Source organism: Alosa sapidissima, chromosome 20, assembly GCF_018492685.1.
Source record: "Alosa sapidissima isolate fAloSap1 chromosome 20, fAloSap1.pri, whole genome shotgun sequence".
NCBI lineage: Eukaryota > Metazoa > Chordata > Actinopteri > Clupeiformes > Clupeidae > Alosa > Alosa sapidissima.
The window spans coordinates 28,500,946-28,573,034 of record NC_055976.1 but is presented as its reverse complement, the minus strand read 5'-3'; the positions used below and the strand labels follow the sequence as shown (position 1 = coordinate 28,573,034).

Genomic DNA, 72,089 nt, shown 5'->3' with positions numbered 1-72,089 from the left:
CCACATATCCTTGCACTTGCGAAACTATTTTTCAGCATTCACGTTCCTCTTAAAGTGACAGGCACTCGATTAGATTTACACACCAAATGTGATGATATAGACAAGTGTAGCCTAATAATTTAAATATCAATATGATGTAATCAAATTACTAAATATGTTTAGCTATTAGTAATCATGCAGATCATAAAATACTATAAATAATTATCAATATAAATTTGTAGTTTATATGAATTCCAAAATATGAAAAAGAAACCTATGACAACCATCACTTTCTATGTGTGTGTGTGTGTGTGGAGGGTCAATCAAATTCTATGATTGCCACTGATGTGAATGATCTCACAAATCACACAAACCAAATCAAATTTTAAAAAATCGCAATAGTATCGAAATCGAGATTCTTCACTTGCTATTGGTACTGAAACAATAATGTTGGTATCGTGACAACAGGAGTTGTGGATGTGTCCCCACTAAAGCTTAGACCAAACCTACGCCCTTGCTAGAACATGAAAAAAAAACAATCTCCGCCTAAAGACAACCAGATTTCAAAGTGAATACCAGCTTGGAAACAACATAGTATCCCAAAACCTCTTTCAATCAGTAGCCTTCTACCCCTATCTATGGGAATGAGTCAAGCCAAGTTTAAAGCTTGTAGAGAGAGTGCAATGCTGCACAAGTTATAATTCTTTAATGTCAAGGCGGAAATGTAGAACTGTAGATAGTGGTCTATGGTGCTATTTGACTTCATTAATGTACCAGGTTGTAACACAAATTATATTTAATTGACATATCACTATTAGTCCATGAGCCACAGGGGGTCGTCACTACCACTTGGGGGGGGAAATTCTCACTATATTTTTCTGAAAGCTACATATCTCTGGAGTATAAAATGGTATGATAGCAAGTTGGATCTTGTAGCTTTGTGGCTGTACAGGCCTTCAAAGTTGACCTCTGATTTGAAAAAAAAAAGGAAATTGGCTTTTTTTGTTAAAACGCTCATAAGAGCCCAGAAAATAATCCAAATCTTATTATTACTGAAGCATATGTGGTGTTTGATGGTGGCATACATATTTTGACTCATTATGTGATTTTGTTATTCATTTTGGTTGATAAAACTCAAGATTTATGTGCAAAAAAAAAGCTAATTTGAGTTTTCAGAGCAACATGTTATGGCAATACCTGAATGCAGATGTTATTGATCATTACTATTCTACCTTCCTTACTTTCAATTGCGAGTTGAAATTAATGTTAAGGGAGAATTCCGGTGTGATATTGACCTAAAGTGTATTGAAACATGATACCGAGTGTGAACGTATGTCTCATAGCCCATCTCGGCTTGTCCCCTGCACTCCAAAATCTGGCGCTAGTTAGCCGATGCTACCAACAGCTTTTTCAATAGTGGTGCTTCGGCATCGGGCTAGCCATGCAAATAAATCACTGTTTTACACCCATTTACGAGGCTCAATGTATCTCCACACTTCATTGGTAGACTTCTGAGGGCCCTGACATTTAAAACGAGACATTGAGAACTTTGAAAAAGCACTGGTAGTTTACTTACAAGACGATTTATACAGACAGTATCTTCACGAAGATTAGCGTTTGCAGCCATCTTGAATTTAGTCACGATAAGTCGAGTAACGAGTAAGAATGAACAGGTATGATAAGGGATCAGATTCCAAAATTAATTCAGTGGAAATGCATGGATTCCAGTTTCTTCCAGTAGCAGCAACTGGAATCCATGCATTTCCCCTAAATTATTTTTGGGCGAGATGGGCTATGAGACATACGTTCACACTCGGTATCATGTTTCAATACACTTTAGGTCAATATCACACCGGAATTCTCCTTTAAATGATGACATACATAGGTCTGCAGTACACATGTTTTTTAAAGTGTAGCTGAAACAGGTACAAAGGATCTTTAATCTATTCATTGAGTTCATCATCGTCAGAACAGGAGCACAGAGGATGCCATCTCTATGGCACTTCACTCTGCCCTGTCCCACCTTGACAATAGCAACACCTATGTAAGAATGCTGTTGACTTCAGCTCAGCGTTTAACACCATCATCCCCTCATCCAACTGATCACCAAACTCAGTGAACTGGGCATCAATACCTCCCTCTGTAACTGGATTCTGGACTACTTGTATTGCATTCATTGTGTCTACACTTGAGATAAATAAGTTTGTTTTTTCTTTTATCACATACACATATATCGGAGGTCCACCTGCTGTCACTCCAGGTATGGGAGAGCATATACGCTCCCTCATCTCTGTTCATCGTCTTTGGGCTCTGCTTTCTTATTTCAATCGCCTCCTTTATTCAGCGGTGGTATCGGTTGTTCTCCTGCTTAATGACTCTGGCATGCAGGAGGTGTGGTCCACCTGTCAAAAAACTGACAGGTGGATCACACCTCCGTAACAACATCAGCCTGCGTATAGCCTGAGGCCCAGGAGAGGACTTCGCCCGCCTCGACGCTTTGATGAGGCCATCTTTCCTCGAGGGCGAGGGACTGAAAGGGGGGGGGGGCAGTGTAGCGCCGAGGCTATTTACTCCCGTGTTGGACTTTCCCCTGTTTTCCACTGTGTCTCTGTTTTCCCGGCGTGTGTGTGTGTGCGCGAGAGTGTCTGTGTCTCCTTCTCCCTTCTGTGTCATAGAATGTGTCAATATGGGGGGAGGTGTCCGGGAGGGAATATTTAGGGGTTTGGATAGGTTAGCGATTGATAAGGGGAGGGAATAGAATAGGGGGTTCTATAAGACGTTTAGTAAGTTTAGCTAGCCTATTAAAATGTAGGGTCTGGGCACTCACCGTTCGCAGTGCTCAGTCCGAGGGGCGGGATAATCAGTTGTCTTTCAAATTCCCTCTGCAGGCAATAGGACACAATAGGATATTTGTTTTCAAGTAGCAGGGAATTCAAGCCAAACCGTTGCAACTCTGCCATCAATCATTATGTTAAGCCCACCAAACGACTCTATACACGATTTCAATGTCCTGATTAAGTTTCGATTTCTGGAGCTCACAAGCCAACGGAGAGTTGCTAGACTAGCCCTGGCAGAAATGTAATTTGCTGCCGCTAGGTGCGCGTCTAGATTTCTAGGCTAAAGTTTAGTCAGAGTAGAGGTGAATTACGTGCAAGTGGGTTGTGTTGCCGATGCGAGTGAATGACGAGTGATTGAGACGTGATTTGTGAGGATCGGTTGTTTGCTTTGTAGTGGACACCTCCTGCTACCCGTACCTTAGCCTGTACATCATTTGAAAAATAAATAACCGGAGTTTGGAACGATACCTCAGCCTCCCCGTCTCCTAACTACTCCTTGGCATTATAATATTGTACAATTCAGTTTAAACAACATAAAGAGAACCACACAAACACAAACACACACACACACACACACACACACACATACAAACACACATTACAGCAACACTGTCTTGAAGAGCAGGTTGAACAACGTAAGAGGGAAAACAACACTGAAGTCAAGTGTGAGAATGCAGGAAGTAACCTCTTTTTGGGGACATTGTTTTCTTTCAACTGTGTATTATGTCAAGAGCAGATGATAACACACAGGTAATAACACTTTTATCGAGAACAGCCTTCCAACTCCACGGATCGGGTAGCCTATCGACTTCTGTCCAAATTGACACTTGGGATGGGAGTTTTCGCGGTGAGTCATAAGTAAGCGCAGGCTACATCTGGTTTACCTTCTTTAAAACTATTAAACTGAGTTCAGCCTTGGCAGTACCTAGGCCTACTTAAAATAAATGTGTCAACAACGTAGCCTATAGGCTATAATGTATCTACAGTGTTTAAAAGTTAGGCAATGGAACGGATTGCTTCCCGTCTAAAGGTGTGCAGTGGTGTGTGTAGATATAATGGCTAAAGTCAATGACATGAACTTCTTCCATTATGTTTTAGTCATTACATTACATTACATTTAGCAGACACTTCTTGACCAAAGTCAAGGGTAGTCTTTGTAATTCAGTGGTGTGCTGTGCAAGAGAGGGAATGTGTAGAGTGGCAAAAGCTTCCTTCGTGGTCAAATTTGACCGATTAACAATTCTTTTCTCTTAAAAATATTGTTAATTCAATCTGACTATCATGAGGCTCCATGACTTTGTCAACACAGGGCATCTGAACACTCAAAACAAATTTGGATAATTTTCATAACAATTTGGGTGTTTTGTTTAACTTTAAAACACTCTTGTGTATTCCTGGTCAAAAATACCGGCCATTAGAAATTCATAGGTGAGAAAATTATCTTTTTTGTAAGGCCTATAAGGAAAATGCGATTTCAGTTTGTAAAATGTATATGTATCCCACCCCTCCCCAATTGAATTAGTCCCCCTATGTGAAGCACTGAAGGGGAGAATTCCCCCCATTTTGAAAAATGAGCTTTAAGCCCTGAATTAAACATAGCTTCATGTGTTCCATTGAACATTATAACAAGTGGGTTCACAATGTGTGGGGCTGTGCTAAACCTGACCATAAGGCTACTTTTGCCAGAGTTCAAAGTAAAAATGTATTGAGACAAGGTAGCATCCCATCAGGGTTATCTCAGCATAGTATACTAGCCTATAATATACAAACCATAACTCATAAAAAATGCTTAATTAACTAAGTGCTTGCTGATCAGATAGGCTATGCCTATAGACCTCTGTCCATTAGTTTACACAGAATTCACTAGAAGTCATTATTTAAGGGGTTATTTTTCAAAATCTTCTGCCAGGGGTGCATGCCCCCGGACTCCCCTAGCTTTCCTGTGTGTGACACTGGGCTAAGCCCCCAATGTTTCAAATGTCTGGCTCCGCCCCTGCTTGGAATAGTGGACTGCACCCACATTCCACTCATTTTCCATGGCACCTTGCATAATCCAGACTTTACGAATCAATGTAAGGCTACATCCTCTAAGCCCAATGTCCATACATCATCTCTGTGTGGTATATAGCCTGCAGGGGTTGTTTACATGCAGATGGCTAAGTTTTTCTATTTTCACATTGAATTGAATTAGCCTAATGTAGCCTTGGCTTGATCCGACGTTTAATAGCTGTGACGAGAGTCCGTGCCCTGGCTCACAATTTCCAAATGTCATATGTTCAAAAATATATTACCTTCAAATTCTGATTAATAATTGTTTTTATGGAATCTTTTTTCTTGCCATTGTCTTTCCCTGATCTCAGAAGGTGAACTGAGGTGATCAGGTCAGAACGAAATAGAGTCAGGAAGGGCTCCTCGTGGACATGAGTGTCCCTGAAGAACAGGAGTACCACCTGAGGAGAGGAGATGCAGGTGACCCAGAGACGCCTCACAGGTAGGCTGAGGTTGTAGAGCTGAGCTTGTAGCTCAATTCTCTTCGTCTTCTGCTGAGCCTCTCCCTGCTCTGGTTGTAAATTGTGTGATTCTCACAGGGACATCATGAAGAAACGAGGCTCCTTTGTGTCCAGAAATCTGTCCATACGGAGTGACCGGTCGAAAGAATATCCACTTAACTTTAGGGGGTAAGTGGAAAAGTAGGTAGTAAAACCACCTACAAACAGTCTCAACTCAATTCAAGACTCTTTTCCTCAGTGGTTCCCTGTTGGTGGAATGAGTTGCCCAGTGCTCTCTGTATGTGGCCTTTCAAGAGGGGTTTTAAAGGCATATCTGTTCAGCATGCACTTTGTTTATTAAGCACTTCTTATGTGTTATGGTTTGTATATTATAGTATTCTTTATTTTCATTCCACTGTTGTTTGTGTAATTCCTGGGGGCAGTCGTGGCCTACTGGTTAGGGCTTTGGGCTTGGAACCGAAGGGTTGTTGGTTTGATCACCGACCAGTGGGAACGGCTGAAGGGACCTTCAGCAAGGCACCTAACCCCTCACTGCTCCCTGAGCACCGCTGTAGCACTCACTGCTTTGGGCTAGTGTGTACATCACCTCATCGTGTGATCACTGTGTGCTCTGTGTGTTCACCAATTCACGTATGGGATAAACACAGAGACCAAATTCCTTGTATATTCTTTGTATACTTGGCTTAGAAACCTGATTTAGATTTTACATTTACAATATACATTGTTGTTTATATTCTCCTTAATGTAGTCTTACCATGCTATATTGTTATTGTTACTATATTATTGATTGAATGGATATTAGTGTTTAATATAACTATTTTCCTTCCTTTTCATTGTTTATTTCATTGGGCTATTGATTGATTGATTGATTGATTGATTGATGTTACTATTGTTACTATTGCTGCTCTCCTTAATGTAGTCTGACCAACATTTTAAATTGTTCACTGTTTTGTATTTGTATGTCGCTTTGGACAAAAGCGTCTGCCAAATACCATAACCATAACCATAACCCCAACAGAATACTACAGTACCTTTCATTTCAGCTATTGGTGAGGTTACTGAAACTATGCTCCTTTGTGTCCAGTGTCCCGTCCATTAGGAGTGAAGTGTCAAAAGGCCTCCCACGTGACCTTGGATGGGAAATGGGAAGGTGTGTAGATATTGTTTGGTCTTTTTTGCCTTTATTATGACAGGACAGTGAAGAGGCAGACAGGAAGCGAGTGGGAGAGAGAGGAGTGGATCGGGAAATGACCCGGGTCAGACTCAAACCCAGGTCCCTGTGGGCACTATGTGGTAGGAGCGCTGTAGCCACCCCCACGCTGTAGTGCCCACTCAAAATGACTGACTACAGTCAACCCATGCATTTCCATAGTCAAGTAGTGTTTCTTCAATATATACACATTTTAGTGGCGGCCCCCCGCTGTGCAATTATTCGCCTTATTCACCCTGCGGCCTGAACGAGGCTACAGGGTACACTTGCCATAACACCTCAGTCCAGCAGATGGTGGAGGTAATGCACTCTGTTAGCAAACTGCCAAAAAAACTCACTGAAGAAGAAGAAGAACAGGCCAGCGAACCCTTTTTCTTTTTCGGTGAGCTTTTTTTGGCAGTTTCACAAACAGAGTGCATTACCTCCATCTGCTGGACTGAGGTTTAATGGCAAGTGTACTCTTTAGCCTCGTTCTGGCCACCAGGGGCCGTATTCATAAAGAATGTTAAGGCTAAAAGAAGCTCCTAAGTGGCGAATTTAGGAGCAACTCCTAAAAATAATGGGCGTGTCACTCCTAACTTTTACGACTCCTAAGTTTTTTCACTAAAAGTAATTCACGAAGCATTTTAGACCTAAAAGTAGCACCTAAGTCTGGGACAGCTTAAAAGAAGTCGAGAGGACTCCTAACTCACTAAGACCTATTCACAAACTGCTTTTTGTGGCATTTCAGGTCGTGATGTTTTGAAATGCGTATGCGGCAACAGGAGCTTCCAATCGCGAGGGAACAATTTTTTGCATTGTAGGCATAAAAGGGATGCAATAACGCCACCAACAACAACCAAAACTACTCATTGTCAACATGTAAATTAAATGTAACGTTTCATTGTGAATCAAATTAAAATGTTTTCCTCTTTGCAAACGTAGGCATATGGTGACAGATTAATTTAATAATGTTGCAAAGATAGCCTAGCCTACTGCATCAATCCGTAGGCCTATGTTTTATTAGGCTACTAGGCTATTTGTTTGGCCTTACTCTTTATTCATTTAGGCTAGGCCTTTTTATTCAGTTATTATCTTCCGTCTTTCGCACTACTTGTGTAGTGCACGCATTCTCAGACCTGTCACCTGTCACTCATCATCGTAAGGGAGGTGTTTGGAATCATTCCCCAATCATCAGCCAATCAAGGTGGTCACTTCAGTCAAGCTCGTGCATGAGTCATGACGTCATCCATAGCAACGAAGACTCACTCTTAGTTTAGGAGTTCCTTACTAAGAGTAGGTCTGAAAGGCTTTGTGAATAACTTTTAAGAGAAAACTCCTAGCTAAAATGTTTTAGTGCGATTTAGGAGTACTCCTAGTGGTAAGATAAAAGGCTTTGTGAATAACTTTTAAGAGAAAACTCCTAGCTAAAATGTTTTAGTGCGATTTAGGAGTACTCCTAGTGGTAAGATAAAAGGCTTTGTGAATAACTTTTAAGAGAAAACTCCTAGCTAAAATGTTTTAGTGCGATTTAGGAGTACTCCTAGTGGTAAGATAAAAGGCTTTGTGAGTACGGCCCTAGGTGTATAAGGCAACTTGCCGCCACTGCTTCACAATTATGGCAGGGTATATGGTAGGCTTAGGTCCAGTCCCAATTCTACTCCTTTCGCTTCATTTTGCACATTCACACGAGGTATCCCAATCAAATCTCTTTTGGATGGAGGAGTAGGGCTAAGTGGTAGGGCTATACAATTCTTCAAACTAAGGTCAAGCAATGACATGTGGTATAAATAAATGGAGGAATGTTCACATGACGTTGTGTGATTAGCAACCAGAACCAATGTAATAGCAATAGCAATATACAATTAATATTCAGTCTGACCAGGTAGGTATGTTTGTTTTTGCGCGTGTGTGTGTGTGTGTGGGGGGGGGGGGGGGGGGGGGGGGGGGGGGTTGTTTGGGAGTGTTTGGAGGTTGTGGACTGACTTTCCCCCGCTGCTAAAAATAGAGGAAAGACTGTTTACTCAAGGCGTTTTATTCATTCATTCATTACATAAGCCCAGAGGCAGACATCCGGGGTTCATAAAGTAAAAGTATTTGATCCAGCCATTTAGTAAACCAGCTTATCCTAATTAGCAGCCAGGTAGATCAGATAATTAGTGATATCACCTGTGTTAAGTGCACAGGTAGAAAGAATATATGGCAGGATTTTAACTGTACTTTCTGGAACCAGGATGTCCACCTCTGCGTAAGCCTCCATAGAGATACATTGTAAAAGCTGTAGTTAAGTGATATTGTTTTGTTTAAAGTTAGAATATTATAGATATAAACTCTTCCTCAGTCTTACTTGTGGGGATACATAGGTGTCTGCATGATTTTAGTGATGTAAGCAGTCCATTGTCAGAGTGGGAAATGTGAAATGATTGGCTGACATCCCTGATTCCCTCAGCATCAAGTCCTGGGATTCTGGTTATGCTACATCTGTGGCAGCCTCTAGGTATGTCAATACTTTACAACATTCACACAAATGCCACCGACTTAACAGAGAAGACTGCAAACACATATGAGAACACACATTAATCAGAACAGCCAATCACTGCTTCAATTTTTCAGATCTGTGATTAACACAATAGCTTCAAGGTATTCTGTTCCACGGTCAGACAGAACATATTTTTTTTTCAGAAGAAGAATAACCTCTCAAATGACTGAATGAAAGAGACTGTTATTCTTTCCTTGCAGAGTATCTGAATGGGACCTGTGTGATGCTTGCAGTGACACAGCTGTCAAGAAGTGTTTGACCTGCATGGCTTCCTACTGTGGGACTCATGTGAAGGACCATTACACATCTCCGGACCTGGAGACACACTGGCTGCAGGACCTCTTGCATCAGGACCTTTGTGAACAACACCACAGACAGCTGGAGTTCTACTGCAGGACTGACCAATCAGCAATCTGCTCTAGGTGTTTACTTCATAACCACAGGACACATGATGTCATCGAGCAGGTGGGCACAAATACAGATCAGTCTACTCGATAGTCTTCACAATTCTTTAATAGATGAGGGAGACCGTGGTAGTGTGCACGGTGCTGGCACAATAACAATGCTCTCTCTCTCTCATTACCATTGTTTAAAGATTGTTATTTAATGTTTGTTTTCATACAGAACCCTCAAGAGACATCCTCAATGTTTACAATCAGAAAAGGTACTTTACGAACCCTCTTTTGAAATGACCAAGTCATATTTTCTCAACTCATCTAGGGGTTGGTTAAACTACACTAAAAGCAACTCGTAATGTAATGCCTATCGCAACTTGTACTGTAAACCAAAGCACACAGAGAAGAACCTAACTGCTCCCTACAGGCTAGCCCTATGTGTGGAGCACAAACATCGAAGTAGATTCTCAATCTGTGTTTGTGTGTGTGACTCTGTATCTGTCAGCTTGGCAGTCACATACCTGCGTCATCCTTGTACTCCCTGACCGGTGCTCACATTTTATTCAGTTTGATGGCGTTTAATTGAAACAGTTATGGCAGCATAACAGGCCTCAGCTCCCCCTAAGGGAGTTGTTGGCCTAAAAAAAGCTGCCATCTTTGAGATCGGTCATCTTGCAATTTTCCTAGGGGAAAATAACATGGGGGTTATTTTTAGGTGAACTTCAGAGGTCTAATTGAGCCTCTAAAAGGTGAGGACAGGTGTTCAGTTTACCCAATTAGCCACAGGTAATGACATCACTGAAGCCCTGCCAGGTGACATCAGTTTACGTAAGGAAGGCAACGACAACTTTTTGAAATAAAAGTCCAACAATCGCAAAGCAGCATTGCCGTTTTTGTTCCAAACCTCCTCTTACCTGATCACATCACATCTGAGTCATTGGGCTAGTCCAGTGCCAAAAAGACAGAACATAGTCAAGCAAATAATTTTTGTTTCATAAAAATGTAGCCTATGTTGTAACCTTTGCAGATGATTTTTCATCTGTTGCTACTTGGAATGTCCAACCATTCCAGGTTACACAAATACGAGTCAGCTAAATGTAGGCTAGTTTACCTCCCAGTGTTAAACTCGGTGATTATGAATATTTCACAACTTGTATAGTAAAGTGACATTCGATGTAGACTTTACAAAAACGGCAATGCTGCTTTGCGATTGTTGGACTTTTATTTTGACAAGTTGTCGTCGTTCTGTCTTCCACATTCATGAAAGGTTTGGTATGAATGTTGAGTCATGTCTCATGAAACAGTCATGAATGCTTTATGTGCAGTTTATGACAGCTGCTATGAATGTGTTATGAACTCACCTGTCAAGTAAAGTGTTACCCAGTTTGGTACAAGAACAATCAATGGGAGTTCCTCATTTCACCAGTGTGAAATCAGTCCTCTTTACCCGTACCATACAATGAGTACATGCTCAAAAGAAAACAAATCATTTTAATGGGTGACCATTACAACCATTTGAGGTATTTCCAGTTTACTGAAACACTATGGACAGAATTGCTTCCCCGTCAACATAAACATTTTTCGCATCCAAGACACATGTCTTTCAAATGCATTTAAAGTAAAACTATGAAGTTTTATAGGTTCCCCCAGCCCATTCTTTCCACTTTTTATGGGAATACGGCCGGTAGCTTGGCATCATCCTTATAACGCCAAAAACATGCTTAATATATCCCAGATAGGATAATAATAAAAGCTGGAGAGTCACATTCGCGGGTGTATTTGGTTATTTCCCTTGTCATGATGGAAATATTATTAGGCCTACAATGTCATAGGCTAGGTCTAGACAGTTATTCAATAATATCAGTAATGTCTCTCTCCACTGATTGTTTGAACAAAGCAGTTGAAAACTACCTTAAAGTTAGGCTAAAAACGAAGCCTAGTTAGTCAGTCACACTACCATTTTTTTGTCTATAGGCAAAATAAAGTTAATTAATTGTTTAAATTAGTGTCACCATTACATGCCAAACCATGGGCATATTGTACCGTTGCATCCCTAGTGTGCATGTATAGGTGCCTGTGTGTGTGTGTGTGTGTGTGTGTGAGTCTGTGTGTATGTCTCTGCGTCTAACACGCACATAAACATACAGTATACACACACAGGCACGCACACACTCACACACACACAATAAAGACATGCACACGTAAGCACCCCCCCTACACACACACACACACACACAGAGGCGTACAACACATACTCGCATTAAAGGGACACCAGGCAAGCCTGATGCTTTTTCTGTACGAAACTCCCCCTCGCTCGTTCTGAAGCTCTTTTCCTTTTCTTTGCATCTTCCGTCAAGGGTTTTCGCTGCTTCTTCGCCGGCTCTGCCATTATACACACATTTGCAACAATCGCTAGCGTTTCGTTAGCCTGCCTCTGTGCTGTGGATGCAGGATGTAAACTGATCCTGCTTCGGTCGGCGGGTACGATACACTGAACTTGCAAGCGGGATATTCTTCCTACAGGCAGTAGGGGCGGGTGAGAGAGTCTTCATTCGCCCTGTAATGAGTCATTTAACCATAACACGAAAATGTTGCCTGGTGTCCCTTTAACAAAAGTTGCAAGAGTAGGGGATTGAGTAGGAGATGGAGACAAATTGACAAGCGTAATTTATTTTTGCAGAGAGATTGTGTAGAACTGAGTGGCGGTCATATTTTCTACCGCTATGTGGTATTATTTATTTTTGCCCATATCACATAGGCATACCCATAATTCACTGAATTGTGTTGTTTGTAGGTCCATCTCTGAGAATCGTGTTGGTTGGAAAGACTGGAGTGGGAAAGAGTGCAGTGGGCAACACCATCCTGGGGAGAGAAGCATTTCGCTCAGATAACTCAGTCACACAAGTATGTGAAGGAGTGTGTATGGGCAGTCTGAGACCAGTTAAAGTGATTGATACACCTGGTATTTTAGATACAGATAGAGATGCAGATGATGTTAAAGAAGAGATAGTGAAATGTATGAAGTACTCCACTCCAGGACCCCATGTATTCCTGCTGGTGATTGCAGTGGGGACGTTTAGTAGGAATGAACAGAAGGCAGTCAGAACCCTACAGGAGCTCTTTGGGAAAAGAGCTGCAAAGTACACAATGATCCTGTTCACTCACAGTGATAAACTGCATGGTCAGACTATTGATAAATATGTGCACTCTGCCCACCCCAAACTAAGGGAAGTGATAAAGAGCTGTGGTGGACGATACCATGTGTTCAACAACAGGAGCAGAGACCACACACAAGTTGTGGAGCTGATGAAGAAAATAGATGAGATGGTGAAGAGAAATGGGGGCGGTCACTTCACTGAGGAGATGTACGAAGAGGCGAGGGTGTCTGAACTGAAAATGATCCGGAAGAAGCTAGTCATTGTTGGCGATATATGTGGAAAGACTTGTTTGCTTGAAGTTTTCAGCAAACACCAGTTTCCTAAAGAATTTATCCCCACTGTATTTGATAACTATACTGCTGAAATTGAAGTTGATGGGAAACAGGTGCAGCTGGATCTGTGGGACACATCAGGCTGTGAGGGATACGACAGACTGCGGTCTCTGAGTTACCCCAACACGGACATCATACTCATGTGCTTCTCATTAAGTAGCCCATCAAGTTTTGATAATATTCAACAGAAGTGGGCTCCAGAGATCAAACACTTTTGTCCGAAAGTTCCCGTCATTTTGGTGGGCAACAAGAAGGATCTGCGCAACGACGAAGACACACTCCAGAAACTAGAAGAGAGGAAACAGGAACCTGTTAAACAAGAGGAGGGCCAGGAGATGGCCATTTGCATCGATGCCTATGGCTACATGGAGTGCTCAGCCTTAACGATGGAGGGCGTCAGGGAGGTGTTTGAAATGGCAACTAGGCTAGCCTTGCAAGCCAGCAAAAAAAGTGCCTGCCTCTTGTCATAGAGGGTGAGAGGATGCTGGGAAAGGGAGGGGTGGGGACATAAGCCAGGCCAACCAACAAAACTTAGGAGTGATTATTAGTAAGGGGGAGCAACACATCCCCTGCTGAGTAGGGGGACAGAGGACGGAGATGGAGACATCAAATCAGGCCAAAGGACCTAACAAAGTAAAAGGGACTTAGTGTGTTGACCTTTATGAAAGCTATATTTTGTAAGACAATTAATGGAAGATAGAAAGGTTACAGTTTGGTCCTGTGTCACATCCTGATCATGAACTTTTCAAAAGACTGAGGTCAGGCAAACGTCTCTGTTGCTACAAGACCAGAACAGAGAGACTGAGGAGGAGCTTCTATCCTCAAGCAATCCGTATCCTGAACACACACAAGACTATATAAACCTTTTTGTTTTGTTCACACACTTGCACATGGACTGTACAAACAGTGCACTTTTTATTCCCTCTTGCTATTTGTTAAAATATTTCTTGATCTTTCTTTCTATACACTTGCACAGAAAAAGCTGAACACCAAACGAAATTTCACTACATGCTTTACGTTAGTATTGCTACTGTATGTATGTGACCAATAAACCTCCTTGTGTCCTTGTATCCTTGTACATAAAGAAAGTTCTGTAATAGCATAATATACTGAACTTGCATCTGAATATGATGGTGCTTCTCAATATATATACAATATATTAACATAATATACAATATATTAATATACAATATATTAACTTAAAAAATAAACCAAATATAGACATTGTCTTCAATTTCAAATGCATACTCTCATACCCATTTTAATAATGCCATTTTTGTGTGTGAATGTTTTATACTCTTGTCTATGGCATGCTGAAAAATTGATTGAGCAGATCTAAGATGTAAAGGATGGTCATCATGATAAACTGGAAGTGATACAAAGCTGTAGTGCAAAATTGTTATTGTTATAAGACTATTTGAACTTGCATTTGAACATGCATCAACTCATTCTGTATGTCTGTGGGGATATTTTGTGGTAGTTAAATGATCCTGTTATATTGTTGAGACAATAGTAATTCACTTTATGAAGAATATGTCTTCTAGTAGGGGGGCCTACAGTATGTGTCTAATTTCGGGGCTTGTGGGATTCCCATGTTAATTTTTGGAGAGTATTATATCTTTGTTCTAGGGGTTCTTAAGAGAAAAAAAAACATGTCTCCATTTTTTTGAAGGTTTTGAAGGATCCAAATCAAAGGTCAAATTCAGAAAAGGTCAAATTTGGTGTTTTGTCCATAAACCTCACATTACTGGTATTATAGCATAGGGGTCGGTGCCAAAAGTGGACCACATAAACAATACAACATTATAAAACATTTTTAGGCTGATGATTGATCTCTTTAACAAGATAAGAAATTGTGCCTAAAATTCTCGAAATTGTCCGCTTAAAAAAATAATACTTCAATATCAATACTATCAATATCACAGATTATGAACTTTCGGGCCCCTGGGCCCAGATGTATTAAGGGCCCCCCACTAATTGTTGCGGGGGGATTTTTATTTATTTTAATTAATATTTATTTGATGTGATTTCCTGTATTCTGGTGCATTTTGGGGATGGCCAATACTTTAATTCAATCAGATTCATAGCCTATGTGTTGATATTGAGGCAATGATTCCATGGGGCTTGGGCCCCCTGACTCCTTGGGCCCCTGGGCTTGGGCCCGGTAGGCCCGTGCAGTAATCCATCCCTGACTACCAGTGACAGTTGGCTGTTGATAGCTGGCAGTGATAGAATTTAGAATATTGAATAACCTGAAGCACATGATCTGTTCTTCATGGTTGGCAATATTAGTGACCTTCTAGCCTTCTACATTTAAGCAAGCACATTTTCATAGTTCATGGTGGCACAGTCTAGTTATATTCTGAGGTGTGTCTTTCTGTTAGTCAGGTGATGGCACACATACTGTATTCCAACATATTTTGTCCATGAGAGAGATTGGAGATGAGGATCACAGATCAGCCAACGATTACATTGTTACAGTGCAGTTATTTTACAACAGAACAAAGCAGTTTGGCACAGGAACTGCTACAAATCCACCTGTAACAATGAGCATCTGCAGCATGCTAAGATTCGCTACTAGAAATCATGTGAAGCAGGCAGGACAGTGTGTTCAGAAACGTGGTAGACCATCTATTGAACCTGCAGCAACACCTGCAACTGCATCAAGTCCATCTAGAGGGACTTTGTACACTTGTTCAGCAGCAGCTGCTGCCAGGATAGATAAGTGCTTCTTCTGTCAGAAGCAGACAAAAGAGCGTCTTCATGAGGTGTCCTCTTTCAATGCAGGCAACCAGCCAAGAACTATAAGTAATATTTTGAAGTCAATGACATTTAACAGGTAGCCAGTGAAAGATGGGGATGGGGGAAATATGTTCATATTTTTTGTGTGTGTGAGCAGCTGCATTATAAGCTGTAATCTCTTTAGACAGGTATTATTATGACCACCGTGCAGCGAAGCGGCGTCATATACGTAGGTTTAGTCAGATTTTCTTTTTCTTTTTCGCATGGCCAATTTTCTTTCAAGGATTCCCGTGACACTGAAAGACCGGGGGACACGAAACTTGGTGGGCACGTAGCCCCACATGGATGGCATGGAACCATCGTTTTTCGTTTTGATCTGTAGCCCCCCCGCTGGACTGGACCCCCCGAAAGGAGGGTAGTGTAGACACAGTTTTCTGTGAATATCTCGAGAACCGTAGGGTTTAGGAGGACCACCTTTCTTTTGTATGTTGATCTCAAGGGGCCATGTCAACCCATTCCATAACCACTCATTTCATGTATAGCGCTACCTAGTTAAAAACAAAAATGTAAAAATGAGGTGTTGTAATCGCAGGTATCTGTGACCTAACATGGTCAAAACTGCACAAAATTGGAAGTGTAGGATCATTATGACACCCTCTGAATGCATGCCACGTTTTGTGGAATTCCATTCATGGGGGGCCATACAATAAATTAATTTATGTTACTGTACACCAACTGGCCTGTAGGTGGCCGGACACAGTTTTCTGTGAATGTCTCGAGAACCGTAGGGCCTAGGAGGACCACCTTTTTTGTATCTTAAGGGGCTATGTCAACCCATCCCATTACCACTTATTTCATGTATAGCGCCACCTAGTTAAAAATTAAAAAGCAAAAAATTAGGTTCTCAGAATTATGAACAGGCAAGATGGGGGTGGGGTTGTATAAAATGTATTTTACATGTGAAATCTATGAACTAATCATGTTTTGGTACTTGTTGTCTAGCAGATACCAGTGAGAATTGAGTGTGCATAATGCAATTCAGTGAGACAGTTAGAATCATATATGCCTTTCACCTTTTGTTTTTAGCCAACAGCCAGACCAGCAGATACCCTGACTTTGCTGAATTACTGAAGCTAAGCAGGCTTAGTTAGTACTTGGATAAGAAACCTCCTTGGAAGAGTAGGTTCCTGCTGGAAGTGGTGTTGGTGGCTGGCCAGTAGGTGGCACTCTTCCCTGTGGCCAAAAGCCAATGTCCTATTGCAGTGACAGGGACACTGTATTGCAGGAGATGTTTTCCTTTGCATGAATGTTAAATTGAGGTCCTGACTCACCATGGTTGTTAAAGATCCCATGGTACTTATCGCAAAGAGTAGTGGTTCCCTGATTTGCTTTATTTATGTACACATACATAAAGACGCACACACAAGCACACACACATACATGCACACACACAACACGCACACACACACAAACACATAAACACACATGCACCCATACAAACACACCTACATACACAAACACAAGCACACACACACAACACATATACACAAAAACAACCACACACTCTGCACACACTCAATTACAAACACACAAAAAAGGAACAAAGTAGGAAATTAACACAATTTGACAAGCGTGATTTATTTTTGTGGAAAAAATGTGCTGGACTGAGCAGCGGTCATATTTTGTACCGCTCTGCGGTACATCTAGTTACAGCCAGTGTAATAGCATTGCAATAGCATTGCAATGGTCTATCCTTGAGGTGACAAAAGCATGGATTCATTTCTTGGCATCTGGTAAGGATAAGGACTTCCTTATCTTTGAAATGTTCCTTAAGTGATAAAATGAAGTTTTGGTGATCTGTTTTATGTGATTATTTAGTGCTAGGTCCTGGTCAATTATAACTCCTAGGTTTTTAACACTTGTGGATGAGGTCAGTGGAAGATCACTATATGTAGCCTGTCATGTGGATAGGATATCCCTCATCTTTTTAGAACCTAAAACCATGACTTTCTTTTATCAAAAGCAGGAAATTATTCGTCATCCATGTCTTTATATCTCTTATACATGTGTCAAGTTTGGCTAACAGGGTTAATTCATTCAAGCCTAAGTAGTATGTCATGGTCTATGGTGTCAAAGGCAGCGCTGAGGTCTAGGAGGACCAGTATCGATACAAGGCTAGGTTTTTTGAGGGAGGGCTTAATAACAGATGTCTTAAACTACTGCAGTACATGCCCTGATAGCATTGAATTATTTATAATCTAGAGCAAAACATTATCCAGGAAGGGGAGAGCAATCTTAAGAAGGTGAGTAGGAATAAGGTTTAGTAGACTAGTTGTAGATTTTGATGAGGAAGTTGTGGAGGTGAGATCTAATATGTTGTGTATATGTAAATTAATTAAATGTTGTTTGAGGTCTCATCTGTGATACTGTGATTTTGCTATCTTTCAGCAATGGAGTATGTGTATTTGGTGAAACTGATTGGTTATTGATCTTATCTCTAATTGTTTGACATACAATCATAATACTGACATACAATCATACTGTTGAAAATAAGAAAATAACTGTTTTGTGAACTTTATTCAACATAGCCAGTGATTTAGGCAAAATTTATGGTGTTAATTATAGTGAAATATACAATTTCACAAAAATAGGGTTGAAACAGGCAAAAAAATGGAGACATAATTTTTCTCCATGTTCAATGACCTCTAAAGGCAGTCCAACCACTCTCCAAAAAGTAACATTTCAATCCCACAGAAACCCCTGACTATTCCCATAAGTTCAAAACATCAACTTTTCAAATTAATTACTTCAAAACAGGAATGGTTCTACAGGTGGTGGCAACTGATCATTTTTCCATATTTATCCATCTGGACTGATTTTTCACTAGTTTCACATTTGGCAAGGGTCAGTGTCACTACTGGTAGCATAAGCCAATACCTGGAGCCTACAAATGTTGGTAGTCCAACTCCTCCAGAATGGCACACAATATGTTTTGCATTTGCCATACAAAAATGGCAGGTCCACCACTGCCAGGTTGCACCACACTTTTCACATGTGAGAAGCTATGCACAAATACAGTATTTAGGACTATCATTTTAAGCTTCACAATGTTTTCTTTTCTTTCAAGACACACTTTCAAGACACACTACATTTCATGACCATTAATTTGACCAATGGCATCTACAAATCAATTAAATCAGATTAATTAATTAGTTGATTAAGAGACACCTAAGGCCTCGGAAGGCACAGGTGATGGAGGTACACAAAGTAAGTAATATTTTTGTCTTGAAAAGCTTAAACACGGTCGGACATTTAAACAGGCGTGGTAGATAGCTAGATAGATAGAGAGATAGATAGAAAGATAGATACTTGATTGATCCCCAAGGGGAATTTCAAGGTTCCAGTAGCTTATGACACCACGCCCAACAACATAAACAGGATGATAAAAAAAAAAAAAAAATCCACATGACTAAAAAGAACAGTAAAAGACACTAAAGATCCTAAAACAAGGATCCACATGAATGTACTGAGGATGTATAAGCATGAGGCGCTTGCAATGACAGGGCAGGGACTGACCCTGTGATTCAATATGCAGTGGTAAGGTGCTCAATAAGATGTGTGGTAGTGCAAACAAGTGCAACAGTGCAGGGTTAAAGTCTAGCGACCAGCATTAAATATGGACAATATAAGAGAAAAATGTAAGCGTAGTAATATAACAGTTATAGTATAATTATATGGACAAAAAGGACAAAAAGGTAAACATAGTAATATAAGAATTATAGCAGCAGTGCAAGGATAGGTTTGCAGTAATAGGGTATCAGCCATTGGTCAAGTATGATGTGATGTTAGACCACAGTCCAGACTGGGAGATGAAGGGAGAGGTTGTAAATATGGGCTAATATAGCCAGTAAACAGTGTCAGTGTAAGCAGTAACACAGTGGTCTAGTGGACAACAATTGTGTTAAACAATAACAATAATAATCTGTCTTTCCCACCTGATGACTCTAGCGTTTCCCACCGGATTTCTGCATGCCTTAAGGATATTTCAGCCTGGATGAAAGATCGGCACCTTCAGCTTAATCTCTCAAAAACTGAGTTTTTTGTAGCCTGGCGAGCCAGACCCACATTAAAATGTAGGGTCTGGGTACTCACCGTTCGCAGTGCTCAGTCCGAGGGGCGGGATAATCAGTTGTCTTTCAAATTCCCTCTGCACGCAATAGGACGCAATAGGATATTTGTTTTCAAGTAGCAGGGAATTCAAGCCAAACCGTTGCAACTCTGCCATCAATCATTATGTTAAGCCCACCAAACGACTCTATACACGATTTCAATGCCTGATTAAGTTTCGATTTCTGGAGCTCACAAGCCAACAGAGAGTTGCTAGACTAGCCCTGGCTGCCACTAGGGGCACGTCTAGATTTCTAGGCTAATTTTAACCTGCTGTAGGGACAAAAAAAACAAACAATCAATAGCTTGCCATAACAAGCTTAACATGATTAGCTCGCCTTGGACACTCCTTCCCAGATAGCAAGAAGCTGGCGGACCACTGTCGGTCCATTGGGGGCATAGGTGGTTGTCTGCTGGCATTTTGCTCATCGGTTCCACCTGTCATGTCTCTGCGCCCCTCACTTTCATTGGGTTGAGGCCACCTAAAATCTCACAGGCACACCTTAATTATAATCTCTGGCTATGCCCCTGCATGGAAGTGTTGCATGGGGGTATATTTATTAGGATGGTTAGCCTATTCACGTGTAATAAATCCCTGTATAGGTTAACTGACATAAGTAGAGTGCTAAAACACAAAATCTACCCCCAATGCGATGCTATAAGGTTTTCTCTAACTCTAACCTTTTAAGGTGGTATACCTTGCCGAAAATCACTATGAAACGATGGTCCCAGCCAACCCTCTGGCTCAAAACCTAGGCTATATCTAGTAAAGCCTTCAAAGTTATCTGATAGCAATATCATGATCTTTGATATGTTTTTATAATAACACATGAGTTTTTGTTTTAAAGAAGTGTGTATGTTGTAGGCTAGACCATGTTTTCTTTAATTGTCTGGAGCAGTATCAGTATGGTAGCTTACACCAGTGGACTTGACTGACATGACTTTATGTCAATATTTATATTATAATATAATATTTGTGTATGTGTGTTTGTGTGTGTATGCTGGTAAAAATTACCCTGGAAATCCAGAGTTCTCGCGAGAGCACAATCAGGGTCTGGATTTTCCAGGCTAGGTAATAATAATGCTAACTTCAAATTCAAATTAATAATGTATTATGACCGCCGCGCAGCGAAGCGGCGGTCATATAGATTTAGCGTTTTTTTTTTTCTTTTTCGCATGGCCAAATTTCCGTCAAGGATTCCCGGGACACTGAAAGACCGGGGTGCACGAAACTTGGTGGTGGGCATGTAGCCCCACAAGGATAGCATGAAACCATCGTTTTTCATTTTGATCTGTAGACGCCCCCCCCCCCGAAAGGAGGGTATGGCGGACACAGTTTTCTGTGAATATCGGAGGACCACCTTTTTTTGTATGTTGATCTTAAGGGGCCATGTCAACCCATTCCATAACCTCTCATTTCATGTATAGCGCTCTGCGGTACATCTAGTTCTTATGATTATTTTTATGTAATCTTTTTTTCTTGACATTTTCTTTTCCGGATCTCAGAAGTGAGCTGATCTGATCTGATCTGAGAGAAATAGAGTCAAGAAGGGCTCCTTGAGGACATGAGTCTCCCTGAAGGACAGGATCTGGAGAAAAGGACAGGAAGGTGACCCAGAGAAGCCTCACAGGTAGAGTATGAGTTTATACAACTGAGCTTGTAGCTCAATTCTCCTCATCTTCTGCTGAACCTCTCCCTGCTGTACTTGTGACTTATGTGATTCTCACAGGGACATCATGAAGAAACTAGGCTCCTTTGTGTCCAGCAGCCTGTACCAGAGTGACTGGTCAATAGACAAACCGTCTAACAATAGGGGGGAAGTGGAAAGGTGGGTAGTAGAAACATCACTAACTAACTCAACTCCTACATAATCCTACAGTGCAGCTCATGTCTGCAGTTGATGAGTCAACTGGTTTTAACCAGAGTGAGTGTGAGAAAAGAGTGGGCTTGGGACATTGGAGAATCACCTTTTTTAAGTTATCCAGTTTTACTTATTTTACAGTGTTTTACAGCCTCTAAATGACTGATTAGTAGTCAAGGTGTTTATGTACTGTATTCCCTCATGCATTTCAATAGTCAGGCAGTGTTTCCTTCATGCAGATTTTGTAGTGGAAACACGCCGCCGCAAAATTGTTGCAGTCACTGCTTCACAATTAGGGCAGTCCCACGTTGGCTGATGCTCACATCATTGTACTTTAAAGGAACCATATGTAAGATTGTGGCCAAAACTGGTACTGCAATCACTTTCAAAATACTGAAGAGCGATGTATCCCCCCCCCCCCCCCTCCTTCCTGACTCGAGGTTGCCAACCCTGATGGCGAAACACTACTGACTTTGTGATTAGTAGATAGGTGGAGGGTGGCGCATCAGGCCAAAACACAACATGACATGACAAAACACAACATCAACATCAGTTGAGGGCTGCAACTTCACTTTTTAAATGACAATATCCTGGCCGGACTACTGTTGTCAGTGATATAAGTATTTGAAATGAACATGATTTCTTAATGTCTAGTGACATATCAGGGCCATTTTATGATTAATTGAAATATTTTTCTTACATACGGTTCCTTTAACAATGAACAGCAAAACTAATCAGATTTTATTAGGACCTAGTTGATGAAGATTCTGGCCTTTGGCTCTTGGACTATGATAAGCATAGCCTACTGTCATGATTATAGGTAGTATATTTAACAGACTGATTCAATTTTGGTTCAAATTTGTGTGTAATGTGTTAGAATTAGTTCTGTTTGTTAAAGAAAATTTCGAGCGATCGCGTATACGTTCATTGTTGCAATATTATCAGAAGGCCCTATGTGCAATTTGCTTTTGAGCAAGATCTTACAAGAACATTTCAAAATGAATGGAAAGACACAGTGATGATGACATTTTGCACTTAGCTGTAGCCTAGCCTGCTAGTGGTGAGTCTGTTATAGCCTATTTACTTGTATTGTAGTCTATTAAACGCTGTGTGCTAGTCTATAAACACTATAGACTATGACCGCTATGTTCTTGCACTATTTCCCCCCATGATCATATTGTTTCAGTTATCCAAAAGGCTTGAAGGATGCTCTTTATTATGGCAATTTTGGAACCCCCCCCCCCCCCCCCCCCCCCTGTCAGTGCTCATGCCCTGAGAATGTGTTCAAAGTTTTGCTAAAAATTGTAACTGAGATCTGCAAATTGTGTTTTACCATGTGAAATGGTTTAAGGTATTGACAACAGACTGAACAATTAGCTTAATGAGTTCAAGCAAATGAGAACTTTCTTCAGCCAATGGGTTTTAGTGTTTTAGCAACTGAGAAAAACTGTACGCATTTGGTTGTATGCTTTAACAAATGTGTTAGCTTATTGATAGTCTAATAATTAGGGTAGGCTACTACCAAATGATGTGTTGTCTACAAGTACTTCCATTTTTACTATTGAGGAACTAGGGTGCTGCATCTTATTACTCATCAGTAAAAAGGAAGTGTTTAGTGTTTAAGGCAGTTCAAGTTCAAGAACATTGTGTTCGAAAGAAAAACATGAGCTTGTTTAATTTAATGTTTTGTGGTTTAGTAAATTTGACAAACCCTCTTTTCCTCCCCTACCCCCACCCCCATATACTCTTTTTCATATACTTTTTATATGCAGTGAATTTACAGTCTATGTAGCCTATAAAGGTCGACGAAGGACCATAAACGTCAGCTGACTATGTTAGCCAATCAGCTCCACGGATCGGTTACTGACACTCGTCAGTCTTCTGTTGAAGAAGGGAGATTTGCGGTGAGTCTTAAGTTAGCCTATGTCTTGTTTACATTCTTTAATTATATTAAAAAGATCAGGGTTCAGCCTTGACAGTAGCCTAGGTCTACTTTAGCCAAAGGATATTCAGTGCGATAAAAGTTATGACAAGGATCACTTCCTGGCCAAAGTCCAAAGTCAATTACACATTCTGGGCGTGCAGTGGTAATGAGCAAAGGCAATGACAAGAACTCCATCATCCATTATGTTTTAGTCTGTGTGGCCTACCTCCAAAATATATTTGAAGACTTCGGTAAAGTTAGACAGAAATTGGCAGATTCGCGTTTTGCGGTTCAATAAATCATAGGAGAAATGTTTTCAATGCACAATAGAGAGCTCTATCTAACCGTAGTAGGGTAGACAACAACTAGCCTACAACCCGGTTTTCATCCGAAAGAACCGTGTATGTGGATAAATAAAACGCATCCCTGTGAGCATTCTGCTTTCAGCCGAGCGTCTAGGGACCGTCTACAAAGTGCAAAACCGAAAGTGGATACAAATACATTAAATAGCTTCACTGTCATTGAGCCTAGTGCTTCCAAAATCATAGCACAGAGCTAGTGCTTCCCTAGCAACACACTACACCTGTCAATTACGGGAAAAACGGACTCACCCTATTTATAATATATTTTTATTGGGGGTTAAATGTAATAGCTTCACTGTCATTGAGCCTAGTGCTTCCAAAATCACAACACCTAAGGCCTCACTAGCAACATACTACACCAGCTAATTATGGAAAAACAGACTCACCCTATTTATAATCTATTTTTAATGGTTGAAAAATGCAATATCTTCACTGTTATTGAGCCTACTCCTTCCAAAATCACAACACACAGCTAGGGCCTCCCTAGCAACAGACTACACCTGCTAATTAGGGAAAAAATTACTTGCCCTATTTATGATATATTTTTAATGGGGGGAAAATTCAATAGCTTCTCTGTTATTGAGCCTACTGCTTCCAAAATCACAACACACATCTAGGGCCTCCCAAGCAACATACTACAGCAGCTAATTATGGAAAAAGGGCTCGCCCTATTTATAATATATTTTTTTATGGGGGAAAATTCAATAGCTTCACTGTTATTGAGCCTACTCCTTCAAAAATCACAACACACATCTAGGGCCTCACTAGCAACATACTACACCTGCTAATTATTCATTTAATAGTACTTAAATAGTACTATTAAATGAATAGTACTGTTAATTTAAACTTACTTAAAGACAAGAAAATACATGGTGTGTGGGGTAGGCTTTGTGTGTGTGTGTGTGTGTTGTTCATGTTTTTCTAGATAAATATTTGTATATGTATTTATCTGTGTGTGTGTGTGTATACAATTCCATATACAAAAATGGCTGTAAGTTTCATTTCACAAAGTTTCAGGTTTTTTTTTTTTTAGCTAATTAGGCTTATACTTAATTTTAATACAACCTAGCCTCAAGTTAACTTTGATTTAAGACAAAACATACATATTTCTTTATGGCAAAGACTAAAGATACACAATGACATCACTTAGAATCACTATCTATAATATACAAGGGTTGTACTCATCTGCTTTTGGTGAGAAGAGTACATATCCTGACTTTGTAAATCTTGTAAATAGATCAGATATTGTAATACTGTTAGAAACATGGAGTAAAGGAGGAGAAAAGTTTAAAGCTTAACTAAAATTCCAATCTGAAGGATCAGTTTTGCTAATTGGAGATGTTAAATTGGTGATTGTTAACGTGAAAACTGGTTTGAAGGACTGTATTGAATGGCTAGTTGAATGGCTGGCCGGGTGGACGACATTCGCCACAGGTAGTCCAGTAAGAACTTGAGATGAATGAATTTCTCAGCGGAGTACGGGAGTCACTTTCACTGTTGGTAACGTGATGGGGACAGGATAGAGCAGAAATCAACGGGAGCGAGCGGGAGGGGAACGAAGCCGGAAACAATGACGCTGCAATGCGGTGTTGTGTTTGGCTATGTTGTAAGATTGTGAAAAGAATAAATATCAGAAGAGGCTTTTGCAAAATAGGTGGACACGGACTTCATATTCCAGCCACTCTGCGAAATCCCGCAGAGTCGGGATGGGCGTGCGAAGGGGGATGATAAAGCGTTTGAAGTGTGCTCGCAAGTCGTGTGGCAGCTTGGACTGCAGGCGTGACAAGTGTGACCCACACTCCAACTCTGTTCTTCCCTCGCTTCCCAGCTGGTCCAGAATCCCAACTAGGGCCCTCACCTTCAGCGCAAACAGACGGAACCCTCTGGTGTCCCCACTCTTCACCTGTGACTCGGCAAGCACCTCTGTGATGCGCTGCAGGGTTAACTTGTGCGGCTGGCCATACAGTTCGGTAAGTGCAGCCATGGTCCTGGTGTATGGGTGGTTGGAGTTGCTGTACGAGTCTGCTATCAGCAGAGCATCTTCCAGCTTCAAATGGTCCACCAGATTTTGATACTTGAAATGCTCGGTGGCGTCAGAGGGCAGAAGGTTGTCCAACGGCAATTTAAGATGAGCATACTGACGAGGGTCGTCATCTTTGATCAAAGGGATGTTGAGCTTTGGACCGCAATAGGTAGCTTCCTGGCTACGCGGCTGGAGCATCTGATGGCTGAAGTGACGCGCATCTTGAGGTTGGGCTTACAGGTGAGGTGAGGCCGGATGTTGACTAGAAGCAGCCGTGGAGCGAGGTGAAGTGAATGGCATCACGTACTCTGGTGTGGGGATTGATGGAATAGATGTTCCATTCTCTGGTGCAGGAGGTGCATAGTCTGGCTGAATGTTCATGTCCCTGAGACACTCTGATTGCTCCTCAGCCAGGTGAGGAATTGGCTGCTTTGAGGGCAGCAGCCGCTGTTGTGATCTCTGCCTTACTGCACTGACTGGAGGGTGGAATGGCCCTGGTGGAGGTGTAGGGGGCCATGAGTCGTTCCGTGGTCATGCTGGTGGTGACTGTGCCGGTGGTGGAGCTGACGGCTCACTGCACACCACTTCCAGCAGCTCATCATCCAGTGGTGCTACCGGCTGTATGGTTGGCTGTAGTGGTGTAGAAGAAACGCTGGGAGTTGGGTGAAGGATACGCTGTTGTCCGCAAAGTGGAGATGCCTTGGCGTGGGGGTACTGTGACTGGCAGGTGCAGGCTGAGATGCGGCTGAATGAAGTGGCGAGATGGCATTGTTCTCCTCTTGCATCTCCTTCAGAGCTGAGAAGACAGCGACTGAGTCCAAGATTTGTGTCTGTCCAGCAGGGGGAACTTTGTCAGGATCCCATGGCCTGGTATATCCCACGTTGGAATGGCTATGTGGAGGTGTGTGTGGTAGCTGACGTTGTGGCAGAGTCACCAGGTAGTCATCCAGGCGGCGAGGCTGATGTATGTCACGGTGTGGGCGAGCGTTGACATCTGGCAAGACATATTACTGCAGAAATTGTCGCATCCGGCTCGAAGGACCTTGTTAAATTGGTGATTGTTGACGTGAAAACTGGTTTAAAGGACGGTATTGAATGGCTACTTGAATGGCTGGCCAGGTGGACGACAATCGCCACAGGTAGTCCAGTAACAACTTGAGATGAATGAATTTCCCAATGGAGATGATTTATTCTCCACACACACACACGCCACTCATTTCCAGGATGACTGTCAATTTCCATGGAAACCGTGGTTTCTATACAGAATGGAATAAACAGAAAAATACAAGTATTATGTAAATAATACAATAATATATATCAATATCAATAGTTTCCTACTATCACATATGTATGAAATGAATATCTATGGGCTGTATTTTGGGCACCAGCGCATGGCGTAAAGTTCGTTTTCCACCCGCGCAAAGTTTAATTCGGTATTTTGCACGTTTATTTTTTAAACATTGCGCCCAGGGGTGTGGTAATTAACAACCTAGGGAGGGGCCTGGCGCGTTGTCTAAAAATCGCTATCATACACTACCTAAACCTGGTCAGAAGTCAATGGCGAGTTGCTCATATGCTATTTTAAGAGCGCATGTCAACAGTCATATTGGCAGGTGCACGCACCATCCTTCTATCATTCATGAACGCACACCAGCGCACGTCCATGCAAAGCATTACAAATTGCACGATTACAATGGGAAACATAATTAGAATAAAGATATTACGAAATACTGTACATCTCATGATGAGTAGTTATTCACCATCATTTGCAAATTGGTAATGACGGTTAAAAGTGATTAGGGGGGAGGCGAGAGACACGTATGGAGCACAGCTGAAGACGCACTGTCACGAGATATAAGCAACTCCTCTGCAGGATAAATGTTGTTTTATTCAGTCATTTGAGCAATATTAGGGTAAGTCTTGCTTTTTCCAGCCTATTTTTTCGGTGGTAACCCATTGTCAGTCAATAGTGAAAGTAACATATAACTGCATATAACTCTCTTGTCGTTGACTGACTCCTTGGTGAAGTTAGTTTCACTTTGCCAATGAGTTCAAATAATAGACGAGTGCAAATGCGTGAAGACTATGCTAGGTTTTAGTAAAGCATGGTTTAAGAATGACTATTCCATACGGTCTCGCAAGCAGCCTCCTTCAAATGCGCCGTTGAATGCCAAAATACCGATGCATTTATTTGACATATTGTGCTTTGCGCTGTTAAATGGAATGACAGATGTCATTCTCATTGGTTTAAATGATGTTATACGCCCCAAACACACCCATATGACTGATTAAAAAACCTAGGAACATCTTGTTGCGCCATGCGCTCCACTTTTGATAACGAAACCCCTTCCAATGAGAACTGGACATCCTACTAAATTTGAATAGACCTTTGACGAGTGACGATGCACTTTAGAATGTCATCATAGGGCCCAAAAATACAATAGAACAGGGATTCCCAAACTGTGGTACGCAAGCTGCCACTAGAGGGTATGAGAGATGAAAAGGGCGATGAAAAGGTGTAAAAAATATTAATTAATGAATTACCCAAAACATGAAATTAAAGGAAATCATTTGTAAACTCTATAGGCTATGTTTTCATAAAAAAAAAATAAGCTACCCACAATGCACATGATTTCCTGGATTTCGTGGATGTATACTGTAGGCTAGGTAGAACATGGAAAACTGGCTAAAAACAGGGACACTGTCTAAAAGGCCTCATTAAAGCGATCGAAGAGGAGAAGCGAGAGAAACAGAGCAGGAGACAGGTAACGGGATGGGGGGGCAGAATAATGAAGGTGGAGGTGGAGCACAAAGGAATAAAAGAAAGGACGAGATGGAAAAGACTGTGTGTACAGTATGATGAGGCATATAGGCCTCGGCTTCACGTGGATTGGGAGACAGACTGCCCAAAGCCACAGTGCGTGGTTTGCATTGAGGTGCTATCTAACCAGTCTAATGTCGTTCTCCCCACTGTTTTTTGTTATCATGTAGGGCGGCTAATTAAACATGATGCCTGGAATGCGTCATTAGAATGTGTTTTTTATGTGTCGGATGGTGGGGGTACGCGAGCCGAGTCAGGATGTAGAAGGTGGTCCGCGGGAAAAAAAAGTTTGGGAACCGCTGCAAAAGAAGAATAGCTCTGACAACTAATTGGTTACACACCAATACTAATGAATAATTATGAGTAAGTAGCAGATACTGAATGCCCTATACAAATAAGGGCACATCTCCAGAAATAAAGTGCATGAACATGACACTGGCCCTTTAAGGGAATGAGCTGTGAATGCAGTGCTACATCTGAAACTTACAGCCCTGCTCAATGTGCAAACGGCATGGCAAAGGCCTGCTGCTACCATCTTTACTGAACAAGGGCTTACCCCACTAACTGGGTCAATATGCCTACCTAGTGGCGCCTTATGAGTATACCAGAATGGACAAATACACCCAATTACATATGGAATTTACCGCGAGATATACGCGAGCTACACGTGTTACTGAAGCAACGGAACCACATTCTACAGGCAATTTGAGATACTTAATATTAAACAGTTAAATTGACATAGAGAACAGATAATTTATACACACAACTATTGTTGAAACTTACGTTCAAAAGGACGCACGGCAAGAAAGGCAAAGAAAGAAAGAATGTCCATGAATCTCCGTGAGGTCACCATGATGGACAGGTGAATCAAGATCACATATTGGCTACCCAGACTGGGCTGCTCTGGGGGAACTTCGAAACTGTCCATGAAAAACTAGAAACAGTGTGTCTTAAATGCACATCTAACTAAACAGTCATCTTACACACAAATATTTAAAGGAAGACTTTATTCACTGTCCAATTCTGAACAGGAGACATGAATGCAAGAACAGGTACAGGAAAAGATTATATAAACCCAAATGGCTACAAATTTGAAAGATCTATGACTATGCAATAACAGATATTGATTCAAGCTACATTAAAGAAGAATTCCAGTGTGATTAACCTAAAGTGTGTTGAAACATGATACAGAGTGTGAAAGTATGTCTCATAGCTCATCTCGGCTTGTCCCCTGCACTCCGAGATCTGGCGCTAGTTAGCCGATGCTACCAACAGGTTTTCAAAGGGGGTGCCTTGGGCATCGGCCTAACCATGCAAATAAATCACTGTTTTATACCATTTACGAGGCTCAAAGTAGCTCCACACTTCATTGGTAGACTTCCATGGGCCCTGACATTTAAAACGAGACATTGAGAACTTTGAAAAAGCACTGGTAGTTTATTTACAAGACGATTTATACAAATAGTACCTTCAGGAAGTTTACTGTTAGTCATGATAAGTCGAGCGACGAGTACGAATGAACAGGTATGATAAGGCTATTAAAGATCAGGTTGACAAAGCAAGAAAATCACTATACCAATACAACACCCCTATGAAATTGTGGCAAAATATTTTTGATTAGGTTATCAAGCCCATTATCTTATATGGCAGTGAAATTTGGGGTATAAAACATCAAAATAATTATGAGCTATGGGACAAAAGCCCAGCAGAAGCACTACATCTTGGGGGTACACAGGAATGCAACAAATATTGCATGCAGAGCAGAACTCCACAGCAGAAGATATCCACTATTAGTTGATATACAAAAAAGAGCATGCAAATTTTATTACCATGTACTGTCCTCAAAACCAGAGGAATGTAATCACAGTGCCCTTCTACAGAGGAGAACCCACCCAGAGAGAGATCCTTTTGATTACCTTTTATCACAATTTGAATTTGAATACACTTGACATGTCTCAGGCCAAGTTAAAACATATCGAAAAATGAACAAAAGATGAATATTACAAATATTCGCTAGACAAAATTAAAAAATCCAACAAATTGAACTATTATCAAAAAATAACCATATTTAACAAATATCAAACATTATAAAAAAAGGAAACTTCTAACTTCCTTCAGAATTAGTGAGCACACTCTGGAAGTTGAGAGGGGCACAGACAGACATGGAAACCAAGAGATGACAGGCTATGTCTACAATGCCACGAGTAGAAGATGACACCCTGGTTAGGAGAAAATTCTTTGACCACATTGGCAAGATTGCTCCCGAATTCCCCATGCTACCAAAATAGACAAGCTCCCGTATTTGTTGGGAGGGCACAATAGAGTATCAAAGCCATGACTTAGCGTTGTCAAGGCAGCGATATCACTGGATCTAAACAAATCAATCTACCATTAGAAATTACTATAGCGGTGGTTTTCTTAATCTATTTCAATAATTTTACAATGTTTCTAAGACAGCCTACTACAACATATATTCATACCAACACGATCAAATTCGTGACTACAGAGTTTCATTTTAGCATGGGTTTCCTCCGTAAAAGAGACCTGCATGTAACTTCACAGCATGCGGTTAAAATCCTTAAATTCACGGACGTGTTTTGGCTTTATTTTTTTGGCAAAAAACGTCACTCTTAATAGCCGCCAGTGTTTGAGAAGATGTGACATATACACTGGAATTTTGTTTCTTTCTATTACACCTGCCAGGGAACCCGTGTTATGTGGCTAACTGCTGCCTAATATTTATTTTTATTAAGTATAAGTATATATACTCTTTGGATCCCGTGAGGGAAATCTGGTCTCTGCATTTATCCCAATCCGTGAATTAGTGAAACACACTCAGCACACAGTGAACAGTGAACTTTGAAGACCTACTGGCTTGGGCAACTGCTGTAGCAAGATAACACGATAGCCATACACCATGATCAGCCGTGTTAACTTGCTACAACATAGCACGTTATCATAAGCACCTCCTTCCTGTTAGATACTCTTCTTTTGGCTTCATAGGACCTAGAGGAGCCAGAATGAAATCCATATCCCTCACAGGACACTTACTGTACTCTGCACGTTATCTTAATTCCATGATCCAGCTCTATGTCCCCTCTAGTCCGACTGCAGTCCTCTTTTGAGGATCTCCCTTCCCAAAAAATAAGTGCATGGAAGTGTACTACTAGATTACTTATTTTAAACATGAATATTTAAAAAAAAAAAAAATTCATGTAGTCTTTCAGTTTAGTTTTTGATTTCAGTTTGGTTTTAGTTTGCATAAGTAGTTTTAGCTTAGTTTTAGTTTTGCAAAATGCTCTAGTTTTATTTTAGTTGTTATTTAGTTGTTCATATTTACTGTGTTTTTGATATGATGTTTTCAGAGCCCCTGTCACAGCTATGGCCAGTTTGGCATGGGGAAGGCAGGGTATGTTTTCATCCATTTCAATGTCTATGATCATTTAAAGAGTAGCCTAACCTGTCCTTTTAGACTGGAATTATACATAGAGAGGCACTATCAAACGAATCACATAACTTCTTTCTTATTACCATTCTTCAGCATCAGGCCAAGAGTTCTTTAAGAAACACAAGGGGGAGCTAGAGATGCGTCTTCATGTCCTTGATCCTATCCTAAACCACCTGGAGTGTGGCGGGGTTCTCTCTTGCCCGGAGAGGGAGGAAGTGGAAAGCAACACAACCCGCCTAAAAAAGAACTTTGCCCTCATAACCATGCTGGAGAAGAAAGGAGGTGTGGCCCAAGAGAAGCTTTATGAGGCTCTTAAGAAGCATAACCCTCTTCTGCTGGAGGATCTTCAGCCTGAGCCACAGCAAAGAGGAAGTAATGACCCTCCAGTGTCCATCCAGTGGAATTTCAGTTAATGTCCATATGTTAATACCATATGTATACAATATGTTCGCCCAATTCTCTCTTAAATTACACGGCATGTTACATTTTATTAGGGCACCAGAAGTGCAAAGCCCTATTGTTTCTGTAAGTATTATTATTATTAGGGATCCAAGATAGCCTGACGTTGTCATACTCAAAATTCTAGGCAGAATATGAGTCTGATATTGCTCTATTGGGACGTAATTATGGGGCGTGTTTCAACCGATACAGGGGGGAATGCCTCTGCACTCAATTGGATAGACCTTAACCAATCAGAGCAATTAAATATTGAAACATTGTTTTCTGGTCTTTTGTAAAAGTTATTGTGCTGTCAATATCTCCTACAGCACCCGATAGCGAAATCTAAGACAACTAAATACCTAGCAAGGTAGGTTATAAGGATATATTATTTTTAAAAATAATTCACTATAACTCAATAACACTGATGCTACAAACATGTTATAAACAGTTGTGGACTGTTGTCGCAAACTCCTCGAGCAAACAGGTGGCCAATCAGAGATTTCAAACAAACAAGAGAACAACATGTCACAATTGCAAACACGCTTTCCCTTAATGAAAGTGAAACCGGAGCTTTCCCACATATATACTTTGGCCAAAGTTTTCAGAAATAATCATTTTCAATGATGAAACCTCATAGAAATAATGTGCATTTTTCCATATGGGGTCTTAGAAGCCATCTATCTCCTTCTAGCCACAGCGTTTTTGTCGCAAACGGAATCAACCTAAGCGTGCTCAGATGACGTGATAGACGAGGCACTGTTGCTCACCTGTCCATCATCGTAAACCCAATTTGATTGGTCCTATCAGCTCTGGTTCGAGCATAGTTGCGCCACAACGGAGCAATGCCAGACCGAACTTCCAGACCTCAAATGTTGTGGGCGGGGCTAAATTTGTCTGGCACCCAGGCTAGATCCAGCTGCTGATGAAAAATATATGTTTGCATGTTTGAATGTCCTTTGAAATAAAAAGATTTAACAAAAATAATATAATCGTAATAATCGTCCTCTGCTGTAGAGAAGTCAACTTTTTTCACAATTTCATAATAATTGAAAGTGAAAGGAAAGTAAACTAGTCTGAGGCAGTTCATCTCAGTCTCAGTGTACATCAGTGTATATCATCTACAGACAATGCTGACAAATAATTATCCAAAAAACTTTCATTTGTCGAACCATATTTGAAAAAAGAAAACACCCAATGAACATTACAAGGAAGTGACCCCTTATGACTTTCCTATATCTAATCATGCAAAGGCCCTAACATAACAAAGGTTCATGCACATAGCCTACACAATGATCAAAATTTGGCCAAAAACTTTGACCGTCTGCATGTATGCATTTTGATATACTCTCACACTCAGTCCTTAACTCTGAGCTGGTCCGTAGCTCAAAGGTACTCCACCTGCCGCCTAGGAGACTCTGGGTTCAGAACTCACCCAAGTCATGTATCAAACTTGGCCAGTTAGCCAGACTGCATAATTATGCAAGCCTCAGCATTACTAGATAGGGAGAGGTTCAGAGAGATGGTACTTCCCGCAGATATCCCACCTATTGGTGAATTAAGTAGTAGAGGTGGATTTTGTCGTTCGTTCTCATGACATAGTTCGCGTCGTTCAGTTCGCCAAGATGATTCGTTCGTTCATTCAGTCGCATTTCCAGTAGCCTACAACGTAGTTCAGCGGTGAATCATGGAATGCAGGTTCTTAGCTCCTCGTTTGTGCAAACGGTCAACACAACACTGTAATTGTAGCGGCAAATATATAGCTGCAACTTCATGATTATGTGTACTTTTAGACAAAACAGCAGTAGCTAATGTGTTCATTCACCTTGACATTAAATTGACATATTGAAGGTAAATAGAGTAGACTACGGCTAGATCAGCTAATTTCTTTTTTATAAATGTGTTCATTCATAAAGGAACAAAGACCCAGTAGGCTATGCCGACAAACATGTTTAAAGGCTTGGCAGAAAGATTATATTGATGAAAATGTTTCAAATCCCCATTTTGCATAGGCTACAGAGCCATAATCACTCTGCTTCTAGCCAAGAACAAGTGACTGACTTAACGAGAACGACAGACCGAAGTGAAACAGGTGGGGGGTCTTGGCGTGAGAACGAACGAACGAACGAGACAGATTGAAGAGACATTTATTAACCTGGTATGACACAGAAAATACAAAGACAGCATGCATTTTCCATTAGGCAGATATTTAAATGTAAATGCCAATATTGAAATGCAAAATGGAGTTGTTAATGTAAACCATTATCGTTATTTTTTATCGTATGCTCTCCCACTAGTCTCACTAGCCCATTCATGGAAACAGTTGCTATGCTTTCATGCCCATCATTGGCTAATTTGATGAGAACGTTTTAGAAACAATACAGACAACAGCATACGATTGGTTTGGCTCTCGCCTTATGAAGCTGGGCCATAGGCATTCACAGCAGCACTAGGTCAGTGTGATTCAGCGACAAACGAAAGAACAAACAAGAACTGGAAAGGCGAACCAGTTCAGGTCGTTCATTTTAAAGACCCGTTCGAATGAACTAGTTTGTTCGCGACCGACCCACCTCTATTAAGTAGCCAATGCGACGATAGTCCACCAAGGTGGAAAGAGGTCCAAGAAGTAATAAAACGTGCAAGGGCCTCTTCAGCCCCGGGACCTAATGGAGTGCCCTACCGGTTGTATATCAGTGCACCGGATGTTTTAAGATTTCTACGGCAATTAATAAAAATAGTTTGGAAAAAGCAGAGTATTCCCAAGGCTTGGCGGGGGGCTGGGGGAATATTTATTCCCAAAGAAAAGGTCGCAGTGGAGATTAATCAATTTATGCCAGTTAGTCTGCTGAATGTTGAAGGGAAGGTTTTCTTCAATGTGGTGGCACGGAGACTGACAAATTACCTTGAAAGGAATAAACTAATTGATACCACGGTGCAAAAAGCTGGAATTCCTGACTTCTCCGGGTGCTTAGAGCATACCAGCATGATTTGGCACCAAATTCAATTGCAAAGCGTGAGAAGAGAGACCTGCACGTTATGTTCTTGGAATTGTCTAATGCTTTTGGGTCAGTGCCGCATAGTCTGTTGTGGGAGGCCTTTGATTATTTCAGAATCCCAGGTAGCATTAAAAGCCTAGTAAAAGCATACTTTCTGGATATTCAATTATGTTTTACTACAGCTGATTATAAGTATAAGTATACTCTTTTGATCCCGTGAGGGAAATTTGGTCTCTGCATTTACCCCAATCCGTGAATTAGTGAAACACACTCAGCACACAGTGAGGTAAAGCACACACTAATCCCGGCGCAGTGAGCTGCCTGCAACAACAGCGGCGCTTGGGGAGCAGTGAGGGGTTAGGTGCCGTGCTCAGGGGCACTTCAGCCGCTTCCTACTGGTCGGGGTTCGAACCGGCAACCCTCCGGTTACAAGTCTGAAGCGCTAACCAGTAGGCCACGGCTGTCCCCAACATTACACCACAGGGTGGCAACAACTCGAGATAGGAATCATGGCGGGATGTACTGTAGCATCCGCCACATAAATGGCCATATTATAATATAAGACAAGTCTTATTTATTTTTGTAAAATATAACAGATTTGTTAACTGTTTCTTCATGTGGAATAGGCCTAACTCTCTTACTATAAAAGTTGCCTTTTCTTTATAATGTACTGTTTAAAAAACCTGGCCAGGTAGTATTGAGCTCTATAAGCTCTGTTTCTCTCTAACCATCTTTATAGTTCGCTAACTATCCTGATGACTATGGGCGTAAGTCAGTGATCCAGGGCGAGTATAGTCAAAACAGACGATAGGGTCTAGAACTGTCGCTCACCCTTCCACGCTCACTCTCACCCACTTTTCCTGTTCTGGCCCTATGGCTGCGCTGTCGGAGATTCACATGTTTGTTTTTTAAACACGGGAAGAAAGCCAGGAGGAAGAATGAATGAATGGACAGGGGTAGAAGGCGATCGGCGCTTCTGATAACCTCCTTTAGCCTACTTTTCACACTGGATTTATCCTCTTCTTCTCACCCGATATAAGGAATAATTGACTGGTTTTTCCGCATATCCTGGAGATGATTTCGAGGTGAGATCTATCCTTTTTCCTTTTTTTTTGTGCTTGCGGAGTTTCAAAGACTGTCTTGACACATCCTCGGATTTATGGATTATTATTGCCGTGGATTATTTTCATTTTTAAGGTAAATCTCACCCAGGGGCGGTATACGTGGCGTCATAACCAGGTATTGAAATGTGTGGCAGCGGCAATAGAGGATAAAAGGAGAGAAGTCAATTCATTAGCAGCTAGTAAAGGGGTAAGGCAAATTAACTTTGTACATCAGGGGGATAAACCCTGTTCCGCGAAGGCCAGGCGTAAAACCGGCCAGTTGGAAAATGGAGCGGGCTAGTTAATGAAGGTTGATCTTGGCCAGCAGATGGCGGTACCTCCACATATAGTGAGTACTAAACTACGACCCGACGTAATCTATGGTCGGATTCAGAGAAGATAGTTTACTTTATTGAACTCACTGTTCCTTGGGAAGACAGAGTGGAAGAGGCCAATGAGCTGAAGAGAGCGAAATACACTGAAATAGCAGAGGAGGCAGCCAAGCGAGGTTGGAGTGCACGATTAAGGTCTATTGAAATCGGTGCACGACGGTTTGTGGCCAGATCTGCTATTGGCTTGCTGTCTGAATTGGGCATTTGTGGTCAAAGTCTAAGGCAGGTGGTTAGTAACATGTCCTTGGCAGCAGAACTAGCAAGCAAATAGTTGTGGGTAAGGAGAAGTTACCCTTCCTGGGGCGCAAGCTAAGCTAACTGGCTCATTTGTTTTGTGTTTGTGATGGACTGTGCCTAGGTTGATGGTGGTTGGCTAGGGTTTTTTATGGTTATGGTTCAGTCCGCATCAACGGGATGGACCAACCTAGCCAACCTAGACCATGCCTAGGTTGGTTAAGGGTATTTGGATGTTTGTTGTGGTAATATGGTGGCAGCATGGGGCGTAAGCTAACTGGCAAATTTGTTTTGTGTTTGTGATGGGCTGTGCCTGGGTTGATGGTGGTTGGCTAGGGTTTTTTATGGTTATGGTTAAGTCAGCATCAACGGGACGGACCAACCTAGCCAACCTAGACCATGCCTAGGTTGGTTAAGGGTATTTGGATGTTTATTGTGGTAATATGGTGGCAGCATGGGGCGTAAGCTAACTGGCTAATTTGTTTTGTGTTTGTGATGGGCTGTGCCTGGGTTGATGGTGGTTGGCTAGGGTTTTTTATGGTTATGGTTCAGTCAGCATCAACGGGACGGACCAACCTAGCCAACCTAGACCATGCCTAGGTTGGTTAAGGGTATTTGGATGTTTATTGTGGTAATATGGTGGCAGCATGGGGCGTAAGCTAACTGGCTAATTTGTTTTGTGTTTGTGAGCTAACTGGCTAATTTGTTTTGTGTTTGTGATTGGCTGTGCCTAGGTTAATGGTGGTTGGCCAGGGTTTTTATGGTTATGGTTCAGTCCACATCAATGGGACAGACCAACCTAGCCAACCTTGACCATGCCTAGGCTGGTTAAGAGTATTTTGGGTATTAGATATTTCAATGTGGTAATATGGTGGCAGCATGGAGGGGAGTGTCTCCAGGACGCTGGTTTTCACTTCATGAGGTGTTGTGGGCCTAACTTAACGAAACATCGGTGAATGAGGGTGCCCACTTGATGACCCCAATGACATGCTGCATACTATACTGCTGTTGGATGGTCCATTTGTCTTGTGTTTGTGACCATTTGTTGGCGGATTTGTGGGTAGCGCGCTTTTTAAAGTTAATTTGAGTAGGGGCTTCTGAATGTGTTTTTACCTTGGATTTTGGCACAAGGGATTTTAACATCTAATCCTGTGTATTAATGTAAAAGTAAAACCAGATGCAGATGAATGTATGGATTAAAATGAAGCAACAATTGTGAAGCTACAGTAGCCTTACTGCTGTTGAGATATGAACCCAAATGTAATTGATTATTATAGTGCCACCTAAAGATGCAGTACCCCATGCTAGGGGTCTAATAAGTGAGGGGTCTCTGAGAACATATTCTGAGTTTTCAAGTACCTGGGCCTTACATTTTTTTTGTTTACAGCTACTTTTAGGGTAGAAAAATAAGAACCATAATAATAATCTCAACAAAAAAAAAAAACAATAGGGGTCCCACAGCTTCATTGCTTGTAATCTGAAGAAAAACAATAGGCTTCCCGCAGCATTTCTGATTGGACCACCAATAATGTGGAATAATCACAGAAACACAATAGGATTCCCACAGCCGCCCTGCTTGGACCCTTTATCATTCTTACAGAAACAATAGGGCACAGCCTTCATCTCCGGGGACTTGCAGCTTTGGTGTTCCAGCCCTAGTATTTAAATCATTATCCTGTGGTCTGAAGTCTGGCTCATTCTCTTGTGTTTCCAGATATTCCTCCACCTCGACAGATCCAGTTCACTTCAGTGCAGCCAGACTCTGTGTCCTTAAGCTGGTCACCACCAGAGTGTGCTCCTGGACCCCACAGGTTCAGAGTGACCTGGAGAGGTGGTGAAAAGCAGCACAGCATGGTAGTGGCAGGTTTGGGTCTAATGGTGACAGAACTGATTCCAGGAGAGAAATATGACTTTGCTGTGGCCACCTTCGGGGAAGATGGCTACCAGAGCTCATGTGTGGAGAGGTCTGTTCACACAGGTGAGAATAAATAAATTGCATTGAATTAAATTGAAATAGCAATAGAAAACAAGAGGACAACAAGAGGTCTGTTTGTCCATATTTCTAGTGGTTGTTCAATTTGTACAAATCAGAGTTTCCGCTAGAAAAAAATGGTGCCGGTCAAAGTGACCGGCAGAGGTTTCGTTTTCCGGACATTTTGATGATATGCCGGTCAAATATCCTATTATCGCTTCTTAATTAGTCAAGTTGAGGAAAACTAGAGACAGGCTATGTAGCTTAAAGAATGACATAATCAGGCTGAATAGAATGCAACATGTTCATTAGCCTAAGTTCTTGAATTTCCCCTGGGGATCAATAAAGTATCTATCTATCTCTCTATCTATCTAACTTATGTAAACATGTCTAACAAGATCTAGCCAGTACCTATGTTTTCATGGACAGCAAGAGTCCGCTTCGTTCATTGTTTTAAAAAGGCTACGTTGTTTGTTGCTGCTACCCACGTTATCTCCAGTGGTTCCACTGTTTAAGTTGCACAGATGCGCACACACAAGAATGAGCGCTCACACCACTACCCCCTAAGTCTATGACTCTTTAATTGATAACAATAAATTAAGAAATGTTTCCTATTCTGGGAAATGTTAAGTTTCTTTTTATTTTTCGGTCCGCGGTTCAATGATACCGTTTAATTGTGCCGGAAATTATCCGCGGACCAGCAATCTCCTCGTCGAGGAGGGTAGATCATAGAAAGCATAGGCCTACTGTATGCTTTGGGTACAGAACACAGTTGCATGTCCAGTGTACACGGAGAATGACAGTGTCTTGGAGCGGTCGCAACCCCGCAACTCCACTTCCAACGTCATGATTCCGACAGATACGCCTGACACTGCTTTTTATCTGGTGGTGGTGGAGTTGACCGGACATCTGAGGCTTCAGACGTTACCAATTTATCATCATCCATCACGTCTGGCCTCTGAAAAAACTTTTAAGGCTAGTCTGCCTGGGCCTGGCCATGTTTGAACCGCCTCACTCATTTGTTCGTTGTTTAACATGGACGTTTTAAGCGTGCGCTTCCTATTTGAAATGTTTCCTATTTGAAATGCAGCATAGCTTTCAAACGGTAGAGCCTGTACATTTAAAAACATAGCCAGAGGACGTATTGCTTTACTAATATAGGCTTACATTTTAAGGCTTATTCTCACATTCAGATTGTGTTAGGGGGACGGGATTATTAGCCAATTTCAATCGGACAATTTGTCCGGAGAGATTTAATTTTGTCGGACATTTCATTTTTTTTCCGGCCAATGTCCGGTAATTACCGGACAACGGAAACCCTGGTACAAATTAAGGTACTTTGGATTGCTGTAGTGTTTTAAAATTGATATTTGAAATCACAGGATCATGCGAGACTTGAGACTTATTGAATGTAGCCCATACCTGTACGGTTGTCTAATGAAATACATTATCATTAAGTACTTTAAAGGAGCTTTAAGCAATGGTTTCTTGGCTAAAAATGTTTTTGTCACATACAGCAAACATCACCTTACCGTCAGCTAGCTGCCTGTGCCCCGAATAGCGGTCTCTGTGGACTGCCAGACTCCAAAAATGCAACAAAAACAACTTTGTTCCAGCCTGGTCCATAAAAACATAACAAACTGTTGCAGCCGATATATAAAAATCACAGACGAAATGTGCGTTTAGGAGAGTTTCAATTGCATTGTTGCAAAGGAGAGAGGAGGGAGTAGCGAGCTAGCTCTTTGTTTTGTTTGAACATCAACAGAAGTGACGTTACTCAACATCCACAGGTGGAAATAGGTGACTTTCTGATAATGACTTATTGTGTATCAATGATGTAATATGGACAATGATGTAATGTGGAAATTGAAACAGCCACGGAATAAATTAGCCTCTAAAAGCCATAATAAGCCATATTAAAATGAAAACGGCCTAATGTGGATGTAGTCTAAGACTTGAGGTTAACAAAGAGTTTCAGGAGAAGGGAATGGAGGGGACTTGGGGAATCTGACTTGCTGTTTACAAGGAGTTGCAGAAGTTGGGGAACAAGACTCATTCTCTTTGTGTAACAGGTGGCAACACCATGCAGCAATCTTTCCATACACAGCTACAGTATGTGGTAGACCTTGTTTGATAATCACCTGTCCGTGACCTAACAGTAGTTATTATAGCCCAGTAAAAGAATGCTGACCCATACAGAATTATTCTGATGTAGCCTATTTCATAGGCCCTCCACAGCCTACCATGTTTGTCAACCAACTAGCCTACTCTGCATGAATGCAGCATTTTATGTGCACTAATGCTTGAGATGTTAACTGAAATTAGTGTGAGTAATGTGAGCGTTATTTGTCATAAAGTGGAGTAGTGAAAGCCATGTGATTATGATCACAGTGTTACAACATGCCTCCACATGTCCCCAATATTCTCTGCAGAGGTTCCTCCACCAGAGAATCTCACTGTGGATTTGAACTCATTGACGGCCTTTCTGAAGTGGACCAAACCCGCCGGAGTGGACCAGGTGTCTTACCTGCTGGAGCTTCAGAATCAGAAATGCATAGAACCCGTCCACAGAGGTTCCCCCAATTATACCTTCACTGGCCTACAACATGGAGTACATTACACCATCAGTGTGTACACTGTGCTGAACAATGGCCGCCAAAGCAAACCAAGCAGCCAAATCTTTAAAATAGGTAAAATACTGTTGAATGCAAATACGTATTTCAGATACACTTTCACTTCAATTAGAGAGCATCATATCAATTGTTGAGACACTCTACAATAATTCACTCACTTACTCTTTACAGTAATTCACAGGTTTCGCAGGTTGTCAAAAGTTGTAATTTGCAACATTTGATATATTGTCTATGTCCTTTTTGCAGCTAAATATGGGTTTACAAGATTTGCAGATGATCACATTCTGTTTATTTACATTTTACACAACGTCTCAACTTTATTGGAATTGGAGTTGTAAAACCACACATCATACAGTTTTCACAAAGACGATTAAGCAAGTTTTCTAATAGCATTCAGCCAAATGGCTGAACTTCATGATTTTATTGCACAACAACCTTCTCAATCCTTCCAGAGATTCCAGTCCCAGAATGTCTGGCTGTGAGCTCCATCACTAAATCATCTGCTAGCCTCAGCTGGGGGGTGCATCCTGAGATGAAGCAGACTCCACGCAGATTCCTGGTCTCTTATCAGAGTGAAGGGACTGAGCCACAGTCCATGTTTACTGAGTCATGCAGCGCAGACACCACAGGCCTGAAACCAGAAACGGACTACACTGTTAGAGTCTACACTCAGCTCCAACATGGAGGAAAGAGCCAGCCTGCTTCTGTTCACTTAAAGACAGGTGAGATATTATTTATAAATATGTACATGGGCACCACTAAATCTTCTGTTAAGACTTTTTAACACAATTACAAAATAAACTAGAAAATGTAATTCCGAGGAATTACCAGTGCATGAAAATGCAAAACATATATTAACATACAGCATAATGCAAAACAAACTTTTATTTGGGAACAGTTGTGGTCAGGGGAAACAGTTGTTGGGAGTGATAGTTGATGACAACTGACAGTTGGAATGGCTGAACAGTTAGTTATAGTTGAATAGTTTAAGGCGAGACACTACAGGTGAGTAGGGTAAAATTGTAAAATAATAGACATCACCATGAAACTTCCTCAGTTGATTACTTACACAAGTATGAACAAATAGGCATTATCTCATTAAATATGCACGATTTTGCATATATTTTCGGTAGATAGATCTGGATATATGATAAAGCCAGGTACAAAATTATTAAAAAAATTATATAAGATGAAAATAAAATTACAGAGGGATTTCAGGATATCTGCTTTCATTACCTAGGAAATCAAAATATACTGTCCATAGCCTTAAAAAATCGATTTTTGCCATATTTTTTATTAAAATGTCACATAAATCAGGCCAGGAATGATTTATTAACAAATCCCTCTGTAAATATCTTCAGAATACTACTCTAAGCGTATAACTGGAAAGTTTGGTGTACATAGGTGCTACATAGGCTGAGATGTTTCCACTGGAAATTGAGAAAAAAAAAATGAGAAAACAGCCTTGGAACACAGCCAATAAGATTCTGTTCTCAGCCTAGACTCGCCGTTAAACTTTCGCGATTGGTTGCGGATACAAAGGAAGTGTCCATATTTGGATTGCACAACGTCATGCAGGAAAAACAGAGCTTTCCAACGGTACTACACATGATATGTTTCATATCACGGACGCGGTAGAGCATGAAACGTTAGAAGGCTAACTTTTGGTGAATTTAGGAGAAATATACAGGCGCGAGTAAACAAAATGTGATGAAATAAACACCTAAATGTGGAAATCGGACTTTGTTGTTGTAGTAGTGTGGAAGAATACATACTAAGGTAGCAAATTAGCCCAGAATCTCGAAATTGACCAGTGCATGAAAAAGCGATGTTTTCACCTGCCGTGTCTCGCCTTAAATAGTTAAATTATTTAAAGGTTGTATCAGCGATAGCGGGGATACGTCACTTCTGTTGATGTTCAAACAAAACAGAGAGCTTGCTCGCTACTCCCTCCCCCTCCCTCCCGTGCAATTAAAACTCTCCTAAACGTGCATCTCGTCGGTTATTGGTTGAAATGCTTTATTTTGCCTTTGAGTGGGTTGCCAACCCTTGTTGGTAGCAATTGCTTTTGTGTACAAATCTCGGAGCCTAGGCTACCTACAGAGACGTGTTTTTTTTTGACGGCCTGCTTATGGGGCAGAGAGCTAGCAGATCGTTAGGAGAGAATAGATGAATGTGATCATTTGTGTTTAGGCCTTTTTTGGGCCTGAAATCGCTGATACAACCTTTAACTCATTGAATGCCGCACTGTTTTTGGAAGCTTTGGCCCAGAGTGCCAGCAATCTTGATCATTGTTGACGATTTTTGTAGAGCCACAGCGTATTCTATGTTATAGCTATGGACACATACTATGGCTTGTTTGAAAGGTGAGACTTTAAGCTCTCAGTGGGTACAAACCGTTTATTTCTACATGCCTCTGTTCCTAAGAAATCCCAAGCTAAACAGTGGCTAGTTTTCATCAAAATCCCTGTTTTATTTCTAGAAATGGAGATGTAGCGTCTTTGATGATATATGAAGTATTGCCTGTAAAGTTTCCGGGAAGTGACCTAGCGAGACCTGGCGAGACTGCCACCTAGTGATAAACCCATGAAAATGGCCTGGTTTTGACCTGATGTGCATGTGTCACTGATTCAACCCAAAGCGGCAACCATCAAAAGCAGAGTTTTAAGATTAAATGTCCAGATAAAATGTCTAGATTGTGCGTTTTCATGAGTTTTCGATCGTCATATATTTCATTTCCATTCATCACAGAGTTCCCAAAATCACATATAAGGTGTGTTAGAGTGTCTAGTTTCGTAATTAAAAAAAAGCTAAAAACTTAATGACTAGTTGAACAGTTGGATAGTTTAAATTGTTAAATTATTTAATAGAGAGTTATTGTAGTGAGGACTTTTATTTTGAAGGCAGAGAAAACTGTTGGCGGGAGTCATAGTTGATGACAACTGACAGTTGGAATAGCTGAACAGTTCAATAGTTGAGTAGTTTAGATTATTTAATAGTGAACTAATAGATGTGCATAGGTAGATAGTTTAATGGATGTTGATAGACAGATAGTTTAATAGATGAGGTGAAGAAAAAGAAGCGAAAGAAAGTGAGGAAGAGAAAAGTGAGCTATCCAGTTCAATGGAGAGAGACACAAAGAAGAGGTTCCATTGAATTTGCTGCAGTCAGTGAGAGTGCACAGTGCAGTTGATGGCATTCTAAGTCGTTTATAGCCCTTTTATGATGTCAATGCTAATGCAAAGTCTATGGGGAAAAATAAGCTTGTTTTTTGTTAATATCTCAAAAAGTATAAAGTACAAAAACTACATTGCTCAAGTGTCCTTTTCAAAACCTACGTTACAAAGTTTGAACGAAGTTTCTACATTAAACGGTTGAAGCTGAATTAGATGCAGAAATTTTGGTTAGAAGAATAATAAAAAGAAGAAGACTTTGGATAACAGAACAGTCCCTAGATAAAACCTAAAGTTTTTATTATTAGTGCTAAGCACAACTCCTATTACCATTTGGAAGTGCAGATTCAGACCTCCATATAGTGCCCTAAGCAAAATCTTGCTATGGAGCCCTCCTACCTAAACTGTGGGCCAAAATGTAAGCATCTGTTTTTAAAGTCGCACCTGACACCCCAGTGCTCCCAATACAATCATCCCACCCCATTTTAGATGTCTACGGAAATTGCCAAAAATAATTGTGTGAATCACCTTCACAGCTATAAATGGCCAGTAATATTAAACATGTATTTATTTTTGCCCATATTGCATACCCATAATTCACTAAATTGTGTTGTGTTGTTTATACTGTAGGTCCATCTCTGAGAATCGTGTTGGTTGGAAAGACTGGAGTGGGAAAGAGTGCTGTTGGCAACACTATCCTGGGGAGAGAAGCATTTTGCTCAAATAACTCAGTCACACAAGTATGTGAAGGAGTGTGTATGGGCAGTCCGAGACCAGTTAAAGTGATTGATACGCCTGGTATTTTACACAAAGACAGAGATGTATATGATGTTAAAGTGAAATGTTTGACATACTCGTCTCCAGGACCCCATGTATTCCTGCTGGTGACTGCAGTGGGGAAGTTCAGTAGGAATGAACAGAAGACAGTAAGAGCCCTACAGGAACTCTTTGGGGAAAGAGCTGCTAAGTACACAATGGTCCTGTTCACTCACAGTGATAAACTGCATGGTCAGACTATTGATGAATATGTGCACTCTGCCCACCCTGAATTGAAGGAAGTGATAAAGAGCTGTGGTGGACGATACCATGTGTTCAACAACAACAGCAGAGATCACACACAAGTTGTGGAGCTGATGAAGAAAATAGATGAGATGGTGAAGAGAAATGGGGGAGGTCACTTCACTGAGGAGATGTACGAAGAGGCGAGGGCTTCTGAACTGAAAATGATCCAGTTGAAGTTAGTGGTTGTTGGCGGTCCTTGTTCTGGGAAGGGTAGTTTTCTTAGATTTTTCCGGGAAAACAAGTTTCCTGAAGATTGGGTTCCCGTGATATTTGATCACTGTGAAGTTCCCATTGAAGTTGATGGGAAACAGGTGCAGCTGGAGCTTAGGGGCACAAATGGCATGGATGACTATGACATACTGCGGCCCATGTCCTACCCCAACACAGATGCCATTCTCATCTTTTTCTCTATAGTTCAACGAGACACCTTGGAGAGCATTCCAAAGAAGTTCATTCCAGAGGTCAAACACTTTTGTCCAAACGCTCCCATCATTCTGGTGGGTAACAAGAAGGATCTGCGCAACGATGAGTACTCACTACAGCAACTAGCAAAGAATAAACAGAAACCTGTTAAAGAAGAGGAGGGCCAGGACATGGCCATTCGCCTCAATGCCTTTGGCTACATGGAGTGCTCAGTCAAGATGAAGGAGGGCCTCCTTGAGGTGTTGGAATTTGCCACCAGGGCAGCGCTGCAAGCCAAGAAGCCCAGCAAAAAAAGTACCTGCCCCGTGTCATAGAAGACGAGAGGATGTTAGGAAAGGGAGGGACATGGGGCGTGAACCAGGCCAACCAACAAACCCAAGGAGTAGTTATTAGAAACGGGGAGCGTTGCTCATGCTCAGGGATTTGATTTGTGATAGGCTAGCTGTAACTGTGTCTTAAGCTTGAATTGGCAGTAAATACTGCCTGGCACCCCAGAGACAATTTAATCTTTACATTTTGAATAAAAATTCAGATTAGTCACGTTACAAGGCAGGAGAGTAGGAAGCAAAACCATGAGACGCAGAAGGGCCGATATTTGAGTACTCCCAGGGACACTGCATCCTTCAGTCTGGCCATCCTGACTGGACCCACCATGTCTGCCATGCTAACTAGGCTGACTTTGAGCTTAATACATCCTCCATCTTGCCTCAGTGATGCTAATTAACTAATTAAGTTGTTGTATGTGAAGGTTTTTTACTCTTGTCAATGTCATGCTTAAAAATGGATTGAACAGATCTAAGATTACTTGAGTCTGTGCTTGGACTGTCCAGATTTCTGGATTGTGCTGATGGATGATCAGACGATTGTCAAATGATAAACTGAAGGAAGTGATGCGAAGCTGTGGTGGAAAATACTTATTTTTGAAGACTAGATAATTTGAACATGCATCAACTGATTCTATGATATGTCTGTGGATCTGTGGTTAGTTAGTTGAATGAAGTTGTTATATTGGTAGGACAACAGTAATCATATGCTTATTGTGATGTGTCTGTCAGTGTTTGTCTTCAATGTCTATGCAACATCCAAATGGGACACATAATCTAAAACATCCGTTACTGTAACAGCCCTCTGTGAACTACAGAGGTTTTTAGTATATTGCACATTCACTGTAAAAAGTGGAAAAAATGGATTTACTTAATACCATTGAAGTAATCAATCAATAAATATTTTACACTGACCTAATGTTCAGATGTCCTAATGTTTAAGGGCAGCCATGGCCTACTGGTTAGCTGTTGCAGCAGGCAGCTCACTGCATCGGGATTATTGTGTGCTTCACCTCACTGTGTGTTCACTGTGTGCTGAGTGTGTTTCACTAATTCACGGATTGGGATAAATGCATTAGACCAAATTTATCTCACATGATCAAAAGAGTATATATAGAAACCATTCAGTTCAAACTAATTTAAAACTTTTCTGAATTTGGTGTAAATCAATATTTTAAGGGAGAACTTGGCAACTATTTCAACTTAATAAACCCGTTAAAATTATTTGGGTGGTTAAATGACCTGTTCCGGTGAAAATGGTGACTTTCCCCACTCCCCATAGCATCCCCAGGCGGAAAACAAACCTTTCAACATTGGGACTACCGTCCGGTAAGAGGACAAGAAACTCGTTTTAAATTGTGCTTCTTACCTTGTAACATCCACAATGGTCTGCCAAACCATTCCAATGCCAAGTTCCATTAAGACTTTCTGAAAAAAAAAAAACTCAAACGTGAATTTCAGTCCTTTGGGGTATTTGAGGTTCAGAGCATATGTCAGTCCAAACATGCACTGCTACAGTACAGCAGCTGCAGTTGAAGAGCATATGTCAGTCCAAACATGCACTGCTACAGTACAGCAGCTGCAGTTGAAAGCATGTTACTGAGGACCTCTGTGCCTTCAATGAGAACCCTGGTGTCTGCCTCGCTGATTAAGACGGCCATTGGCTGCTTCAGTCCGTCACCTGGCAGATCCTGGCAAGACAATCCATAGTAATGAATAAGAGTGCTGACCACTCAACCGAGTGTGTGAGAGACCCCCCAGCTGCTTATTCTGCTTTGCCTGAACTGAGTGAGTGTGTAACCCCTGTTGTGTGAGCTTACATGAGTAGCCTACAGCACTGCTTGTTTTGCATTTTGTAAGCTGTGTATGAGAGACCCTGTTATATGTGTGTGTGACATTCCTGCTTGAGAGAGAGAGAGAGAGAGAGAGATAATAAGATGGAGGATCAGCAGGTGAGAGAGCTCATGAGGAAGGTAAGCACACTGGTGCAGGAGACTGACAGTTCAGATCTGCCCAGAACATGACCCTTGGAAGAACAACAGTTGTGTTATTGGGTAATTGCTGTGTTCATGTAAACTATATAATGAATTTGAATGAAATAGATCTTACTTGGCTTGGTATTATTGAGCAGCCGTGGCATACTGGTTAGCGCTTCAAACTTGGAACCTGCGGGTTCTAACCCCAACCAGTAGGCATGACTGAAATGCCCTTGAGCAAGGCACCTAACCCCTCACTGCTCCCCGAGCGCCGCTGTTGTTGCAGGCAGCTCACTGTGCCGGGATTAGTGTGTGCTTCACCTCACTGTGTGTTCGCTCTGTGCTGAGTGTGTTTCACTAATTCATGGATTGGGATAAATTGGGATGGATTGGGATATCAGAGACCAAATTTCCCTCACGGGATCAAAAGATATATATACTTATACTTACTTATTAGTACATTTATTTTTGTGTTTTATTGTGTTATTGTGTAGGCCTATGTCAAATAATAATTTGTGTATTTACATGTACATGTTTGTAATCCACATATGTGCATGTATTCAAATCACATTGATACATTATGATGATGCATCTTATGTCATAATTCTGGACGGTGGTAGTGTAGTGGCTAAGGAACTGGGCCAGCAGTCAATGTGCTGTGATTGTAACTTATGATTCCACAGTCAGATAATTCCCTCTTGTGGAAGTTTGTGGTGCTGCAGTTACATACAGTATATGGCAACCAGAAAACTGTATTTGCGAACTTTGTACTTTGTTTTTACTTCCTTGACTAAGGACCATTTCAAATGAGTTGTTAATGATAAAAATATGTAACACACTGCAGGGTCATGCAGAAAGACCTTAATGAATACAGTGATTTGTGGTGATATAGTGGTATATTAGCCTGTATGTACCTGAAATGGAAGTGTATATCTCTATGCTTCCCTGCAGCTCTTTGCCATGGTGTTTGCCATGTGTTTGTTTCGAGGGATCCAGTAGCCCCACACATGTCCATCACAAGCACAGCACATGAAGAGGAGGAGGAGGAGGGAAAAAGAACAAGAGTAAAATCAACAGCAGTGTTTTGATGTTGCATGTTGATGTTGCTGAATGGTTCATGAGAGTGTGTGATCAGCACCCTGTGTGTGTACTTCACAGCTGGACCTATGGGGTACACACACACACACAACCATGCAGAGAACACACAAGCATAATTATGCCAAAAGAATCCAAGTCAATAAAAAGACTAAGTAACGTGTTGGTGAGCAAACAAAAAAAAAACAAATAAATAAAGCAGCAGCCTAAATATGAAAATAGCAACAATCGAGCAGTTGTAGCAGTTAACATCACCATAACCAAACCCTACCCCTAACCCTGACCTTAACCATAACATGTCATGTAGTTTGTTGATTAGCGGAGCACCTGTAGTCTGTAGCTCAAAGTAAAGTGTGATCACTTTACGAAACCATAGATAAATAATTAATATGAATGTGATTGTAAATTTGATTTATCTTGTGAATCATGTTGTTACATTGTGAATGTTTGTGTTTTTGCATAAGTGCATTGTATTGCATTTGTAGCCTACTTGTATTGCATCTGTTGTATTTGCAGATGACACCTGATTGATATTAAAAACAGATAAAATCTCTCTGTTCAGTTCTTTTATGTCTGGTTGTTTTGATTGTAATTTAATAACTATTTATCTGCATGTGTGAGCGACCGGGTGGTCAACCCACATGTTGGATTGTGAGTTTAGGTGGAAATGGAGAAAAAGGCACTTGCAGGAGAGGTGGATGTAGCTTCTGTTAATTCCAATGATTTATTTTCACCATATTCAAAAATAGCAACACTAATAAAATACTTTTCCCTACCAAAAAAATACTTTTCCCTACCAAAAACAAACAAAAATAGCACAAATAATGAACAGTCCAAAGTATCAGTATAGGCCTACTTCACTTACTCTGCCTCACAACATAGTCCTTCACCTACTACGCACCCTTTGGGAACTGGGAGATATCGCGGAATGTTGTTTGCAATAAACACAGCAGAACTTTCATTCTTACTCATTAAAATGAGCATGATGACTGACGAAATAAATTCTTATGATGTAGTTTAAATAAACCACTGCTGTCATACAGTTAACAGGCCTGCATTGTAGCACATAAATTCAATATCAAGTGTTTCCCCTATATGTGTGTCTATCTATTTAGCCAACAGCAGAAAATAACAGAATATCCAAACGTTTTCAGTAGGCTAGCCTACCATTGTTGCAGAAATCACGTATAAGAAGGTATCCCTTCGATTTCTGTTTATTTTCGCATATTCCAACATAAGGAAGCAGCATGAGCCTCCCGTCATAATCGTCATGAGGACATTCCTCCCAAATGGCCCTATCACGTCTTTGAACTGACGTCATGAGGGCGTGTTTCAGCTCGTGCAGCTCGTGGAACAGGGGGTCAAGAGCGTGCAGATTAGCTTCGGCATGTTAGCATACGCCATTTTCAAGTATGGCGCCGCATGGAGCATTTGGAACCAGCTCCATGCACGAAAATCCGTGTTGGGCACGAGCTCTCATGCGCGTACATGTTGGTGGGCGGGTACCTATGGAGTGAGAATTGTCTCAAAATGATTTAAATATATATAAAAGGATATATATACATATACATACATTTATAAATATCCAAATACAAAATACAAATATAAATTGCAATTGCATAAAATGCATTCATTTGTGTTATGTACATGTGTTAGGTAGGCTACTTTTTACTTTACTGGCTAACTTACTCCTCTTTCAGTCTATGCTCCCTGCTCTGGTTCCGTTCGTTCTTCTAATTCCTTGTGTTTTCTGGTAGCCTAGACGCTTCGTTCGTTTCCATGGTCTCTCGCGCTGGTTTCACTGCAAACTGCGTGCAGCCGACGTAGCATTACGGCACAGTGGTCATGGGAAATGTAGGAAGTAGCTACTGCCGGGGAATATATGACCGAAAACAGAGCATTGTGTATCATGCATGTACATGTAATGCCTCATGCATCACCGGTCAAACTGGCTAGTAAGTTTTTATTAAACGTTCAGTAAACAGTTATAGTGTGCACATCCCACCTTCTGGCAGGTGCAGGACAAAAGAAAACTATACTCAACTGAAAAAATATAATGTCCGCAACACTGCTTTTGACTCCCAATGATTTAATGCAACGTTTCGAGAAGACCCAGGGTCGAAACGTTGCATTAAATAATTGGGAGTCAAAAGCAGTGTTGCGGACATTATATTTTTTTCAATTGTAGTAAGTTTTTATTAACACCCGCCAAAATGAATTTTAACCCGCATTTGGCGGGTTGGCGGGTGTTAATTTAGAACCCTGCTAATAATTAGGGTACTACCAAATGATGTGTTGTCTACAAGTAGGCTACTTCCATTTTTACTATTGAGGAACTAGGGTGCTGCATCTTATTACTCAACTCATCAGTAAAAAGGAAATGTTTAGTGTTTAAGGCAGTTCAACGTAATAACATTGTGTTCGAAAGAAAAACATGAGCTTGTTTAATTTAATGTTTTGTGGTTTAGTAAATTTGACAAACCCTTTTCCTCCCCTACCCCCCACCCCCATATAGCCTACTCTTTTTCATATACGTTTTATATGCAGTGAATTTAGGCCTACAAAGGTCGGCGAAGGACCATAAATGTCAGCTGACTATGTTAGCCAATCAGCTCCACAGATCGGTTACTGACACTCGTCAGTCTTCTGTTGAAGAAGGGAGATTTGCGGTGAGTCTTAAGCTAGCCTATGTCTTGTTTACATTCTTTAATTATATTAAAAAAAAGATCAGGGGTCAGCCTTGGCAGTAGCCTATGTCTACTTTTCATGTTTTCAAATATCCAGTGCGATAAAAGTTATGCCAAGGATCACTTCCTAGTCCAAAGTCCAAAGTCAATTAGCCTACACATTCTGGGCATGCAGTGGTAATGAACAAAGACAATGACAAGAACCCATAGCAAGAACCCCATCATCCATTATGTTTTAGTCTGTGTGGCCTACCTTCAAAATAAAGTTGAAGACTTCGGTAAAGTTAGACAGAAATTGGCAGATTCACGTTTTGACGTTCAATAAATCATAGGAGAAATGTTTTCATTGCACAATAGAGAGCTCTATCTAACCGTAGGGTAGACAACAAGCTACAACCATCATTTTTCATCCGAAAGAACCGTGTATGTGGATAAATAAAACGCATCCCTGTGAGCATTCTGCTTTCAGCCGAGCGTCTAGGGACCGTCTACAAAGTGCAAAACCGAAAGTGGATACAAATACATTAATTAGCTTTACTGTCATTGAGCCTTCAATGTTGTGCTTCCAAAACCATAGCAAACAGCTAGTGCTTCCCTATTTGAAAATTTTAAATAGCTTGACTATTTTTGAGTCTTGCACTTCCAAAGTCACTCCAGACATCAAGGGTCTCCCTATCTGCTACACCTGCTACTAGGGAAATTCTTGATCAGCTTATCTTTCATTAGGGTACAACCGGGACGATTGAAACGGGGGACGAATGAAACATTCCGGTTTTCTCCGAGTGCAACGATGATACAGTAGACAGACATCATTTGGACAAAACATAGAGCATATTAACCTCCGTTGCTCAGCCAAATGCCGTCCTGTTATCACGTAGTTACAAGCGATAAACGATTTTTGATGGTCACAAGTTTACTTCATTAGCGGTTTATTTTTTTTTATTATTAAAGAGTGTTTTTCATTTAAAGGTTTGACTTCATGCTTATTCAGTAGAGCATTTAGTGCTCTCTCCAATCCCAGACGTTCACATTGCATGTTTGTTTGTAATGGATGCAAAACAGCCTATAATGCTAAATGTCTATGGGGGGACGATTGAAACACCTGTTTCATTTGTCCCGACCAGGCAGTAAATCCCATTTATTCTAAGTCAATGCACACATATCTGTGTTTATACTATATTTTATGCAGGTGAGACATGGAAAAGCAGTTTTAGAAAGATGCAAATATATTTGGGGCTATCAGGTAGGGCAGTGTTTTTCAACCACTGTGCCGGGGCACACTAGTGTGCCATGAGAGATCATCAAGTGTGCCGCAAACTTGTGCTTCTCTTGTGGCACAACAGGTTAATGCCATTGCTATTGCATGCTAGTCAAAGTGGGATCAATCCTCGCCCATTTAATTATTATTTATTTATTCTTAGACGAGCAATGCTTCTTCACTTTAGGCTACAGATAGAGGTGGCCACAGAGAGCCTGGTCAGCAGTCAGTGAAACGTTTGAAAACTTAACCATGACACTTTGAAGACCTACTGGCTTGGACAACTGCTGTAGCAAGATAACACGATAGCCATACACCATGATCAGCCGTGTTAACTTGCTACAACTTAGCATGTTATCTGCACGTTATAAGCACCTCCTTCCTGTTAGATACTCTTCTTTTGGCTTCATAGAGGAGCCAGAATGAAATTCATATCCCTCACAGGACACTTATTCTGCACGTTATCTTAATTCCATGATCCAGCTCTATGCCCCCTCTCGTCCGACTGCAGTCCTCTTTTGAGGATCTCCTATGCCTTCCATCGACCCCTTCCCAAAAAATAAATGCATGGAAGTGTACTGCTAGCTTACTTATCTTAAGCATGAATATATAAAAAAAAAATATTCATGTGGTTTTTCAGTTTAGTTTTTGATTTCAGTTTGGTTTTAGTTTGTTTTACATTTAGTAGTTTTTGCTTTGCAAAATGCTCTAGTTTTATTTTAGTTGTTATTTAGTTGTTCATATTTACAGTGTTTTTGATATGATGTTTTCAGAGCCCCTGTCACAGCTATGGCCAGTTTGGCATGGGGAAGGCAGGGTATGTTTTCATCCATTTCAATGTCTATGATCATTTAAAGAGTAGCCTAACCTGTCCTTTTAGACTGGAATTATACATAGAGAGGCACTATCAAACGAATCACATAACTTCTTTCTTATTACCATTCTTCAGCATCAGGCCAAGAGTTCTTTAAGAAACACAAGGGGGAGCTAGAGATGCGTCTTCATGTCCTTGATCCTATCCTAAACCACCTGGAGTGTGGCGGGGTTCTCTCTTGCCCGGAGAGGGAGGAAGTGGAAAGCAACACAACCCGCCTAAAAAAGAACTTTGCCCTCATAACCATGCTGGAGAAGAAAGGAGGTGTGGCCCAAGAGAAGCTTTATGAGGCTCTTAAGAAGCATAACCCTCTTCTGCTGGAGGATCTTCAGCCTGAGCCACAGCAAAGAGGAAGTAATGACCCTCCAGTGCCCATCCAGTGGAATTTCAGTTAATGTCCATATGTTCGCCCAATTATGTTATCTCAATTAATTAAATTACACGGCACGTTACATTTTATTAGGGCCCAAGCACCAGAGGTGCAAAGCCCTATTGTTTCTGTAAGTATTATCATTATAAACAAACAAGAGAACAACATGGGCCCTATCATGACATTCTAAAGTGCATTGTCACTCGTCAAAAGTCTATTCAAATTTAGTAGGATGTCCAGTTCACATTGGGAGGGGTTTCGTTATCAAACGTGGAGCGCATGGCGCAACAAGGTGTTCCTAGGTTTTTTAATCAGTCATATGGGTGTGTTTGGGGCGTAACATAATTTTAAACCAATGAGAATGACATCTGTCATTCCCTTTAACGGCGCAACGCGCGATATGTCAAATAAATGCATCAGTATTTTGGCATTCAACGGTGCATTTGAAGGGGTCATTCTTAAACCATGCTTTACTAAAATATACTAAATAATAGCCTTCACGCATTTGCACTTGTCTATTATTTGAACTCATTGGCAAAGTGAAACTAACTTCACCAAGGAGTCAGTCAACGACAAGACAGTTATATGCAGTTACTTTTTACTATTGACTGACAATGGGTTACCACCGAAAACATAGGCTGGAAAAAGCAACACTTACCCTAATATTGCTCAAATGACTGAATAAAACAACATTTATCCTGCAGAGGAGTTGCTTATATCTCGTGACACTGCGTCTTCAGCTGTGCTCCATACGTGTCTCTCACCTCTCCCCTAATCACTTTTAACCATCATTACCAATTTGCAAATGATGGTGAATAACTACTCATCATGAGATGTACAGTATTTCATAATATCTTTATTCTAATTATGTTTCCCATTATAATCGTGCAATTTGTAATGCTTTGCATGGACATGCGCTGGTGTGCGTTCATGAATGATAGAAGGATGGTGCGTGCACCTGCCAATATGACTGTTGACATGCGCTCTTAAAATAGCATATGAACAACTCGCCATTGACTTCTGACCAGGTTTAGGTGGTGTACGATAGCGATTTTTAGACAAGGCGCCAGGCCCCTCCCTAGGTTGTTAATTGCCACACCCCTGGTCGCAATGTTTAAAAAATAAACGTGCAAACAGCACATTTTTGTCACAAACAGAATCAACCTAAGCGTGCTCAGATGATGGGATAGACGAGGCACTGTTGCTCACCTGTCCATCTTCTTAAAGCCCAGTTTGGCTGGTTCGAGCATAGTTGCTCCGCAACGGAGCAATGCCAGACCGAACTTCCCGACCTCAAATGTTGTGGGCGGGGCTAAATTAGCACCCAGGCTAGATCCAAGCAATACAGCTGCAGGAATCCTATTGTTTTTGTGCTCATAATTATAAGGGGTTCAAGCAGCACAGCTGTGGGAACTCTTGTTTTTGTTCTCATTAAAAGTGGACACTACACACTATGGTCACAGACCCTAGTCTCGATTCAGATCCCAAAACATTGTTGTACAATGTATTGTGCACCTACAGGCGGCGCTATAATAATCGTCATAATATAATCGTAATAATCGTCCTCTGCTGTGGAGATGTCAACTTTTTTCACAATTTCATAATAATTGAAAGTAAAGTAAACTAGTCTGAGGCAGTTCATCTCAGTCTCAGTACATCATAGCTGTTAACATTGAGCTTTGAAAATAAGGGAGATTTCCCGGGTTTCTCACGCAGAATAAGGGAAAATGTCAACATTCGTCCCCCAACGTTGGAAGGGTTGCAGTATTAGTCCGTTTCATAATTGCAAGCTCGTGCATTGGTCAGCTAAACAATACAACAAAGTAGCCTACTTTATTTACGCCTAACAACAGCCTATATTAATTTGGTCAACTTTATACAACCCTAGGAAGGTTAAAGTTCTGTAGCCTAATTGATGGCCCTGTGCGCTGTCATTCTCTCTCCTGCACAAACAAAATATGTGCGTTCCAAGTAGCCTATAGTGCGTAATTCTTCTTCATAAAGTTGAACAAATGCATTTGGTTATTTTAGAGAGAACATATAAATAGCCTGTCATGCAGTTTATGGGCTACAGTGCAGAGTTGGGAAGTTATGGTAGGCCAACTTGGAGTGAATATACAAACAGGGGGAATTCTTTCTCTACTCGTAGCTGAGTGGTAGGCCGATACACACAGCGTTCGGCCGTACACTATGCAGGTGCCACTGAATCATGCTCTCACGACAACCACGCCTTCATCTTAAATAGTCTCACTGTCGCCTTCAAGCAAGCAAAACGATGCTTTGAAAACATCTGTTTCGTTGGAAGAGCAAGGGTGTAGCAACAGGACAACAGTACAGAGAATGACAAGTCCGATGGTAGAGCTATGTTATGAGATTGTTAAAATACGAGATGTTTACGGGAAAATATTAAAAGGGGAAGACAGCGGGAAAAAAGTTAAAATACGTGAGAAACACGGAAAAAACGAGAGGGTTGACAGCTATGGTGTACATCATCTACAGACAATGCTGACAAATAATTATCCAAAAAACTTTCATTTGTCAAACCATATTTGAAAAAAAAAACAAAACACCCAATGAACATTATAAGGAAGTGACCCCTTATGACTTTCCTATATCTAACCATACAAGGCCCTAACATAACAAAGGTTCATGAACATAGCCTACACAATGATCAAAATTTGGTCAAATTTTAGAAAAGTAAAAAATAATTGAAACTTTGACCGTCTGCATGTATGCATTTTAATATACTCTCACACTCTCAACTCTGAGCTGGTCCGTAGCTCAAAGGTTCTCCACCTGCTGCCTAGGAGACTCTGGGTTCAGAACTCACCCGAGTCATGTCTCAAACTTGTCCAGTTATAGCAAGACTGCATTGTTATGCAAGCCTCAGCATTACTAAACCAGATGCAGATGAACATATTCTGAGAACATATTCTGAGTTGACCACCAATAATGTGGAATAATCACAGGAAACACAATAGGATTCCCACAGCCGCCCTGCTTGGACCCCTCATCATTCTTACAGAAACAATAGGGCACAGCCTTCATTTCTGGGGATTCACAGCTTTGGTGTTCCAGCCCTAGTATTTAAATCATTATCCTGAGGTCTGAAGTCTGGCTCATTCTCCTGTGTTTCCAGATATTCCTCCTCCTGGGCAGATCCAGTTCACTTCAGTGCAGCCAGACTCTGTGTCCTTAAGCTGGTCACCACCAGAGGGCGCTCCTGGACCCCACAGGTTCAGAGTGACCTGGAGAGGTGGTGAAAAGCAGCACAGCATGGTAGTGGCAAGTTTGGGTCTAATGGTGACAGAACTGACTCCAGGAGAGAAGTATGACTTTGCTGTGACCACCCTCAGGGAAGATGGCTATCAGAGCTCATGTGTGGAGAGGTCTGTTCACACAGGTGAGAATAAATAATAGGTGAGAACAAGACTCATTCTCTTTGTGAAGCAGGTGGCAACACCATGCAGCAATCTTTCCACGCACAGCTATGTGGTAGACCTTGTTTGATAATCAACTGTCCGGGACCTAATAGTAATTTTAGCCCAGTAAAAGAATGCTGGCCTATACAGAATTATTCTGATGTAGCCTATTTCATAGGCCCCCCACAGCCTACCATGTTTGTCAACCAACTAGCCTACTCTGTATACATACAATGCAGCATTTTATGTGCACTAATGCTTGAGATGTTAACTGAAATTAGTGTGAGTGATGTGAGCGTTATTTGTCATAAAGTGGAGTAGTGAAAGCCATGTGATGATCACAATGTTACAACATGCCTCCACATGTCCCCAATATTCTCTGCAGAGGTTCCTCCACCAGAGAATCTCACTGTGGATTTGAACTCATTGACGGCCTCTCTGACGTGGACCAAACCCGCCGGAGTGGACCAGATGTCTTACCTGCTGGAGCTTCAGAATCAGAAATGCATAGAACCCGTCCACAGAGGTTCCCCCAATTATACCTTCACTGGCCTACAACCTGGAGGAGATTACACCATCAGTGTGTACACTGTGCTGAACAACGGCCGCCAAAGCAAACCAAGCAACCAAATCTTTAAAATAGGTAAAGTATTGTTGGATGCAAATACATATTTCAGATACATTTTCACTTCAATTAGAGCGCATCATATCAATTGTTAAGACACTACAATAATTCATTCACTCACTTACTCTTTACAGTAATTCGCAGGTTGTCAAAATTTGTCATTTTCAACATTTGATATATTGTCTATGTCCTTTTTGCAGCTAAATATGGGTTTACGAGATTTGCAGATGATCACATTCTGTTTATTTTCATTTTACACAACGTCTCAACTTTTTTGGAATTGGAGTTGTAAAACCACACATCATACAGTTTTCACAAAGACGTTTAAGCAAGTTTTCAAAAAATGTTTCCAAATGGCTGAACTTCATGATTTTATTGCACAACAACCTTCTCAATCCTTCCAGAGATTCCAGTCCCAGAGCGTCTGGATGTGAGCTCCATCACTACATCATCTGCTAACCTCAGATGGGAGGTGTCTCCTGAGATGAAGCAGACTCCACACAGCTTCCTGGTCTCTTACCAGAGTGAGGGGACTGAGCCACAGTCCATGTTTACTGAGTCATGCAGCACAGACATCACAGGCCTGGAAGAAGAAACGGACTACACTGTTAGAGTCTACACTCAGCTCCAACATGGAGTCAAGAGCCAGCCTGCTTCTGTTCACTTAAAGACAGGTGAGATATAATTTATAAAGGTATGTACATGGACACCACTGAATCTTTTAATAAGACTTTTTAACACAATTACAAAATAAATTATTGACAGTCCCTAGATAAAACCTAAAGTTTTTTTTATTAGTTCTAAGCACAACTCCTCTATTACCATTTGGAAGTGCCGATTCAGACCTCCATATAGGGCCCTAAGCAAAATCTTGCTATGGGGCCCTCCTACCTAAACTATGTGGGACACACAGTCACACCTGACACCCCAGTGCTCCCAATACAATCATCCCACCCCATTTTAGATGTCTACGGAAATTGCCAAAAATAATTGTGTGGATCACCTTCACAGCTGTAAATGCCCAGTTTTAAGGTCTGGTCTGGTCTGCTTGCTTTTGATGCCTGCTGTACATACTGTATCTGTTTGTGCTAGTTCTGGCTAAGGCCAACTGTTCTTCACCTGTGTCTGTAGCCTAGTACTTGCCAAAGACATCTAGCCTACTGGACTGTCCCCCCTCTGATACCCCTCAATATATTTTATAACGTAGACTATTTCAACTATCATTTTAATACTCCATGATTATAATTTACTATGTGCATCTATTGTCTGGTGAAGTGTTTTCTTTTTTTATTTTATGTGAATGCTTCAGTTTTTTAATAAATAGTGAAGACCTCTTTTAGGAACATGTTATATCCTATTGACATGAATGATATACTAGTACTAGACTTATAATATTAAACATGTTTTATTTATTCATTTACTTTTGCCCATATTGCATACCCATAATTCATTGAATTTTGTTGTTTGTAGGTCCATCTCTGAGAATCGTGTTGGTTGGAAAGACTGGAGTGGGAAAGAGTGCTGTGGGCAACACTATCCTGGGGAGAGAAGCATTTCATTCATATAACTCAGTCACACAAGTATGTGAAGGAGTGTGTATGGGCAGTCTGAGACCAGTTAAAGTGATTGATACGCCTGGTATTTTACACAAAGACAGAGATGCAGATAATGTCAAAGTGAAATGTATGAAGTACTCCACTCCAGGACCCCATGTATTCCTGCTGGTGATTGCAGTGGGGACGTTTAGTAGGAATGAACAGAAGGCAGTCAGAACCCTACAGGAGCTCTTTGGGAAAAGAGCTGCAAAGTACACAATGATCCTGTTCAGTCACGGTGATAAACTGCATGGTCAGACTATTGATAAATATGTGCACTCTGCCCACCCCAAACTAAGGGAAGTGATAAAGAGCTGTGGTGGAGGATACCATGTGTTCAACAACAACAGCAGAGACCACACACAAGTTGTGGAGCTGATGAAGAAAATAGATGAGATGGTGAAGAGAAGTGGAGGAGGTCACTTCACTGAGGAGATGTACGAAGAGAGACAAAGAGTCATGCGAGCCACAATGGTGGCCATTCGGAAGAAGCTACTCACTGTTGGCGATGTTGGATGTGGGACAAGATGTTTGTGTATAACTTTCGTTGAAGACAAGTTTCCTGAAATATATGTCCCCCGTGTATTGGAAAATTATATTGCTAACATTGAAGTTGATGGGAAAGAGGTGGAGCTTAATCTGTGGAACACAGCAGGCCAGCAGGAGTATCCCAGACTGCGGCCCTTGTCTTACCCTGACACAGACGTCATACTCATGTGCTTTGCCATAGATAAGCCAAGCAGTTTGGAGAGCATTTCAAAGAAGTGGGCTCCGGAGCTCAAACACTTCTGTCCGAATGCTCCCATCATTCTGGTGGGCAACAAGAAGGATCTGCGCAATGATGAGCATGCACGTCGGGAACTAGCAAAGAGGAACCAGGAACCTGTTAAACAAGAGGAGGGTTGGGACATGGCCATTCGCATCGATGCCTTTGGCTACATGGAGTGCTCAGCGAAGACGATGGAGGGCGTCAGGGAGGTGTTTGAATTGGCCGCTAGGGCAGCGCTACAAGCCGAGAATCAAAGCGCCTGCCTCTTGTCATAGAGGCAGAGAGGATGCTGGGAAAGGGAGGGGAGGTGACGTAAACCAGGCCAACCAACAAAACAGAGGAGTGGGTATTAGAAAGGGGGAGCAACGCATCCCCTGCTGAGTAGGGGGATGAGGATGGATATGGAGACATCAAACCAGGCCAAAGGCTGACCTTGAGCTTATTAGATCCTCCATCTGGTCACTCAGTGATGCCACTGGTTAAATTGATCAAACAAGGAATTTTGGTTTATTTATCACATACTGACCCCACATCACATCACCCACATCACATACAGACCCCACATATGTACGCTGCACTGCATGGAGGCACCACTACAATGATAAAAAAAAACACATCATAGGGAGGTTAGGGCTGTCATCATCATAACACAAAGCAGTGGTTTATAAGTAAGTATAAGTGTTAGTAAGAGGAGCAGGGGAAACAGTTTCTAGTATAATATGATTAATAATCCCTAGACACATCTGCATTTTAGAGAGGTTATAGAGAGCACTGCAGAACATAATAAGGGACAGAGCCATCATCCTCTTCACACATGGGGATTATCTGAAACACCAACCTGTTGATGAATATGTCAACAACACCACTCTTTACCTCCAACAGCTCATCTGTGGGGTATACTACGAAGCACGTTAGACATATCTAGGCTATCTAGACATATTGAGGCTTCACAAAGCCTTGACTCTGGTGTATAAGTTAAGTGATACTAAGATAGCAGTTACAGTATGTGATATACAGTATTTGTCAAACTAGGCTTTCAGCTCAGATCTGTGGTCATTTTTAGTGTCTAGCCTATAACATCAAATAAATCGATTGTCATCAGATGTTGTATTGTATGCACGAGAATCTCCGGTTCTGCTCTCTCCTGGTTTGAATCCTACCTCACAGGACGCTCGTTTAACCTATAATGGCTTGGACAGCTATCTGCACCTCACTATCTCACCACAGGGGTCCCCCAGGGCTCAGTGCTGGGCCCCCTTCTCTTTGCGATCTACACCACCTCCTTGGGACAGATTATCCGTTCGCATGGCTTCTCATACCACTGATATGGAGACGACACACAGCTCTATCTGTCCTTTCCACCTGATGACCCCTTGGTTTCAGCACGGATCTCGGATTGCCTCTCAGACATGGATGAAGGCACATCACCTCCAGCTGAACCTCTCAAAAACTGAACTGCTAGTCCTCCCAGCTAAACCTACCATACACCACGACATCAACATCAAATTTGACTCCCTGTCTGTCTCACCTACCAGGACTGCAAGAAATCTAGGAGTTGTTCTCGACAACCAACTAACCTTCTCAGATCATGTTGCCTCAGTCGCCCGGTCGTGCCGTTTCACACTCTACAACATACGGAAAATCAGGACTTACTTGACTCAAGATGCTACCCAACTCCTGGTTCAGGCAATAAAAAAGTAATCACACGACTTGATTACTGCAACGTCCTCCTGACAGGTCTCCTAGCCTGCACAGTGAAACCCCTTCAGATGATCCAGAACGTGGCGCGCGCCTGGTCTATAACCAACCCAAAAGTGCACATGTTACCCCGCTGCTCATCCAGCTACACTGGCTACTTATGGTGGCCCGCATCAAATTCAAGGCTCTAACGCTTGCCTACAGTACAAAGTAGTCTCCGGTTCTGCTCCCACCTTCTTGATTGCCCTCATACAGACATACTTTACCTGCAGACCGTTGCGCTCCTTAGACGAACGACGTCTAGCTCTACTACCGGTACGCTCAGGCAAATCTAAACTTTTCTCATCTGTTGTTCCTCGTTGGTGGAACACACTGCCAATTCCTACAAGGGCAGGGACATCCCTCTCCATTTTCAAAAAACTCCTGAAGACCCAGCTCTTTAGAGAACATCTCCTCTCATAGCACTACTTACAACAAGTCTTGCTGATGCTAGCACTTACCACCTGTCTTGAACTGACACTCAACTGTTTAAAAACAGCACTCACTGATACACCTATTCTTACTGTACTGTACCATTTTGAAATTGTCCTAAAATTGTTGAGAAAATTGCTTTAAAACTTAAACTGTTACCATGTTGTTAGTCGCTTTGGTTAAAAATGCCTAATGTAATGTAGGCCTAATGTAATTTTTGTAATCCACACTGCATTTTGTATTAAAATCGCATTGATACTGTACATTATGATGATACATTTTATTATGTCATAATACTGGACAGTGATAGTGTAGTGGCTAAGGAACTGGGCCAGCATGCAGTAGCTGCACACAGACACACACACACACAAAGACTAAGTCCTGTGTACAGGGCTGCAACTCAGCTGTGGTTGAGTATTTAGAGACGGATATCCACTTGGCTGGCCATTGTGGTGCATAAAGGTACAGATAGTGGTGTTTCTCACTTGCACACCCTGAACAGTCAATGTGCTGTGATTGTTTCTTACGATTCCAGAGCCAGATAGTGCCCTCTTGTGGAAGTTTGTGGTACTGCAGTTACTCACACATCACACATACAGTATGTGCCTAACAGAAAACTGTAGACTTTTGCAGATTTTGTACTTTGTTTTTACTATCTTGACTAAGGACCATTTCAAAAGAGTTGTTAATGATAAAAAAATATGATGTAACACACTGCAGGGTCACGCAGAAAGAGCAATAAAAACACTGATTTGTGCTAAATTAGCCTGTGTGTACCTCAGTTCAAAGTGGCAAAGCTTTTGCACACCTTTTTTTGGGGATAGGTGCATCGGAGATGACCATGGGTCGTGAATCAGTGGTTTTAGAAGAGATCCCGCACACTGTCCATTCCGCATGCAAAAATGTATTTGAATATAACACAACGTTTCGGTTTCAGTGTTATATTCTGAGACCGAAACGTTGTGTTATATTCAAGTAAATGTTTGAATGCGGAATAGCTTGTGTGTACCTGAAATCCAATTAGTAAATGTTGTGTATGCGCTTCTCCCAGAGCTCGTAGCCTGTGTACCTGAAATCCAATTAGTAACTGCTGTGTATATCTCTGTTAGCCTAGAAATCTAGACGCACCCTAGCGGCAGCAAATTACATTTGCTTCCAGGGCTAGTCTAGCAACTCTCCGTTGGCTTGTGAGCTCGAAAAATTAAACTTCTATCAGGCCAATCAAATCGTGTATAGAGTCGTTAGGCGGGCTTAACATAATGATTGATGGCAGAGTTGCAACGGTTTGGCTTGAATTCCCTGCTACTTGAAAACAAAGAAGATGGATGTTGCTGTTGGCCAACAGTGTGACATAAGTTAAGCTCCGCTGGTGGGAAAACACATGGGACTCATAGCGCTGTCCTATTGCGTGCAGAGGGAATTTGAAAGACAACCGATTATCCCGCCCCGCGGACTGAGCACTGTGAACGGTGAGTGCCCAGACCCTACATTTTAATGTGGGTCTGGCTCGCCAGGCTATATCTCTGCGCTTCTCAGCAGCTCGTTGCCATGGTGTTTGCCATGTGTTTGTTTCGAGGGATCCAGTAGCCCCACACATGTCCATCACAAGCACAGCACATGAAGAGGAGGAGGAGGAGGGAAAATGAACAAGTGTAAAATCAACAGCGGTGTTTTGATGTCATGTTGATGTTGCTGAATGGTTCATGAGAGTGTTTGATCAGCACCCTGTGTGTGTACTACACAGCTGGACCTATGGGGTACACACACACACACAACCATACACAGAGAACACACAGGCATGATTATGCCAAAAGAATCAAGTCAACATTAAATAAAAAGAGTAATGTGTTGGTGAGAAAACAAAAAAACAAATAAATAAAGCAGCAGCCTAAATATGAAAATAGCAACAATCAGAGCAGTTGTAGCAGTTAACATCACCTCTTAACCAAACCCAACCCCTAACCCTGACCTTAACCATAACATGTCATGTAGTTTGTTGATAATCGGAGCATCTGTAGTCTGTCTGTAGCTACTCAAGTAAAGTGTGATCACTTTGAGAAACCATAGATAAATAATTCATATGAATGTTTGTGAATGTGAATTCATATGAATGTGAATCGTGTTGTTACATTGTGAATATGTTTGTGTTTTTGCATTAGTGCATTGTATTGCATTTGTACTTGTATTGTATCTATTGTATTTGCAGATGACACCTGATTGATATTAAAAACAGATCAGATCTCTCTGTTCAGTTATTTTATGTCTGGTTGATATACTCATTCTTTTGATTGTAATCTAATAACTATTTATCTGCATGCTTTAACAAATGTGTCAGCTTGTTGATATCCCAATAATTAGGCTAATAGCAAATGCTGTGTTGTATACTTCAGGCCTCGTATCAGAAATACAGACAGATCAGCAAACTACTACAGGGCTTGTGGTCCTAAGGGAAGCCCACAGCCCCTAACACTATGGAACAGATTTGAATGCCTCCGGGACGTGAGAGAGGAATTTCCCAGGGAACAGACCCAAAGCAGGCAGCGATCAAACCACAACAAAAGAAAGATGGGCACAGACAAGAAGCAGCACTCGACCCCTATTCATCCCACAACCCTCGTTCTAGGCGACTTTGCTGTGAGACATATAAATGGGGAAAGGATGATTGTATGTTGTTTCCCAAATGCTTCAGTGTCTGACACAAAAAACAAGCTTGCAGAACTGGTGTCAAAATATGCAACTATCAAGCGCATCATTGTGCATGTTGGAGCAAATGACATCTACAGAGAACAGCTGTATGTTAAAGAAGATTTCAAGGAACTTTTCTCGGCCCTATATGAGCTTGGAATACAAATTTTCATCAGTGGCCCACTCCCAGCAGAGGGAAGCTTTGTATTTTCCAGACTATTCAGTTTAAACACCTGGCTCGCAAAAACATGCTTTTCAGTTGGGATGAATTTTATTGACAATTTTAACCTTTTTTGGAATCGCAGGGAATACTTCAGACCAAATAGCACAGAGCTGAGTTGGACTGGGGCAAAGATCTTAACCGAATACTATCACCTCTCTCTCCTGCACCCAACATTTTTTCTGCCAACCTTGAGCCGAGCCTCTGATAAGCGCTCAGTGGCCATACAGACGGAACAAGCGGATGACATCAACAACTCAGCTAAACCAAAACACTCTGCACAGGCTGAAACAGAGATATGCCCAACCTCCCCTGCTGTGGGGCCCTCTGATAACCACCCGCTAGCCTCCACTGAAATGCAGACCTTGGAGAAACATAAACAACCAGCTCAACAATGCCAAGCCATGTCCACTGGACAAGATAAGATGGGTGCTGCTAAAATGACTCAAAGTCAATCACTGGCGTCAAACTCCCTGGAATCTCAGCAAACAAATGGATGTGATGAGCATGAGGAGATAGCACCTATCAAAGCTGCTGAGAGGATATCAGAAAGGAAGGGTCATGTTGTAACACCAGTACCAATACCCCTCCCCACCTCCGTCGTCTCCTTGTCACCACAAAGACACAACAACATGGAATACACTACTGGAATACATGCTGAAAGCGGAGCATCTGCAACAAACTTCCCAGAACCTCAGCAGGCAGATGGAGACTCTGGATCAATTTTCAACCCCCTGCAATATAAATGGTACTGACAGTAGTTTTGAGAACATGCCGGGACCCAGTAAGCCCATGACATTCTCTATTCCTGTATTGACAAGAAATAGAACACAAATGCATCGAGCTTATAGGGTAAACCAGTCCAATCTCCTACCCGTACCACATCAACCTCAGATTTCCCCCATGGATCATATTTCCCCAACACTTAAACTAACAAAACTAGCACTCCTAAATATCAGATCTCTTTCAAACAAATCATTCTTAATTCATGATCTAATTTGCACACACAACCTTGATTTTTTACTTTTAACTGAGACATGGTTAGATCAAGCAAACAGTGCTGCTACTCTCATCGAATCAGCTCCCCCAAACTTCAGTTTTTTGAGTGCTACCAGAGCAAATAAAAGAGGTGGGGGGATAGCCACAATTTTCAAGACGTCTTTTCAGTGCAATCAGTCGTCATTCGGTGACTTTACTTCATTTGAATATCTGTGTGCATGCATTAAGTCTTCTCCTCAGATTTTATTACTGACAATTTACAGGCCTCCAAAACATTCAGCTAAAGTTTTTCTTGAAGAGCTAGGTGAACTGCTATCAGTTGTTTGCATAGAGTATGACTGTCTTATTATATCAGGGGATCTAAACTTGCATGTGGATAATCCTGAAAACAATTATGCCAAGGAATTCATTGCACTAATCGATACTTTCTCCCTAACACAGCATGTACAGGGGCCAACACACTCTCTCGGCCATACCCTCGACCTGGTTATCACAAAGGGTCTCGATGTCTCTACAGCTGTTAAAGACCTGGCCTTATCTGATCATTTTTGCGTGTTCTTTGATGTGTCTATGTCCCCACACACTCAAAACACAGCTATGATGGTAAAAAGGAGAATCATAAATGATCAGACAAGTGCTCTCTTTGAGCAAGCACTCTCACTAAAGTCAAGTCAACTGTCAGACTCTGAAGACTTATTTGATCACTTTAATGCAAAAATGGCAAACATTATGGATGACATTGCTCCATTACAATTCAAGAAAGTTAAGGACAAACAGAAAGCACCATGGAGGCAAAATCCAGCAGTTAAACTTCTAAAAAGAGAGTGTAGGAAGACTGAAAGAAAATGGCGTAAATACAAACTTCAGATCCACTATGAAATCCATAAAGAGATGCTCCGCACATATAACTCTGAAATATGCAAAGCAAGACAGTCTTTCTTTTCTAACATTATCAATAGAAGTTCAAATAACACTCGTATTCTATTTTCAACTGTTGATAAGTTAACAAATCCCCCCTCACAATTAGCGCCTGAACTTCTCTCAACTAATAAATGCAATGAGTTTTCATCTTTTTTTAAAGGTAAAATTGACAAAATCAGACTTAACATATCTGCTCAATTACAAATTCAACAACCTGAACTTCCAGCAACAAACAGAGGGAAACTAAACTTGATGTCAGAGTTCAGCTTGATAGACTACGAAACACTTGAAAAAACGGTACAGAATCTCAGCCCTTCCACATGTGTCTTAGACACTCTGCCTACCAATTTCTTCAAAACTGTTTTTCCCCTCATAGCGGCAGATGTCCTTCAAATTGTAAATGTATCATTGCTGTCTGGCACTTTTCCTAAGTCACTGAAAACAGCTGTTGTAAAGCCACTTCTCAAGAAGAATAACCTGGATGCCTCCATGCTAAACAATTACAGGCCCATATCCAATCTACCTTTTATTGGCAAAATTATTGAAAAAGTAGTCTTTAATCAATTAACCACCTTCCTAACATCAAATGGGTATTTTGATTACTTTCAGTCTGGTTTTCGGGCAAATCACAGCACTGAAACAGCTCTCATTAAAGTTTCCAATGACATACGCCTCAACACAGATTCAGGTAAAACATCAGTCCTAGTGCTACTGGACCTTAGTGCAGCATTTGACACTGTTGATCACAATATTTTACTACACAGACTAGAACACTGGGTTGGATTTACAGGCATAGTTATCAGCTGGCTAAAATCATATCTACAAGAAAGGAGCTTCTTTGTTGCCATCGGAAACTGTACCTCAACACCAACGTCCTTGACCTGTGGTGTTCCCCAGGGGTCGATCTTGGGGCCACTATTATTCAACCTCTATATGCTCCCACTTGGACAAATCATTCAAAATAATTTGATTTCATATCATAGCTATGCAGATGACACACAAATTTACTTAGCTCTATCACCAAACAACTATGGTCCTCTTGAATCTATGTGTCAGTGTATAGAACAAATCAACACCTGGATGTCTCAAAATTTTCTTCAGCTGAACAAAGAAAAAACTGAAGTAATTATATTTGGTAAAAATGAGGAAAGACTTAGGGTTGCCACTCTCCTTGACACAAAAGGGTTGAAGGCAAAGGATACTGTTAAAAACCTTGGTGTATTAATTGACAGTGATCTAAATTTCAACAGCCACATGAAAGCGATAACTAAATCAGCTTTTTACCACCTCAAAAATATTGTCAAACTCAGAGGGCTGATGTCAAAACATGACTTAGAAAAACTCATTCATGCATTTATCTCCAGCAGGGTTGATTACTGCAATGGACTGTTCACAGGCCTTCCTAAAAAGACTATTAAACAGCTTCAGGTGATACAAAATGCAGCAGCTAGGACTCTAACAAAAACTAAAAGAACTGACCACATTACTCCAATTCTTAAGTCCTTGCACTGGCTTCCAGTAAGTCACAGAATTGACTTTAAAGCACTATTGCTTGTTTATAAATCAGTAAATGGAGCAGGACCTAAATACTTGTCAGACATGCTTCAGCAGTACACACCTTCTCGTCCTCTCAGGTCCCAGGTGAAAAACCTGCTAGTAAAACCTACAGTTAGAACTAAACATGGTGAAGCAGCTTTTAGCTGCTATGCGGCTCAGCTGTGGAACCAACTTTCGGATGACATTAAAAAGGCCCCAACTGTAGCCAGTTTTAAATCTAGACTTAAGACCAAACTGTTCTCAGACGCTTTCTGCTAACTGTGCCGAGTTACAAATTCTGAATCTGCCTCGATAATTATTCTACTTTGTCTTTTATTACTTTTTTTTACTACTTTTGCCTTTGTTTTTGCTTACTAATTATTCTTTATTTTTAAATGATTTTACCTTGTGTTTTATGTTTTCTTTTTATTATGATCTTTACCTTTTAACTATTCTTTGACTATATTGCCCTTCTATGCTTTTATTTGTTATTATCGTTTGGTTTTGTTTATGTAAAGCACATTGAATGACCTCTGTGTATGAAATGTGCTATATAAATAAACTTGACTTGACTTGACTTGACTTGTATAGTCAAAGTCTGTCTCTTCAAGTCGGTCCAGGGATTAGTCCTATTTACTCATGCTGATGCATTTCTTGAACAACAGGTGGCAGTAGGCTATACGATGCACCATGTAGATCAAACACCGTAAAGAGAGAAAACAAAAGTAGGCTAAAGTGCGAGAAAAGAAAGCAGCAATCAACCTCGCAGTACACATGTTGGGGATATTGTTTTCCCCAAGTGTGTAACAACTGTGCTTTATGTCAAGAGGAGATGATGAGACGCTTTTATCCAGAATATAGTCATCCAGCTCTGGATCAGGTACTGACATCTGTCAAAACTTGTTTTCCTGTTGAAGGAAGTTTCGCGGTGAATCTTAAGTTAGTGTAGGCTACGTCTGTTTATGTTCTTTCATTATATTAAACAGGGTTCAAATTTTTTAATTTGTTTGATATGATTTCCTGTATTCTGGTGCATTTTGGGGATGGCCAATACTAAATTCAATCAGATTCATAGCCTACATCCTGATTTGTTGATATTGAGGCAATGATTCCATGCAAAGGCTTGGGCTTCAGGGCCCCCTGACCCCTTGGGCCCCTGGGCCTGGGCCCGGTAGGCCCGTGCAGTAATCCATCCTGTGTGTGTGTGTGTGTGTGTGTGTGTGTGTGTGTGTGTGTGTGTGTGTAATACCTGCCAACACTCTCTTTTTCCTCGGGTTTCTCCTGTATTTTAAAGTCATCTCCCGGCGCCACGTAGGTCTACAAGCAATGTCATTTTATCTTGCCAAACGTATTGTTGATGTATTGCCGCCATCAGATTTTCTTGTAAATTTGATCGAGATTATTCTTTCGAATAATTTCTTTAAATACTCTGATCAATTCTATCTAGCTACAAGGGACTGCAATGGGTAGCGCCTTTGCACCTTCATATGCCTGCTTGGTGATGGGTTATTGGAAAAAAAAATATATCCACAATACTGAAAATAACCCTTTCTACTCCAAAATATAATTTTGGCGCAGATACATTGATGATGTCCTTCTGATATGGAAGGGCACAATCAATGAGCTAAATAGTTTCTTGACTTATGCCAATTTCACTACAGATTATCTTGCTTTCACACTGGAGAAAAACAACAAGTACATCGACTTTTTAGACCTTACTATATTTAAGGACGAGAGCAACACCCTACAATCCACAATTTACCGCAAACCACTTAGTCGGAACACTTTGTTAAGAGCGGACTGTAATCACCCGCCTCATCTAGTTCGCAACATACCAGTGGGCCAGTTATT

At 41.2% G+C, this 72,089-nt stretch overlaps 2 protein-coding genes and 2 long non-coding RNA genes across 15 annotated transcripts in view; 2 read left to right on the top strand and 2 right to left on the bottom strand.

The window, feature by feature from the left end:
* The window catches only part of LOC121694883, a 19,473-nt gene extending 5,464 nt beyond the window's left edge, over positions 1-14,009 (top strand). The window contains exons 1-8 of one of the 2 annotated variants that reach the window (XM_042075281.1): positions 3,347-3,663; positions 5,177-5,307; positions 5,405-5,494; positions 6,411-6,476; positions 8,965-9,012; positions 9,255-9,519; positions 9,679-9,718; positions 12,244-14,009. In XM_042075281.1, the coding sequence (XP_041931215.1) occupies positions 5,237-5,307; positions 5,405-5,494; positions 6,411-6,476; positions 8,965-9,012; positions 9,255-9,519; positions 9,679-9,718; positions 12,244-13,409 (1,746 nt within the window). In that variant the 5' untranslated portion in view covers positions 3,347-3,663; positions 5,177-5,236 and the 3' untranslated portion in view covers positions 13,410-14,009. Of the gene's footprint in view, positions 1-3,346; positions 3,664-5,176; positions 5,308-5,404; positions 5,495-6,410; positions 6,477-8,964; positions 9,013-9,254; positions 9,520-9,678; positions 9,719-12,243 lie in introns of those variants that run through there. The other variant, XM_042075282.1, reaches the window with a different exon arrangement.
* Positions 14,010-23,500: 9,491 nt separating this feature from the next.
* Positions 23,501-62,565, top strand: LOC121694874. 11 transcript variants are annotated; one of them, XM_042075259.1, is made up of 9 exons: positions 23,575-23,614; positions 25,825-25,966; positions 32,206-32,249; positions 32,382-32,660; positions 39,166-39,429; positions 41,856-42,113; positions 42,509-42,778; positions 59,749-60,018; positions 60,815-62,565. In XM_042075259.1, exons 3-9 carry the CDS (start codon positions 32,222-32,224, stop codon positions 61,981-61,983), a joined length of 2,538 nt encoding a protein of 845 aa, XP_041931193.1. In that variant the 5' UTR covers positions 23,575-23,614; positions 25,825-25,966; positions 32,206-32,221; the 3' UTR covers positions 61,984-62,565. The 11 variants fall into 11 exon arrangements, with proteins under 11 accessions (XP_041931196.1, XP_041931199.1, XP_041931198.1 ...); XM_042075265.1 differs by lacking the exons at positions 25,825-25,966; positions 59,749-60,018 and adding an exon at positions 45,860-46,402 and having other exon boundaries at positions 23,507-23,614; positions 61,358-62,565; XM_042075262.1 differs by lacking the exons at positions 25,825-25,966; positions 59,749-60,018; positions 60,815-62,565 and adding an exon at positions 45,860-47,951 and having other exon boundaries at positions 23,501-23,614.
* LOC121694906 lies at positions 42,565-51,009 on the bottom strand. The gene is made up of 3 exons (XR_006025942.1): positions 49,928-51,009; positions 48,407-48,465; positions 42,565-42,687 (listed from the first exon to the last, which is right to left on the bottom strand). It is a non-coding gene; the product is annotated as an uncharacterized LOC121694906 (long non-coding RNA).
* Positions 45,383-47,886, bottom strand: LOC121694909. The gene is made up of 3 exons (XR_006025946.1): positions 47,876-47,886; positions 45,922-45,927; positions 45,383-45,507 (listed from the first exon to the last, which is right to left on the bottom strand). It is a non-coding gene; the product is annotated as an uncharacterized LOC121694909 (long non-coding RNA).
* Positions 62,566-72,089: the final 9,524 nt, after the last annotated feature.

Bases quoted from the DNA above. Each gene is read 5' to 3' on its own strand.
- LOC121694874 (XM_042075259.1), top strand. From the start codon at position 32,222: ATGGCCAGTTTGGCATGGGGAAGGCAGG. The intron at 32,661-39,165 runs GTAATGACCCTC...TTGTGTTTCCAG, and splicing joins TGAGCCACAGCAAAGAGGAA to ATATTCCTCCACCTCGACAG. The intron at 42,779-59,748 runs GTGAGATATTAT...CAATCCTTCCAG, and splicing joins TTCTGTTCACTTAAAGACAG to AGATTCCAGTCCCAGAGCGT.